The 72,089-nt window shown below is 43.7% G+C and overlaps 2 protein-coding genes across 10 annotated transcripts in view; one reads left to right on the top strand and one right to left on the bottom strand.

Moving 5' to 3' along the window:
- LOC147011896 (BTB/POZ domain-containing protein KCTD5-like) overlaps positions 1 to 22,619 on the bottom strand; it is a 24,943-nt gene extending 2,324 nt beyond the window's left edge. The window contains exons 1-6 of the mRNA XM_085857427.1: positions 22,283 to 22,619; positions 11,365 to 11,473; positions 11,033 to 11,124; positions 6,303 to 6,401; positions 2,656 to 2,766; positions 1 to 1,470 (exon numbers count right to left, since the gene is read on the bottom strand). The exon at positions 1 to 1,470 is cut by the window's left edge and continues 2,324 nt beyond it. Of these exons, the coding sequence (XP_085713553.1) occupies positions 1,417 to 1,470; positions 2,656 to 2,766; positions 6,303 to 6,401; positions 11,033 to 11,124; positions 11,365 to 11,473; positions 22,283 to 22,471 (654 nt within the window). The 5' untranslated portion in view covers positions 22,472 to 22,619 and the 3' untranslated portion in view covers positions 1 to 1,416. The remainder of the gene's footprint in view (positions 1,471 to 2,655; positions 2,767 to 6,302; positions 6,402 to 11,032; positions 11,125 to 11,364; positions 11,474 to 22,282) is intronic.
- A 19,138-nt stretch (positions 22,620 to 41,757) lies between these two features.
- ANKRD40 (ankyrin repeat domain 40) lies at positions 41,758 to 69,510 on the top strand. 9 transcript variants are annotated; one of them, XM_085857416.1, is made up of 7 exons: positions 41,758 to 41,931; positions 46,009 to 46,111; positions 46,426 to 46,574; positions 51,071 to 51,276; positions 59,512 to 59,662; positions 62,403 to 62,587; positions 64,155 to 69,510. In XM_085857416.1, exons 3-7 carry the CDS (start codon positions 46,532 to 46,534, stop codon positions 64,296 to 64,298), a joined length of 729 nt encoding a protein of 242 aa, XP_085713542.1. In that variant the 5' UTR covers positions 41,758 to 41,931; positions 46,009 to 46,111; positions 46,426 to 46,531; the 3' UTR covers positions 64,299 to 69,510. The 9 variants fall into 9 exon arrangements, with proteins under 9 accessions (XP_085713542.1, XP_085713541.1, XP_085713537.1 ...); XM_085857415.1 differs by having other exon boundaries at positions 46,009 to 46,146; positions 59,518 to 59,602; XM_085857411.1 differs by having other exon boundaries at positions 46,009 to 46,146; positions 59,518 to 59,662.
- Positions 69,511 to 72,089: the final 2,579 nt, after the last annotated feature.

The raw sequence follows: 72,089 nt of genomic DNA, 5'->3' as shown, positions 1-72,089 counted from the left end.
AAATGCCGCTCGTGAACCATCGTCGTCTTCACACTTGTCTTATTTACTTTCATGGGATGGAAATATCGGAGAGGATGTCTTGCTGGGAGGATGGAAGTGGCGGGGTACCTCAGGGATTAGTACTTGGAACGATTACTATTTATGATTTATTGGTCCGAAAGAGTAAGCTTTCCAAATTTGCAGATGGCACAAGCTTGGAGGTAAGGTGGATAGCAGAGGGAGTGGTGATCAGATTCAGAAGAGTATTGATGCTTGCATAGATTGGGCAAAAGATTGTCAGATGGAGTTTAACCTGAGCAAGTGTAAGGTGTTGGGGGATGGGAAAGAACAATGAAAATAGAGATTACAGGATGCAAGGGGTAATTTTGGAGCGTGTCACACAGGAGAAGGATCTGGGGGTGGTAATATACATGGGAGGTAAGCAGGAAGCACAGTGCCAAGCAGTGATCGGTAAAACAAATGGGGTTTTAGGTTGTATTCGGAGGGGGGGGTCATTTATAAATCTAATGAGGTGGTGTTAACATTGTACAGGAATTTAGTGAGGGCCACATCTCGAATGTTGTGTGCAGTTTTGGTCACGACAACTCAGGAAGGACATATATGCCATAGAGAGGGGTGCCTGAGCTACTCGATTGATTCCGGGCTTAGATCGACTCAGCTATGAGTAGTGGCTGAAGGAGACAGGGCTTTATTCACTAGAAAGGAGAGGGTTACGAGGTGATCTGATAGAGATGTTTAAGATAATGAAAGGTAGAGATAAAATAAGTGCAGATTGATTATTATTGAGCAAAGTAGACAGTGATGGGACCAGGGGCCGTAGCCTGAGAGTAAAGTAAAGCAAGAAGTGGAGAGGAAAGTTAAGACGGTAGTAAGGCAGGGGACTTTTACTCAGAGAGTAGTTAATGCATGGAATGGTCTCCCTGGAAAGGTAGCGGCAGCAGAAAAAGTAGATAAGTTTAAATTAGAATTAGATAGGTACCTGGAAGTTTTGGAGATGGAGGGGTATAGGGATGTTGATCGGACTTTTAGGTAGCTTGAGCAATGATGGGTGTTTGTGTGCATGTGCATGGAGTGCTGTTGGTGGGGGTCTTGTCAAGGGGTGTTGTGTGGGTGATGTGTGTTTTTTAACCAAGCCCATGCCCCCTCCCCTGGGGGGGGGGTTGGGAGCAAAAAATACAAAAATCTCCAAAAACTACAAAAAAAAACAACACAAAAAACACTTAATTAAAAAAAAACATTTTGCATTTTCATATTTTGATCTTGTGTTGATAAATTAGTGTGGTGTTGACATGCCGCAGGCATGATGGGCTGAATGGCCTCCACCTGTATCTGATTTCCTTATGTTTGCTTGTGTTTAGGGATGTTGAATGCAATGCACACAATATTCTGTTATACCGAAATAACTGAGAACCCTTTTTAGCCAGAAGAATCGGAATCATTCACGTCGTAATCTTTGTCTTCATCTTCATTCTACAAGGAAACAGGTTTCATGCATTTACGAGAAATGTTAATGCTGTATATATTAGAAAATGTCATAAACACCTACATACAAACATACATACATACATACATACATACATACATACATACATAAATAAATAAGCAAACAAACAAGAAAAAGATGTCATGCAGAGCATGAAACTTGCAAAATCCACCCCCCTCTCCAAAGGTTGCCATGGATACATCAAATTGTGCATTTCATTAACATTAAAATTGACAATCTTAATCAAAGCTCAGGTCAATCAGATGAAAATTGATTATTTTTCAGATTGAAATTGATGATTTTCGAAGTTTGACCTTGAGTTGACCTTTGACCTTTTGACCTCAAAATAATTGGTTTCAAAATTCAGTGATGCACTTTGCAATTGCTACTTAATTGTCAGGTTAATGTTAATTAGATGAAATTTGATGATTTTCGAAGTTTGACCTTGAGTTGACCGTTGAGGTATTTACATAAAAATAGTTGCTTTCCCAGTTCAGTGATGGACTATACAAATCATTTTCAATTGTCAAGTTAATAGGATGTAAATTGACAATTTTTCAGTTGAAATAAAAATTGATGATTTTGGAAGTTTGACCTTGAGTTGACCTTTGACCTTTTTACATAAAAAAAATAGTTGGTTTCCCAATTCAGTGATGGACCATACAAATCTTCTTCAAATTTCAAGTCAATCGGATGAAAAATAACGATTTTAGAAATTTGACCTCAAGATGACCTTTGACCTCAAAATCAATAGGCTTCTCAGTTGAGGCTACCTCTACAATTTGGTAAAGTTTCGTGAAGATCGGTTTAAAACTGTGACCTGTAGGCGATTGATCAACAGATTGACAGAATAACAAAATTAACTGACCAATATACTTGAAAAATCTTTGATTTTGGAAGTAACAAACAAACAAACATTGATTGGAATGCAGTAAAATTAAGGCTGAACAGAACATGCAATATATCTCTATCTCTATCTCTATCTCTATCTCTATCTCTATCTCTATCTCTATCTCTATCTCTATCTCTATCTCTATCTCTATCTCTATCTCTATCTCTATCTCTATCTCTCTCTCTCTCTCTCTCTCTCTCTCTCTCTCTCTCTCTCTCTCTCTCTCTCTCTCTCTCTCTCTCTCTCTTAAAAGCTTCGTATTCAATCTATCCTGCGTTACCTTTGCTCTGTTTGGCTCGCTCACTGAGCTTTGCCGTTCTTGAGAGACAACGCACAAGAATTCTGGCTGCTCGTCACCTCGGCTGCTCACATTTGTGCCCATGTTCAGGAGCTGGAGGAGGACAGGACATCACATCCATGGAGACGTTCACAAACTGGCTGACAATGCAGAATGAAGCTGTCATTCTGGTGAAATATCAACAGGAGGCACTGCATCAGAGGGTACATCGTCCTTTTGAGGGGAATTGGTTGTCTGAAATACATGGCTGGAAATTCTCGCTTGGTGTCTTTCAAGCAAGAGCCCGTGCGAGTGACCTGACAATAAACACTATGTCTATAGATGGCACGAGATATACATACTTTAGTTGGTGGATGACAAAAACCCCAGTGTCTTTTTATGAAGAGTATGCGACGTATGACCAGCACCTTTTGTCACATTCAAAATATGTACAGGGGATCAGCCACACAACCACCCCTTAGTGATGATGCTACCAACTGACCATTTCTCTCTCTCCCTTCTCTCTCTTTCTGATTGGATGATCTACTGATACAGTTGTGGATTCACTGTGTGGAGATGTTGATTAAAATATGCGAGCCACCAAGGGAAACAAGGAGAAGCTGATGTTTCAGAAGTTAACACTTGGACAGAGTAAAGTAGGTTTTAGGGTTTGCTCTTTTGCCATGAAGAAGGACCAACGCCCAAACATCAGCTTCTCTTTCCTTCCCACAGCAGATACTTCTTTGAACTTCCTGATGAGTTATCGATTATTTGTCTTGCTGACCTTGGGATCTCGAAAACAAACCCGGGATGACCATGGATAACTCGCTCAGATTCGTACCCTTCAGTAAATCATCTCCTGCATATCCATGCCCCCCCAACTCCTTCACAACCCCTCCTCCTTTGTCCCCCTCTGACCCCATTCACACATTATCCCAAATCTGTGAATATGAAACATAAGTAATTCATTCAATGAACTGTTACTTTTGAAACGCTGTATTTCCTGGAAGAATTGATCAAACTTTTAGGGTTCACCATCAATCACAGTCTCTAAAGGGCAAACCACTTATCGGAGAAGGTCTCCAAACTCATTCACTGACTGGGCATTCTCCATCGTGCCAATCTTTCTAAGTGGCAAATACAAGTTTCTAACAACCTAAGAATACAAACTTCTGTACTTGTAGAAGGCATCACTCCAATGAGCTGCAAAGGCTTTCATTTCCAGCTCATTGGAGTACTGCCTCCACTTTTGGGTTGGCGACCCTTCCTCACACCTTACACATTTGATGCCATGGAGTTCAAGGCTCTCAAAATCATTTAAAATCTCACACATCGCAGACAGGTTGGTGGTCACAGCAGACAGGACAGACAGGTGTTTGTCTTGCACCTTCTGCCCTTTCATGGCTGGTTTCCCCCAAGGTTTCTCCAGATTACATGCATTCTGTCAGAAACCCACTTCTGGGATGCTCTCAAAATCCATGCTCACTACTCACCTCCACCCATTTGGTCTTCTTTTCCCTCATCTGTGGAACCAGCTTCTTTAGACTTCAATCTCATTCTTCCCTCCAGGGCTTCAATATCGCGGTGCACCACCTCCATTCATACTCATGATCCCCATTGATTTCCAGGTCATTACGTTTTCTCCCCTCTCCCTCAATCCTTTGTTGTTGTTTTTTTTTTTGTTCCATTTGCGTCTTCATCCCTGGCTTTCCGTTCTTCTTCATTTGGTCCCCTTCAATTTCTGTGTATAAGCTTGTATCCTATTTCTTCACATGCTGTGTCTTTCCCCCCAGCCCCTTACCCTATCATTCCTCTTCCCATACATTCCTCCTCTCGTGACTGTCTGTTGTGTTGGTCCACCTCACTGATTTCTTTTTGTATACTTTACTAGGTGAAGGCTCGTGGAAGAGTGAGAACGCAGAACAGATCAAGATGGAACAGAACAAAAGGAACGGTAGAAAGGGGGAAACACCAACAGCAGTGTTAAAGGATAAAATAGAGGGAGACTTGGACAAATAAGGGAAGTGGGGTGGAAAGAGGGGTATGAGAGGTTGCATGGGGGTGGACAATGTGGTTACAGAAGAAGACTCTCAGGAAGGAAAACTAGAGATTTGGAAGGAGGTGAGTTTGGGAGAGGGATTGATGGGGATCAATCTGAGCAAGGTGCGAGGCAGGGGAGCCAGCCCAGAAGGGAGATCATTATTCCATGAAACTGCAGATGAAGGCCTTGTAGGTGGATAAGGGTTTGTACTTTGTATGCCGGAGGATGCCCGAGTCGGCAACTGGCTTTGGAGGCCAACTTTGAAATGTGGTTTGCCCAATAATGATCATGGCTGATAGTGATACCCAGGAGTTTGAATGACTGAACTTCCGCAAGTGGATTGTTAAGAAAATTGATAGGAAGGTTTACCATACAGCCCTTTTGGAGAGAGAGAGAGAGAGAGAGAGAGAGAGAGAGAGAGAGAGAGAGAGAGAGAGAGAGAGAGAGAGAGAGAGAGACAGAGAGAGAGAGAGGATGGAGAGAAAGAAAGATTTGTCACGACTAAAAGACATATTCCAAGTGTTTGACCAGCTGTTGGTGTGTTAAACTGCTTTTCACTGTGTTGCAGCTGTTTTGTTAAGTTATTTTCTGGGTTTGAGCTCTTCCATAAGCCTCCACTTTGTTTCGAAAAAAATAATTTAACACTACAGCAACGTGTTGTGGGGCCCCAAAACTGGAAACAGATTTTGTGGAATGACGAGTTATGGAACGTACATGGTTGAGGTTTGATGGCGGATTGTGTGAGATGTGTTGAAATCCCAACTATGGCCCAACAGCAATGACCACCAAATCTGAAAACAACTAGTGGATGCACCATGCAAAGAATGGCACGAATCCCAGTTCCAACCAATTAAAAAATGGTCATAAATGTCACAGTAAGGGTGGAGGTCAGTGAGCATGACATGAGGAGGCATAGAGTGAGCATGACAACACGGTACAATTGGTGAAATCAACAAAATGTTGACTGAGGTATGTTAACCGCCATGAGAAGCAAGGAGAACCTGAGGATTCAAGCTTTCTACCCGTCTGCTGATGCAGATTGACACTAGCCTTCACCAGCAAGATGAGTTATTCATCCTACAAAATGTTAAATATGGGTGACACCAAAGTAAGTCTGAGTCTGGTGTTGGCTCAGTGGTTAGGGTGGCTGACTTGGGATCTAAGGGTCCTGAGTTTGAGCCTCATTGCTGAGCCTGGTGTTGGCTCAGTGGTTAGGGTGGTTGGCTTGGGATCTAAGGGTCCTGAGTTTGAGCCTCATTGCTGAGCCTGGTGTTGGCTCAGTGGTTAGGGTGGCTGGCTTGGGATCTAAGGGTCCTGAGTTTGAGCCCCACTGGCTACTGAAATAACATCAGGTGGGGGTTGACTCAACCTGTCATCCTTCTGAGGTTGGTGAAATGAGTACCAGTGAGCTGGTATTGGGGCACAGCATTAGTGGCACAGTTGTGCCCCAACAAAATGATAGCTACCTGGCAGCCAAGCTGCCAAACTGCCATATGCAAGAAGAAGAAGACCAAAGCAAGTGATAAACACTAAACCAAGTGACCAAAGCAAATAAAATTGTACATCCCATGACGTTTTCTAAGAAAATGTAGAACTTTGTTGATATTACCTGCTCAAACCTCCAGCCATCAGACATGGTGCTGACCATCTGAGTAAGCTCATCCACATGACATTGGAGCACACGATAGATGTGTTTCACTGGCATTTCCTGCATTAATACACACAAGTGCCTTGAAACCTTATGGGACACACAGGAAATGACATTTTAGATAGTCATGCAGGCAACGACATGCACTGTGCAACCAATATTTTAATAGTTCCAATCTGCAGGGTTTTGCAATTAACACGATCCATTGTCTTCATCTAAATTTTCTATTTGCATCGATTGGCTTTTTGCACAAACTTCAGAAACCATTAACCAGTTTGGTTGTGTTGCTGATAAAACCCGAAGGCACAACCAACAGTTTTGTGCGTGACCATGTTGCTGGACATTTGATACATTCTCGCATCCTGCTATGCTTGCCAACCTCCATCTCTGCCTGTGGCTTTCTGACGACCTTTGTTCTTGGATTTCTGACTTCCTCCACTCTTGCAGTCAATGTGTTGCTATGAATAGAACCATCTCCTACCCTCTCCCAGTGGAGGCTGGAGTTCTCCAAAGCAGTGTTTTAGGCCTAGTCTTGTTCCTCTTTCTGATGATCTTAATGAACTCTCTGATGTTCTGGAAAACCCTCTCTTCTGTTTTGCAGATGACTCCACGTTGTGTTGTACTGTACCGCATCCAATAGCTAGGCAGGTTGTGGCTGCAACACTCTATGCTGGTCTGTAATTGATTAGATGCTGGTCTAATTAATGGAGCATGTCCTTCCATCCTTAAAAATGTGACTGTGTCACCCTGTCACTCCAAAAAGATCGTCAAACTAACCCCTGGTCAGCCACTGGAAGAGGTTCGGTCTCTTGAAATTTTAGGCCTCATCATCAGCCATGACCTCTCCTGTGCTAACCACATAGCAAAGCCATTCACCAACTGGGCATCCTCCTACGTGCAAAGTCCTTCCTTGGCACACCTGAACTTTTATCAACCAACAAGGCCTTCATCAGCAGCTTGATGGAGTACTGCTCTCCCTCCTGGGCTGGTACCCCTACATCACACCTTGCTTCCCTTGACGCTGTGGAAACCAAGGCCTTCAGGATCATTGGAATCTCACATGATGTAATTGTGTCTGTGGGCCTCTTGCATTCACGCCGCAGACAGGTTAGTAGTCTCTAACAGCTAGGGTTAGGGTTAGGGTTAGGGCCTCCGTTCTGGTCTTGTACCTTGTCCTCTTTCCATGCTCTGTCCACCCCCTCCCTCCCTAATTTTCGAATTAAAATGTAACCGCGCTCCACACGTTACTACAAAGTGCACACAGTCCACCATGAACCCGCTTCTGGTGAAACTACCATTATCCAGAATAACTGCTCACCTCCACTCATTCATTCCGCTTTTTTCCCAAATGGAGAACCAACATATACATTGTCTTCAACCTCATCATTTCGTCCAGGTTTTCATGACAGCTAGTTCACCTCCATCTCAGATCATCCCCCAACTAAAGCTATGATCTTTTTTACCCCCGTCAATCCCTCCCCCTCTCCCCCCAAGCCCACCTCTTCCCAAATCTCCAGTTTTTCCCTCCTGAGTTTACTTCTGTATCCATATTTTCCACCCTGTGCATCCTCTGCTACCCCTCATTCCTCATTTGTCCAAGTCTTCCTCTATTGTATCCTTCAATCCTGCTGTTGTTGCGATTTCCCCTTCCTTCTATTGTTCCTTTTGTTCTGTTGCATCCTGATCCATTCTATGATCTTGCTCTTCTATGAGACTTGACTTTGGATCGGAATATATACATGGGGGGCATCTTGCTTCAACTTTCTCCACCGAATGCCCTTGTCTAAACTTCCTGTTGGCATCTAAAGGCCCTGTCACACCTTGACGTTTTAGCCAGCGTATGCCGACATATGAAAAATTTGTCTAAAACGCTGGCGTACGTTATGGGTAAGTTTGGCATACGTTAAGAGCACGCTGAGGCACGCTGGCATACGTCATAGTACGCCGAGCTCGTCGACAAATTTTAAGCATGCTTAAAATTTTTCGACGTATGCCAGCATATGACTCACACGTTCCGCATACGCTGACCATAAGTTGTAGGCACGTTATGCGATAGTTGACACACGTCGAGACACGTTACTTGTAAGTTACTCATAAGTCGAAACACGTCGAGGTAATGTTTAGTGTACCTGAAACCTATTTCTAACCTATGAGTAACGTGCTTTGAACCTATGTGTAACGTATCTCCAACGCATATTGACGTATGTAGACGTATTTGATTGATGTCTTCCAGCCGACCACAGAACTTACTGAATGTGTTTCTAACTTACAGCTACCGTATAATGGTGTATTGGCAGCGTTTAGGGGAATTGGTATATACAAATGGGCTTCACAGGAGGAACCCGTCAGTGTTTCAGACTCCATGTTGAGTAGATGTCCGTGTCAGTAGTATCAGTAGTAGTAGTAGGTGAGCGTGTCAGCAGTAGTAGTAGTAGTAGTAGGTCCATGTCAGTAGTAGTAGGTGAGCATGATGGGGAGGGTGTGGGTGATGATGGATCCTCCTTGCGTCCGCGTCCACGGCCACGGCCAGGAGACTTCTTCGCAGCATTCTTCGAAGTTTTCTTCGAAGACCAATGCCAACCAATTTGATACTACTACTACTACTACTACTGACATGGACATCTATTCAACATGGGGTCTGAAACACTGTGAAGTTCCTCCTGTGAAGCCTATTTTTATATACCAATTCCCCTAAACGCTACCAATACGCCATTATACGGTAGCTGTAAGTTAGAAACACGTTCAGTAAGTTCTGTGGTCATCCGGAAGACGTCAATCAAATACATCTACATACGTCAATATGCGTTGGAGATACGTTACACATAGGTTCAAAGCACGTTACTCATAGGTTAGAAATAAGTTTTGGGTATGCTAAACATTACCTCAACGTGTTTCGACTGATGAGTAACTTACAAGTAACGTGTGTCGACGTGTGTCAACGATCGCATAACGTGCCTACAACCTATGGCCAGCGTATGCGGAACGTGTCATACCCTGGCATACATTGAAAATTTTTGAGCATGTTTAAAATTTGTTGACGAGCTCGGCGTTCTACAACATACGCCAGCGTGTTTCAGCATGCTTCAGCGTGCTCTTAACATATACAAAACTTACCCACAACATATTCGACGTGTGCCAGCATATTCGGCAAATTTTTCATACGTTGGCATACGCTGGCTAAAACATCAAGGTGTGACAGGAAATGACGGTGATGTTGACGCTTCGATGTCTAGTGCGGTTATGATTTGAATCGTCGAGCGGCAGCCTATTAATAGCCTACGCCACGTGATCGTCGGCGATACGCTGCCGCGCTACGCATACGTTAGACTATCGTTGGGCATAAGTTGTGAACGCTGACAACACGCTAAGCATTCGTTGGTATAAGTTATCGAAATGTTCTCTGTATGTTACTAATACGTTATGCATACGTCCAACTCGTTATGAATACGCCCAAAACTGAAAAAAACATCAGTAGTTCAGCGTACGCCAGCATTTTACATACATTTTGATACGTTGCCATACGCTAGCTAAAACGTCAAGGTGTGACAGGGCCCTCACCTAATGTCCTGAAATATTTTCAAAACGTTGCTATTTACCCTTGTAATAGAATAGGGGCTATTGTTTCTATCCTTCCTGTAATCTTCATCTAAACTCTTTTGTTAATATCTTACCTGTGTATTGTTACTTGGCAAAAATTTTTTTGCCAAGTATGTTGATCTGTAGCATTTGTCGGTCTGTTTGTGTTTGTCACAATATTTTTGGCCACAGTTTTCAAGCAATCGTTCTGAAATTTTGTGTATTTTTTGGTGACTGACCAAGGACAGGTTGGGAGTGCCACTAGGAACAATTGATACCATTTAATGAAGATCCCAATGCAGATCTGAATACGAGAATTATTATTTAATATTTCAACTGATTCTTCAACATTGAGAGATGGGGCTAAAAACGATATTGCATGATATCTCAAAACGTTGTGAATGATTCGGATCAAACTTGGTGGACATGTTGGGTGTGTGACGAGGACTAATCGATTCGATTTTTGTGACGATCCGAATCCGGATCCGGATCCGAGAATTTTTCAAGTGATTCTTCACCGCTGAGAGATGGGGCCAAAGCTATGTATCGCAGGAGATATCAAAAAGTTGTGGATGATTCGAATCAAACTTGGTGGACATGTTGGGAGTGTGACAAGGACTAATTGATTCGATTTTTGTGATGATCCGAGAACTTTTCAAGTGATTCTTCACCACTGAGAGATGGGGCCAAAGATATGTATCGCAGGAGATATCAAAAAGTTGTAGATGAGTTGTGACAAAACTAGGTGGATGAGTTGGTTAGGTGATAAGAACAAGCCTATTCGATTTTAGTTAAGGTCCGGATTCAGATCCGACCTATCAGTGGCGTACAAAATGTAAACTATTCAGCCTGGCGGAGGTATGCGCTCGACCGAGTGCCCTTCCATTTTGCCAAGTATTACTCTATGAGTGATTTCTCATTCATGTTACTTGTTCTTTTAATCTAAAGCTAATGTTACCATCAAACCTACTGGCCTCAAATTATTTCTCACATTGAAACCATTACTTGCTAGCATTTCATTACATTTCATTACATTTCACAATGGGAGCCCAATGTATATTGGGGTTCTCTCCCTCACAGCACGTATAAAATCACAACAAGAAATACAAACGAACCTGCCGAGCTTTGTAATCCCTCTCCCAGATCCGTTCCCGAATTAACGCAATGAGGGACGCTATGTTGTAGAACTCCGCTTCCTCCAATAGTCCTGTAACGTGGTAAACACATTTAATATTGGTCAACATTCTGCTTCATCACTAGATTCTTCAATGAAGAACTTGTGCAAAGAAAAGGTCATCATTATTTTCAATTATAGTTCAGCTCGATGCGAGATAAGTTCATTGGACGTAGATCCCTTTCATTTGAAGCGTTGCAGGTTCACATTTGTAGGCTATTTTTTAAAAACCATCGCTGCATGTAACACAGCATCGTTGCTTTATACACGTGCCTTCTTCAGGCAGTTCATTGTCGAGAACCAGCTTCCCATGCCGCAGGTAGTTGAGGATGGGACCAAAATATGTGGGGTCGCGGTCAATGAGAAAAGCTCCAGTTTCGTCCTGCGTGTGGTTAAAGGTAGTGACATGGCATAACTCAGAACAAAATGGAAGGATGACCAAAAACAAACAATGTGTGTTCCACTAAACTGCTTTGTTTATGATTTCTGTCAAACATGCAAATGAAACAACTTACCAGAAATGTAAATATGTCAGCATCATAAGACTATTTATCATATTGTTAAATTCTGTAGTGCATTTGGAAACATGAGAGTAATTGCATTATTCGATTCATAACTTCAACTGAACAAGTTAAGGATTCTGAAATGTATGCCACGGTATAAAATTCACAGCACCCCATTAATCAATTCATCGAACGACCTCGCAGATCTATAGACAAAATACTTTTGTAGGTTTCAAACGAAATGAAATAAACACATACTTAATGATACTTTCTATTCACAAACTTAAGGGAAGAAAATGTCTATGTTCCAAACTCCAAATAATAAAATCTAAATAATCCTTTTGAAGGAGTAATTTATAAGAGGAAAGGCACTCTTCGATGTCATGACATCACCAGATATGCCTCTACATGCATCATTAGATCATTATACAGACTTGTACCAAGTTTGATTTAAATCCCTGAACCCAGATTCAAAATATTTCATAATTCTGGCTGCCAGACTCTATGTGTCCAATGAGGTTGAAATTTAAAATGCATATCCCCCATCACTACTCCATCATAATTGTGACGTTTCACGTCGATTGATGAAGCGGTTCAAGATAAATAATTATTTATAAAGATTTTCATTCAGTCCAATATGGCTGCCAGACCAAGTGACCTATGACATCATAATTATAATTAAAACATTCTACATGAGTCGTCAAACCTATGTTGAAAATTTTATGTCAATTGGATAAACAGTTGCAGAGCAAACAGAGAAATTAGCATGGACGGATTACGTACCGACGTACGTAAGTACGGGCGGACAATCTGAAAACATAATGCTTTCGGCGACTTCATCAGTGGAGGCTCAAAAATCAATTACAATCATGTTAATATTGCTCAATGTTGACAAATTTGTTTGACCAAGCACCACCCACTCAAAGCAAAAATGGGGTTTAAATAATTTCCTGTATCACGGGTGCTGAAGGTTGTGGTTACGTTTCATTGAAATTGTGTGTGTAGTTTTGGAGAAGAAAGCAAATACATATTTTTGGGTGATGTGCATACAGAGTGATGAAAGTTGTGGTAGAAATCAGATGTGTAGTTTCAGAGAAGTTACAAGTATTTGTGGACTGATGGACAGATGGACTGACTGACGGACACACGATGCACCATTCCATACGCTCCCCAGAACTATGTTCCAGGTGAGCTCATGAACTTGTAGTTTAGCAGTACTTTGGCTCTGAATTTGTCCTGATCGCACATGCGCAGAGACGAGTGAGATAACTATTTTACTTGGCCTGATTGTCTGGCAGTCAAACAAAATTGAAAATCATTCCAAACAGGAAACTGTTTCTAAAGACGTCATAAAGGACACAAACAACAGGCATGAAGAACTAATGTAACGTGTTAAAATAAGGTGGTGTAAAAGACGATGCATCGACAGCGGTAAACTTCAAAAAAATTAAATAATTTCACCGACCTTTAAAATCTTTACTTTATTTCAATTGAAACATATACTTGAACACTGGAGAACACAAATCGCCTCATTGGCACTTTCGAAACTCGTCCGTTTAGCAATACTTGGACAAAATATTATGGCATTTTACGTCATCACGACCAATTAAATTTGCTGCTTGTCGACCCCGCCCGTGTCCTTGTTTCTCAAAACAGCGCGGAATAAGGTATTCTATGAACTTTATGGATATTATTTGTTAAATTTTGGGTCAGCAACAAACCTCAGCTCTTTTGATAGGTTGGGCACTAAACTTATAACCCCCACCTGCAAACTGCAAATCTGCCACCTTATTGATCTTAGCTCACCAAAACATATAAATGGCTGACATTCCTACCAACTGGACCTCCTGCTACTGTCACTGCTCATGCATTTGGCTTTCTACCATAAGCAGATTACTGGCTGAAGGATGAGGCCAAGCCAAAGCTGTTTTTTTTTTCCTGAGCTTGCGACCAAAATATGAAAAATTACACCACTGTCCAAACCATATGGATATAAAACCATGCGGTACGGCTCTGTTTCTGTTGTAATCAGTGGTTCGGCATCCTGGAAGCCGCCCTTCATTGGAAGCATCACAGGCCGAGTATGGTTTTCTGACATAGGGTCCAGTGATAATTCACAAAAGTGGGTAAGTAGAGAAAATATGACATAAATAAGGCAATGCCCTGTAATTTTTCGAATTAAAATGCAAATGCAAATGCGTTTTAATTGATCAATGCCCTTTGATGGTCCCAATTCATCTTATCTTCTTGCATGGTTGGATGAGGCGGAAGTTTGGCCCAAGTTTTTCATGAAGTGGCTGATGAAGCCTGATTGATGAGAACATATTTTGGCAGGAACTGGTCATTTGATCAGGGTGCTGGGACTGCAAGTCACTCATCTGCTCTTTGTGAAAGACACCATGGGATATTCATAACTCCCCCCCAGATATCACGAGCAGATGGGACACCCAGCTTATAACATCTATCCCAAAGATAGTGCACTTTGTGATGCAATTTCCTGCCTGCAAAACACCAAATTTGAGAGTTTATTGTCAGGTTAAGGAATCTAACAAACCCTGTCTAGATAGCTCAGAGGCAAGTGCACTACCTCTCAACCTTTCCTCCCCTACAGAGATATATAAATTCAGGATTTTAACGCACACACACACACACACACACACACACACACAATCATTAAATTTGGTTCAGCCGGTGAGGGACAGGTGGTTGGGTTAACATTGAGACACCACGGAATAAAATCCACCCAGTCACAAACCACTCAACTGAGCAAGCAGCAGGCCATCAGCTTTCCACATGATAAAAAGTACAAGATGATCAAAGTAAAAATTCCAAAGTGTCCAGTGATGCCATCCAGGCCATTAGGGTTTTCAGAAGTATACTCCCTGAAGCTGCAGAGTATATAAGAAAGCTATCTGTGCCATGAATCTACATATTGCTGAAAATGAATAGCAATCACATTTTCATTGTGCTGGTCTTCGTCTGAGTGATTGCTTAATTCAGTGGTAAAACAATAGCTTCTTTCTCCACTGGCTGATGTGGGTTCAATTCCAACGGTTCCCCACTCTTCCCAACCCACACATGACAAGCAAGGTGAGTATGCCAAAAATAAAATCTCTCGAGTTGAGGGAGACCTTTATTATACTGTGGACTGAAATAGGCTGCTTTGAGATTTGATTCATAGTCTAAAGGTTGTTGCTGTCTGTAGCCCTTATTAGTCAGACAAGTCCGTTTTCTGGAACCATTAAGACCAGTTACAGTAGACTTTGACCAGAGAATTAGAGGCAGGAATTTAGAATTGGGCAAACATACAAGTGAGTACAACATTTGATAAGCATTTGCAACACGGCCTGGCCCTGTGGCTTGGTGGGCTTTACCAAATCCCTCCCACCAAGGAAAGGTGGGACTGAGCTTCGGTCCATGTCCGGGCACCATGTCCCATGGGAGCACCATGTCCGGGCAAGTGGGAGTGTTCCCGGGTGGGATCGGACGTACTCGCAGAGGTCACACGGGAGGTCGTACGGATCGACTTCATCACCATTCTGGAGACGTAGGGGGAAACTGAGCACGGATGAGGAGACAGCTTGGTCCATCAGTCCTGGTTCCATGCTGGGGTGGAGATGGGTACCTCGAGACCAGGGAAGGTTCTGTTCGGTCTTGGAGCCCGCATGTGGAGATGACGACCAGTGGTGGTGCAGAGCGTGCACACGTGCACACACACAAACACACACACACACACACACACACACATCTTCATGATGTGGTCTGAATCTTCGTGAGGCGGACCAAACATTCAATTCGAAAAATGATTTCAAAATCATCCACCTTGAAAGAAATTAATATCGTGTGTTTTGCAGCAGCACGATTCATTCAAGAAAAAGTAACGGGCAAACAACCCCAGAAGAGAAAAAAAACCAGGCCCTACAAATAGAAGCCAAACCCCACCATGGAAACAGAGATGAGAGACACAAAGAGAGCAACTGATGGAGGAAGTAGGTCAGATACAACAGTTTAAGAAAGGAAACAGAAACCCAAAACTTAAATTTAAAAAAAAATGAATCCAAAAAATAAAGAACAAATACAAGAGTGCTCTCACTCTGTCCTTCCAGGCAAGGATTGGTTTTTGAATCCCCAGATCAACTTCTCTGGCTATCGCTTAAAAAGAGGTGCAGTCTTTTACATCCTCGGCCTCACTATCTGACACAAGCCATCTTGGGTGGACCACATCTCCACACTGGGCTCTCGGTGGCTGGCGCCTGGGTATTCTCCACAAAGCTAAATCGTTTTGAGCCACTCAAAGCTCATTAGAGCATATAAAGCCTTCATGCAAAGAACTGTGAAGTTTCTCCACTGGGAACAATTCTTGAGTCCAAGGCTCTCTGTATTATTGGTATATCGAGGCAGGAGGTTTCTCTCCCATCACAGACAGGTTGGTGGACATTGTTTCTATCACCTCACATCTGCCATTTTCCCTCTATTCTCCCCCAGCCTGCCCAGGTCACACACTTTCTTCCAGAAACCCAAACCTGTTACACCACCCAAATTATATGCTGAATATTCATCTCCTCTCATTTCTTCCTCTATTCTCTCATCTGTGGAATTGACTCTTTACATCTGTTGTCCTGTGCCCCTCCAGTATCTCAGGAGTGCTCAGCATCGCCGCCTCGTGCTTTCTCCCATACCTATCCCTTCTCTCTGCATTACCCTGACGAATCCCACTACTCTTTCGTTTCTGGCACTCATCACTCACATGTGACGTCTTTCTCTGCTTGTTCAGCATTGATCATCTGTCAAATTGTGAACCTGCTGTCTTCTGTCGTTTCGCTCCTCCATGAGGCGAGATTCCTGGATGTTAAAAAAATTGGTGATTTATGCAAGTACACAAATAATAAGCAATATTATGTACCAAGTACTATTAAAAAAAGGATATTTTCATAATTGTGATGAACGATGAGTTTATTATTTGAAAATCGAAAATAAATGAAACGTCACAAATAAATACTGTGCAACCTTTAACTACAGAGTTCATAGAACATGATACCCCGCGCGATGTTCAGGTATACTATATACAGGAGGTCCTTTCCATTCATGGGGTTGGGAGTGGTGGGAGTGTTGAAAACCCCTATGAACCGCAACTCCTCAAACTTGGGGAGGGGGGGGTAATGGGGGAAAATAAGGTTAGGGACTTCAAAAATTAAAATTTGTCCAAACCATACCCTTAATTAACATGTTTGTGCCTGGTTTCCGTGCTATTTATTTTCATGAATAAAAGAGTCATTAACAATATCAAATAAAGTAGAGGGTGTCCCTAAAAAAATGACATCATTTGAAACTTGAATATCTAAGTAACTACATGTCCCAGGCAAACGAAAGTAAATAGGCTTCATGTTGAACAATAAAATATTTATTTATCAAAATTCAAACAAGAGATTCAGAGGGATGTAGATGTTATAACCGTTTTCTCAAAAATTCGTAAATGTTCACTATGCGCACCGCCTGTGGCACGACACACGTCAAGTCGGTGGTCCAGCTCCTGCCAAACACGCCGTAGCATGTCTTACGTAACATTCTCCAGCACCTCAGTGATTCTCTGCTTAAGTTCCTCTGGGTTTGGACGAAGAGGGGCGATAAAGACCAGTCCTTTCACATAGCCCCATAGAAAAAAATCACAAGGTGTCAAGTCAGGTGAACGTGGTGGCCATTTAAACAGCACATTGTCATTATCACTGGCATGCCCAATCCATCTTCCTGGTAGATTCTTATTGAGATAAGAATTTAATATTCAACTTAGTTAGTTTTTACACATTTTGTTAAAATTTGAGATCATTTGAGCAAGAATTAGCTTTGTTATTAGACTACGAAATGATGTCATTTTTTTAGGGACACCCTGTATATATATGTATATATATATATATATATATATATATATATATATATATATATATATATATATATATATATATATATATATATATATATATATGATATCGTGAGATATCGTGCTGTATACAATATCGTTGTTGGCCCTATCTCTCAATGGTGAAGAATCACTTTTAAAAATTACAGTATCTGGATCCGGATCCGGATCTTCACCAAAATTGAATCAATTCATTGTTACACACCCAAAATGTCCACCAACTTTCATTTGAATCCATCCATTTGGAGATATCCTGCTCACAGACAGACAAACAGGGGTGAAGGCTTCAGTTCTTGTAAAGGCGCTGTCACACCTTGACGATTGAGCCAGCGTATGCCGACGTATGAAAAATTTGCTAAAACGCTGGTACACGTCGAATTCGTTAGGGGTCAGTTTTGTATATACGTCGTAGTCGTATATACGACGCTGGCATACGTCGTAGTGTGCCGAGATGTTAGACAAATTTTGCATGCTTGAAATTTTTTGACGTATGCCAGCGTATGACTCACACGTTCTGCATACGCTGGCCATAAGTTGTAGGCACGTTATGCGATCGTTGACACACATCGAACATCGACACACGTTATTGTAAGTTACTCATAAGTCGAAACACGTCGAAGTAATGTTTAGCATACCCGAAACTTATTTCTAACCAATGAGTAACGTGTTGTAGGCACATTACGCGATCGTTGACACACGTCGACACACGTTACTTGTTAGGTACTCATAAATCGAAAAACATCGAGGTTAGCGTCAGTGTTCCAGACTCTCTGGTTTTTTTTGTTTTTTTTGTTTGTTTGTTTTTTTCTTCGGTATGACGGTGATGTTGACACTTTGATTTATAGTGCGGTTATAATATAATATAATTAATAGGCTGCCGCTCAACGATTTAAATCATAACCGCACAAGAAATCGAAGTGTCAACATCACCGTCATGCCGAAGAAAAAAAAAAAAAAACAGGGCGTCTGGAACACTGACGCTAAACATTACCTCGACGTGTTTCGACTTATGAGTAACTTACACGTAACGTGTGTCGACGTGTGTCAACGATCGCATAACGTGCCTACAACTTATGGCCAGCGTATGCGGAACGTGTGTCATACCCTGGCATATGTCGAAAAATTTTCAACATGCTGAAAATTTGTTTACGTACTCGGCGTACTACGACGTATGCCAGCGTACTTTAGCGTGCTCTTAACGTATATAAAACTTACCCATAACGTATTCGACGTGTGCCAGCGTATTCGGCCAATTTTTCATACGTCGGCTTACGCTGGCTAAATCGTCAAGGTGTGACAGCGGCTTGACACTTCAATGTCTAGTGTGGTTGTGATTTCAATCGTCAAGCCGCAGCCTTTTAATAGGCTACACCACGTGATCGTCGGCGATACGCTGCCATGTGCTATGCATAAGTTAGACTATCATTGGGCATAGGTTGTGAACGCCGACAACAAGCTCAGCATTCGTTGATATAAGTTATCTATATGTTATCGAAACGTTCTGTGTACGTTACTAACACGTTATACATACGTCCAACTCGTTATGAATACGTCCAAAACTGGAAAAAAAAAACATCAATAGTTCAGCGTACGCCAGCGTTTTACATGCATTTTGATACCTTTCCATACGCTGGCTAAAATGTCAAGGTGTGACAGGGCCCTAAGTACTATGAATCTGATTGGTGTTCGACAGTCAATAATATATTATTCAATTCAGTATGAATCGAGAATTAAAGAGGTTTAAAGGCGTATAAATTAATAAATTTCGGGATTTACCACCATTTTCCCGAGCGGCTATTACACCACCCGATCTAACACGTTACATTAGTTTGTGCCTGTTGTTTGTGTCAATTATAACTTCCTTAAAAAACAGTAAGTTTCCTGTTTGGAATTATTTTAAATTTTGTTTGACTGCCAGGTAGGCATGCAAGCAGACAGAGTATCAATGTTATCTCACTCCTCTCTGCGCATGTGTGATCGAGACGAATTCAGAGCCAATATACATTAAAACAACAGACTCGTCTTTCTATTCAAGTTCTGATTCATGTTCAAAATATAACATTGGATTTAAATAGGTTGTTCCTCGATCATAAACTGAGAAGATGGACGGATGGACAGACAGACAGACATGAACCAATTGCTTAGCCCGCTTTTCGCTTCACGTGTGTGGGGTATCAAAAATGGCAGGTGGTAGAGTGAATACCTCTACCCGGCTGAACAGTTTACGTTTTGTATCCCAGTGATAGGCCGTATCTGCATCCAGACCTGAACAAAAATTGAATCGGCTTGTTCCTGTCACCTAACTAACTCATCCACCAAGTTATGTCATAATCCGTGTCCAACATTCTGAGATATCATGCTATATACGACATCGTTGTTGGCCCTATCTCTTAATGGTGAAGAATCACTTTAAAAAAAAAAATTACAATATCTGGATCTGGATTCGTATCTTCACCAAAATCGAATCAATTTGTTGTCACACATCCAACCTGTCAACCAAGTTTCGTTTGAATCCGTCCATTTGGAGATATCCTGCTCACAGACAGACAAACAGGGGTGAATACTTCAGTGGCAAAGGTCATAAAAGCTGTGGAAATATGAATCTCATTTAAACTGGAAGGGCACTCGGTAGCGCGCATACTTCTGCCACGCAACGCCTGATCCACGAGAATATATCGGGCTCAATACATTTTTCAAATATCATGCTATATATCGTATTTGGCCCTATCTCTCAATGGTGAATAATCGCTTTAGAAATTAAATAATTTTCATATCCAGATTCGGATTTTGATCTTCACCAAAATCGAATAATTTCTTCCTTGTAAGACACCCAACGTGTCCACCAAGTTTCATCTGAATCCGTCCACAACATTTTGAGATATGCTGCACACAAACAAACAGACAGACAAACAAGAAGACGTCATGCTGAGCACGATACCTGCAAAAGCCATAAAACAAATTTTACCTCAAAAACAATTGCTGGTTGAATCCAATGACCAAAAGTGCAACTCCTCTTCAAATTTCAAGTGAATCGGATGAAAATTGACAATTTTAGAAATTCGGCCCATGTTGACCTTTTGTGGACCATGTGGACCTCCAAAATAATTGGTGGTTGAATTCAGTGATATGAAATATATAATCCTCTTCAAATTTCAAGTCAATCGGATGAAAACTGAGGATTTTAGAAATACCACCTTAGTTGTTGACCTTAGGCCTATGTTGACCTTTTGACCTCAAAAACAAAAGGATTTTTCCTTATGACAAACGTTACCATGTGGTGACGTTTCATGAAGATCGGTTTAAAATTGTGACCTGTCGGTGACAAACAAACAAACAGACAGAATAACAACATCGATTAACCAATACACTTGAAAAAATCTTCCATTTTGCAATTAGTGGGGAAACTTAGCTAAATATAGCATAACAATTGTGCATTTTGTAAGGAAAGCACCAAATTTGGCACACTAGTCACCTATCATATTATGAACAGATTTGGATCTTGAGCCATCTCAAATTCAGCCGCTGATGGCTGTGGCAGCCATTCTCCACTGCCATCAAAAATTTTGAGATGGCCCAATATCCAAATCTGTTCATAATATGACAGGCTACTAGTGTGCCAAATTTGGTGCTTTCCTTACAAAATGCACAATTGTTATGCTAAGTTGCCCCACTAAATTAACAAACAGACAGAGAGGGTTGAAAACATCACCTCCTTCACCTTCGGTGGCGGAGGTAATCAAAAACATTGATCGTACACTTGCTTCAGACAAATCAAGTGTTGAAAATGTTGTGGCTTGGGTGCTATGAATAGAGATGAGTGAAAAACATGCTTCCTGAGGTTCACGTGGAGGTGTAAAATGTTAAATAACCTGACACTGTGCTGCATCTCAAGAACCACTGGTGACTATTTTAATCGTTTTTGTCGAATTGTGTGTACACTGAACACATTTGGAAACTCCTTGGCTCCGTACCTTTTTGTGCCGTTTCCACGACACCGTCCCGGCAGAGTTCACCAGACATTCCTGAGCTGAGAAATTTCCACCAGTCAGACTTGAGGATGGGAAGTTTGGAATGGATTTCCCGATTACTGATTTGGGAAAGATAGTCGGTCCAGCATTATAGTGGTAACGATGGCTAGCAGGATAGACTAGATGTATGCATACTGTCTAGTTTGGGTTTGATTCTCGACCAGATATAAACTGTCACTCGGGTGTTTCGCGTGCAGGGTGACACATCAGTGTGTGATGTTCAGGACGTTAAGCTGGAGGACCCGTGTGCCAGCACCGTTGCACGGTGTCCTTCACGAAGGGTAAGTGAGTTCTCACTGGAACCCTGAACAAATTACAAATTCCTGCCTGGAATGCAAGTCCAGCAAGTGTTCTGGTCTTCTCGGGGGCTCCGTGACACCAGGTTACACAGCATGCTATGTTTGAGTGTGGTTTCTGTCTGTGCAGTAGCTTAGCTCCGCTGTAAGCAAGTTGATGAGATAGTTCACAGGTTTCAAGTGAACAGCCTTCTTTTGGATACGCAGAGCAACCACCACCACCAATAGTAACGACCGTTTCAAATGCTGCAGCTTTTTATTTTTATATTTATTTCTACAAAATACAACACTTGTTTGCAAACACAGAAAACTTAGGTCCTCTTGCTTAACATCTGAATGTTTTTATTATTTATAACCTTAAATAAAAACGACATTAATTTGACCCTCCCGAACGAGACACCATGATCATACATCGTAACATAATTCTGCCCAAAAAGACTATTAATGTACCTTGTCAGAATCAAGTTCCGGGCCCTCCTGGCAGAGACGACACAGAAAGGATGTTGGCTCTCTCTCCAGGGTTTGACGCGTCGTCATGAAGCGTGTCCCGCCCACGTTCAGACGAACCCACTTTTCGCCGGTGCTTCTCATGGTGACGTCACAGTTGCTTCTCATGGTGACGTCACAGTTGCTTCTCATGGTGACGTCACAGTTGCTTCTCACGGCCACGTCACAGCTGCATCTGCTCTCGATGCTGTGTCGCGCCCAAGCGCTAAGCGACCCCCTCAGAGTGATCCCGCCTACCCCACTGCCCCGTTCAATGGGCAGCAGCTGTTTCTGGCGAGGCCTCGCCTCCTGTGAAACCATAATGTGGTCAGATCAACTCCAATCCCTCAAGCTCGGATTAAAAACCAATACATTGGTCTACTCAATGATGGGGGGACCGGTGGATGGGCCGCAGTGTCAACGTGATCTGACCTTTGCTGTGCCTGTCGACAATAAGATACTTTCCAGGGAAAGCTCAAAGTCTTTTCCATGTCCAATATCTTCGTTGTCGTTTTTCTGCTCGACAGCTGTGTCATTCATTTTTCTTCCAACGCACTATTCACATGAAACACAGGAACGTTTAGACCGGTTATAAACCAGGAAGGGTCCCAATATAAACTTGTGCTCAATTAATACAACTTAGGGTTGTGGAGTGTCTGGGAATCTGGAAAAGATGTACTTTTTAAAAGTTGTCATTGAATCTTAAGATCTACATGCCAGAAGAGACTGTGGGATTTATGGTCTCTCCAGATGAAGGAGTAGGCCTCCTCCATCTAGATCAGATGACAATCTGATTTGGTTATGCTACTGCAGCCAAACACGGCATTAGACAGTTTAGAGATGAAAACAGGCCGACAGTATTGTTGTTCAGTCAGACAACACAGTGGTTTGTCCTGTTTTCATCTCCAAACTGTCCAATGCCGTGTTTGGCCTCGGTGTCAATGCTCCAAGATCTAGTGTCAGGCAGTCACACCAGGCGGTAGCTTGTCAACACTAGGTAGGTGTTTCAACAGGGTCCAAGTGGATCTTGTTGGTTCCCAACCACCTTCAACCAGAAAGTGCAATTTACTGACTTGTGTTGATCGCTTCACCCGTTGGCCGGAGGCTACACCGACAGCCGACATCACCACATCTACCATCGCCAGGGCCTTTCTCCGCACCTGGATCGCACATTTTGGCGTTACACCAACCATCACTACGGATCATGGTAGCCAGTTTGAATCGGCTGTATTTCGTGAGCTGACTTGAGTCCTGGCTACTGACCATGTGCGAACCACTGCTGAACCATCCTGCAGTGAATGGTATGATGGAGCATTTCCACCGCCAACTGAAGTCTTCCCTGAAAGCGCATGACAACTCCACGCACTGGACGCACGTTGTACCGATGGTCTTGCTGGGTACGTGAGCTGCTCTAACAGACGACCTCGGATGCTTTACTGCAGAGCTAGTGTGCGGTGCATCGCTTCGACTCCCAGGAAAATTCTTCTCAGCACCACCAACTATTCCAAGCAACTTAGTACGGCCATTCAGGGCGACACCAACACGTACACCTTCGTCACGCCCAGTTTTTATTCTTCCCTAGGAAATTTCGACGTGCACCCACGACCCACGTATTCGTACGGTGTGACGCTGTCTGAAAACCCTTGCAGCAACCTCATGACGGACCTTTCAAAGTTCTACTTGACGACCTTCATACTCGATATTAACGACGGTCGTGAGACAGCCTCCATAGATCGCTTGAAGACAGTTTTTCTTGATGCAACACCAGAGCTGACCTTCCCACTGACCAACGGGTCAACACTGACTGCAACAACACCCGTACCTCCGCAGGCAGCTTGCTCTGAGCGTCACGTACACTTCCCAGCACGATACTTATGAGAGTAAATGTTGCTTGTTGACCATTTCTCTTTGCTGTGACTTTTATTTTTGGTTCACGAGCGCCAGCCAGAGTGACCACTATATTCGTAATGTCTGTTGGGTAGTCGATCCAGTCGAGAAAAAAAATTTCTTAAAAATTTTTTTTTTTTTTTAATTTCATCGACCTTTATTATCAGTATTTCCGTCGATATGTTGGGTTGTCGATCTAGTCGAAACAAATATGTTTTTTTCAAAAAAAATTTTTTAAGATTTGTTCTACCCTAATTATCAATATTTAAAATGGTGATTTCAGTTAATACAATGGCGATTTCGATGAAACTTGCTTGGTAGGTTCAGAGCATGACCGAGTTGTGTGCAAATGAGAACCGTCGCTATGGACACCACCGTTGCCAAGCAACGGGACTTTGAAATTTTTGAAAAATCATAAATTTATTTTTTCGAAAATCAAAAATCGGGCCACGAGCGACTGTGGGCAGTACATTTAGCCATATTGTCAAAAATTTTCCAGCCGGATCCTGTGAAAACTGTTGGAGAAGATAGACTTTGAATGAACCCTGGTCGAAAACAATAAAAAAAACGAAGTTCGTTATATCTCAGAGACTATGAGTCAGATATACATGAAACTGGTATGGTAGGTTCATGGTATGTCCTAGTTATGTGTGAGAAAGAACCGTTGCTATGGACCCCTCCGTTGCCAAGCAACGGCCGAAAAACCTCTAAATGTGGGGGTATTTTAATGAAAAAACAATCTGCAGCATTAACCCTTGAAGCTAGAATCATGAATTTTATTGTGCTTAATCCTCAGGTCATTCCCCATCAAACGGGCCCATCGCGTCAGGTTCTATTGGGTAGTCGACTACCCATGTCCGCCTACCGGCTTGTCTGTCTGTCTGTCTGTCTGTCTGTCCAGAGCATAACTCCGTGGACTTTGATCCGATCTTGATGAAACTTGGTTGTGTTCGATATCAATGTCTAGTTGTATTTTCCTGGATGAGAGCGTGGCTACGCCCATTGTGGGCGGAGCCACGCCCCAAAAATAACCATTTTTAGGGGGTAGTCGGATTAAAAATCTATTTTCTCCGAGGGAATTGACTGAATGGAATGGGTTCTTCGGTATTTGAATAACAAAATGAATTATCTAAAACTTGTTGTCCGATTTTTCATTTTCGTCCCAAGGTCAAGGTCACAAGGTCAAAAACTTAGAAAATTGCGAATTTTGACAAAAAAATCATACTAACCACCCAAACTTTGAGAGCTAGGATGACAATATTTTTTATGCATAATCTTGAGGTCATTCCCCATCTAAAGTCTTGAAACCATTTTGCTCGATCTCGAACACCTTGCCCGTGGCGCCCCCTTCAAGTTTGTTTTTACGCTGATTTCATCAAAGTATGGATAATCCGAGGAGTGCGAAATGCCATATAGCCTATATGACGTTATATTGTTCCTGGAATGTTCCAGAGGAAGTTTTGCACCAAAGGTCATAATCCTTAACCTTTGACCTTTAAAGGCCACAAAGGTCAAATTTTCAAAGTTGTGGGAATCGAACCGGATTTTCGACCTTCTTCGACGAACTAACTCCATTAAGCTATAGCACGTATCCTGTTTCCTTGTTTTAATGTCCACAACATTGTTTTGGGACCTTTAAAGGTTATGCAAAGTTCAAATTTTGAAAGTTGTTGAATGAAACCGGGTTTGCGACATTTTGCAGCTAATAACCTGTCACTCGTACCACATTATGTTGATCATTTTTATAACTTGGTCAAAAATTATCACATTGTCTCATCCTTGACTTCTGAAACAATCTACATCGTCAAATACTGCTCGTGAACCATCGTCGTCTTCAGACTTGTATTATTTATTTTTGCATGGACAGTCTACATCTCTTCTACACCATATTGTATTTCGGTTTGTATCTTCCATTCGATTAACACACTAGGAGGGGGAGTACTGTGGCGGTATCATTTTTCCTTTGGTTTCGTAATACATGCACTGTATGTGAATACGCTTGAACTTTGGTGTAACGGGGTTTCCTGGAAGGTGTTTTTGAGAGTTTTGACCGTTTCGGTTTAATAAAGAATTGACTGGGAATCCAAAAGTCTCGGACGACTTTTGTCCACACTAAATATACACCTGTTCGACCATAGGATTCAGACCCTGGTTCGATTCCTGCCACTGTATAAACAATATATGGGAATACACACACTATAATTGGCCCTCATGAATTTATTGGCCGACTGAATGATTTGCTGCACCTTCAGCTCAAGTGTGTCGATCCCTATTGGAAGGGTAGGTGGGGGGATGGCATGAAGCTCGTTGCACGAAGCCAATACGGCATGGGCTCCGGGGCTCTGAGATGGGCTGCTGAAAATTTAGGATTCTGAACACTTTATGGCCGCTTGTGCAAGATTTTCTGCGAGAATTATATTAGGTAAAATTTGGGGGGGGGGCGGGGGGGAGAGGGGTCAACTTTATTTTGTTTACCGTGCAGTCCAAAAAAAAATAAAGGAATAGCAACAAATGGACCCTAAAAGTTCACCTGGCAAGTTTGGTTGACATTGGATAACTATAATGACCAAATACATCACTAAAGACAGACACCAAATTTTGTGCATTTTAGGATGATGATGATGATGATGATGATGATGATGATGATGATGATGATGATGATAACGACGACGACGACGACGACGATGATGATGATGATGATGATGATGATGATGATGATGATGATGATGATACTGTGCAACCCTTCAAGTGTTGTCATCTCGCTCCTATTGCTCTCAAGTACCGGTCCACGCGTGCTATGGAGCGGTACGCCATGTGATGTGGGTTGCGGCCTCATATAATTAATAATTATGTTCGAGTTGTACAGGATTCAGGAAAACAATGTTCCAAAACAAAACAAAAATATATTAATATTCCACTCGCATAGTAATTAATCGCTCATTCAAACATTTTCTTGAATATAAATCCATTGCAAGGAAAACTGCTTTGTAATCTTTTGTGAGTTTACACCAAAAAAAATTTCGACCAAAAAAGTGTGGGGGTGGGGCAATCAATATGTTGTCTTCCTTCCTCCAAAAAGTTTGGGGGGTGGCAACATATCCCACCTCCCCTCCCCCCCCCCCACCTATCAAGGGCAAAGCAAATGGTGAAATCGAACATATCCAATTTTTTCACACAACCTATGGTCTGTGTCTCTATGAGATGTAGGATGGCCTCCACTGCTGATCTGTATCTCTAATGACGCAAATCATGTGAAAGTTGGACCGTGTTTGACCCTCTTTAAAGAGACCGGTGCATGGGCTTGTGTGATTCCCGCAAATTTCAGACAAACCCATTTTAGTTTCTCAATTGAATTGCAATGCAAGAACTAATGGAACAATACATATTTCTATCATTATTTTTTGGAAGCGATTGATTGCTGGGCCAGTAGTGTCAATCCATGAAGAATTGTCAAAGGTTTTCATTCATAACTTAATATTCATTGCAAAATAAGGTCCAACTGAAGCTCTCAGCTGAACTCAATGAAATAACAACTTCATTGTCCAAATATGTGTATGGCCCCTCTAAACTGGGATAATCGAGGAACATTCTCCAAAATTTCAAGACAAGGATCTAACCTGATGTACCATACATCTGATCTGAAGTCTGTTACAGAGCGTCAGTGCTGCTGAAGCAGCTTCTTTACAAAGGTTATACTGAGTGGTTTACCATTGCCTTCCCAGAAGGATAGAAAACCGCCCAAAAAAGTGAAAGTTAATTAGGATTGCAACTCATGTGAAGCTTTAACTGCAGTCAAGGCAACGCACACCAGGAAGTGGAGAAGCTGACCTGCATCATCTATACCATAATATGCTTTCATCAGGTTGAACAATGTTAAGCATAAGAGAGAAACAGGAAAATGTCGTTCACCTGTGACTACCACTTCAGGTGTCGGGGCTAAAGCACCGAATATCTCTCCCGATTCCACTAAGGTGTTGCTCCCCAGCACCTTCGACGTCAACTCAGATCAGCAGTCGCAGAGATTATGCAAGGTGGGGACGGTCCAACTCTCGCTGTGTCACAGCTCGTACTACCATGGTGATGCGTGACACTAGGGAGAGAAGGGGAGGGGATGAAATGCTATTCTTTCTGTCTTTGTCCCCCACCCTCCCTCTTCTCTGCACCAAAAACCCAAAACAAAAAGCTGGGCATGATGCGAGTCAGGTGGACTGGGTCAACAATATAAATTATCCACACGTTGGATTTTGTACTAATATACCTCCAACGAGCGTTTGTTTGAACGTAATAGGGATTTGTTTCAAAAGAGAACACAAATGGTAAACATTATTGCTTATTCATCATCTTTACTCATTCATCCTTGGTACAATTCATGTGATCAGAAATTTATTATACTTTCGATCACTTTTGCAAGTTAGAAGATAAAAGGGGGGGGGGGGGTAATGACTTATCCAAGACTATTGAAATGTTATATTAATAATAATAACAATAATAACAATAATCATAATATTATTAATATTATATATATATATATATATATATATATATATATATATATATATATATATATATATATATATATATATATATATTGTTGCGGATTCGCGCCCGCCGGCGTGCGAGCGGCCACGTAACTCGAATCGCGGCACGTCGCCCACCGGACGGACAATCCCGTCGTGACCCTCTCGGACTAACGCAGGGAACTAGTCACGGGTGGGCCTTTCGGCCTCACCACGATCGTGCCAATCGGCCCCCCGCATGGGATAGGGTTGTTCGCCAAATTCGACCTACCTAAGTACCCACACGGAGGGTAGACCGGGCGATCGCACCTCGCCGCAGGTCGACTTCGGACACGGGCCACTTTAAGCGACCCGTTCCGTACTATCGGGATAACCGAGCGGTGTTATCGTCAACCCCAACGGTTCCGATTAATTATCAGGCGTATTTAGCCCCTACCAACCCTTTACGTGAAGTAAGATGGAGATTCAATTAGAGAAAAGACGAAGCGAAACGGGAGAAACAGTTCAACATAAAGCACATTTATTCCGCGGAAAACGGAAAGCACACATATACAATTACCACAATTATGCACCAAAAGCAAATGTAAAAGTAACACGACAATTCTGCACCAAAAGCAATTGTAACAAAAGAAACACAATGCAGATCTACTACCGACTACGCGAGCACACGGCAACACTTATACAGTTTTACTTCACAGATGGCGCCGACAACACATATACTCCAAAGCAAAAGAAAAAGGAGCCACCCTCAACGATAAGGGGGCAGATGGGCCTGGGGCCGAGACCGCGTCGAGCCTACTCGTCTGGTGATAAGCCGCAAAATGGCGGCGGCGCTCCGACTTCGCGGGCCTCGCTGGCACTGCCTGGAATGGGGTGGGAACGGGGCCCCCTTCTCACACTATCTCAGCGCGGGGGGAAACAGGGGGGGTTGTTGATACTCGGGGGGGTGGAGGATATCTGGCTGGCTTGGGTCCCGCGACGAGCGACTCCACTGCGACCTCGACCGCGTTCCCGGCCTCCCCTCTCCGCAGCTCCCCGACTCTGACACGAGCGCAGACCTCCACAAAGCTTCTTGGCTTCTCCAGCCTCTCCGGACCCCGACAGACACTCTCTCGACTGATTTCGCCGCCGCCACAACTCTCCAACTCTTTTCTCTTCTCAACTCTTCAACTCTTCCCAACTGCCTCAATTCGCTCCGCGCTCGGTGCTTTATAGTCCGACAGGAGAAATCATATGCAGATTTTTGGATCAGGAACGGCTCGGGGGCGGAGCCACGCTCGCTCATTGGACAGAGGAAAAGTGGGCGTGAATGCTTTTTGATCCGCGAATCTGCATATAGCGATTATACTCCGACGCGCCTGGAGGCGGGGCCAAATCGCCCCACGCTCGCTGATAGGACGGAACAGAAGTGGGCGTGAATCATTCTTGATCCGATTTCTCGGAAAGGCTGGTGTTTTTGCACCCGCTGCTCGGTGCGCGCCCTGTACGAGTCCAGTATCGGTGCCCACAAGCGGCGCGGGAATGGCGGTGATGCGATGGTTGCGAGGGCGAGTTGTGACGGTATGGTCGTGGCTGTTGGCGTTGCTGTTGTTGTGAAGCGGCGTTGCGGGTGGTGGTTGGTGTGTGAAAGCGGTTGTGGAGAAGGTGGATGTTGTGAAGGCGGTTCTGGAGAAGGTGGCTGTGGTTGTCGAGATGCGGTTGGTGGTGGTTGTGGTGGTAGTAATGGCGGTTGGTCCAAAATAAAGATAGTAAAAGAAAAACGGCTATCTAAAAGGGTCGCAGCCCGAATGAATGACATTTATTCCCTCTAAACAACGGGTTTGGGCTAACGACACATATACTTACAGAGATATCTCACCTACGGGACCTGAATGGTGGTTTGCGAATTTCGTCAACCACAACAATATACTGTATTGCACACCATGATGTCTGTCTGTGCGTTTGTCCGTCTCCCATTTATGGCAGCCACTTCCTGCACTGTGTTGAAAAGGGTTATTTTGTATTTTCATTGTTTTGATACAATAGAGACGGTCACTTTATTGTCCCTTCCAGTAATCTTTAAAATCAACGTGAACATTTGGATTTAAGTCGATTTAATACAGATCTTCAACGAGTAACACACAATGTAAAATAGCTATATTCTTCACTCTTTTCAGACAAATCCAACCTCCGCCACCTGATGTTGGATCGCCATTTCGAAGTGGCCGGTACAGCTTTGGCTCTGACGGTAACCAATCGTTCAACGCAATTAACCTTTTCAACGTCCATGAAAAAATAATTTAAATTTATAGGTTAAATTAAACCTTTCCGGTCACCGGGGATGGATACGTTTGCTGGCGAATAATAATATGCTTGCTCATCCGTCCGTTCGTCCGTCCGTCTTTCCGTAACGCTCCATTTCCACCCATTAGCTGGATAGCTGGCCTGACTCCATCAACGATATTGTAACCTTAAAGCCTCCATGTTGGTGCTATGCGAAGCCAAAGACATCTTCGGAGCTGTCATATTCACAATCGCCATGCCATCCCTATAAGTTTAACGTTCAGAGTAAAACAACCAAATTGACAATTAAAAGGATCATGGAATATTGAAAGGTTGGAGCCAATAGGCATCACGGGCCTTGTCAAGGCCACAGCATGTATAGGCCTCAGCCTTCAGTCATTAGGCTTCAGGCTGCTGGTGTCAGCCTAAAGGACAGTGCAATAATTGGAATCGATCTACGCAATATAACCACGATGGATTAAATATGCACATCGGCAATAGGCATGTTTTTGCTTCAAACCCGGGGATTTTTAAAATATTTTTGGGAGCGATCGAGGTAGTGGTCTGTTGCCTATACACCGCCCAAACAAAGACCGTAATATTGTCGCGGCACTGGCAGCCCAGGTTAATCCTCCCAACCCAATTTGTGGTGACGGGCGGTTAACACCACCGGCCCGGACGGCTGAACTTCTCCCTTGGAGACCTACAGCCGAGACTCTCAGAGATTAATGCACGCGGGCAACAGCGAAGCACTGCACCAGGACAGCACAAGGGCAGGGCGCTATGACGGTGCAATGGGGGCACAGAAATGGATGCACAGCACAGGAGGGTTATAATCGAACCCCACGACAAATGCACTGGTACAGTTACTTAAATGAACGCATTTAATGAAAATAGACAAATATTTACAAAGGACAATAATCAGAATAAAATAATATGTGAGGTAAATTAATCCTCAAGTCTAAATCGAGGCACATCTACACACAGATTTAAATGGGAAACAAAGTAAAAGAAAACCCTTCCTTTATTCTGGTACTTAGCTTGGCCCAGAGATGGTCTTTGTAGAACTTGGAATCGAGGCGCTTCTATTTGAATGTGTCGACACACGCACAATGGCACAAAATCGCTCCCTTGCAGCGTGACAAACGTACGTCAGGCAATTTGTGAGTGGTATTCAACACCAAGGCTCAGAGACCCCGTGCAGCTGCTTCGTGCATCGATCATCCTCACCGACCCGCTATTTTACATACACAAGTCTCAGGGTCCGTTCTTCATGACCCAACCAAGAGCCAAAGACCAGCATCTTGCTTCAGCACAGGAGCCAAATCAACTCAACACGAATACGAGAATCATGCCGTCTTCTTTATGCATCAAAGGAAAGCCAGCTGTAAAGCTCTGTTCTTACAGGCCATCTCCAAGCTACGTTCTCTCTCAACCGTGTGTGCCTCTCACTCTGAACTCAACCGCTCTTCACACTGACCTTGTGCATGCGCTCTCCTGATCTCTCAACTCTCCTCGTGCGTGCGCTCTCCTGATCTCTCGCCTCTCCTCGTGCGTGCGCTCTCCTGATCTCTCGCCTCTGCCTCGTGCATGCGCTCTCCCGATCTCTCAACTCTGACTGACTGACGTTGCCGAACCACCGTTTTCTCCTCCGGGATGTGGCTTGCTTGCACGAAACCCGGGAAGGCCGGGCCTCGGCACGTTTGGCTAGTTTGGCCTATCAATCATCAGCCTCGGGGTGTGACCGCCTGCCGTCACCCTTGGAGGTGGGGCTTCTGCCTGCTCGGCATGTTTGGCTCGTTTGTAAATGCAAAAACGTAGGAATAGGTTACAGTGGGGCAATCACATACTGGGGGAACTTATTCTTACTCCCTATCTAATTAACACCACACCACCCCACGTGTGGTGACACGTAACACTTAAGCTCACAGTTTCCCAACTTAATTACATCGAGATATCTCCTACACGTCCACGGAGCAAACAACTCTATTCAATCATAACTTCCCCATTAAATTCCCCCATCTATCCCCACAACCGTAACAATATAATGTCACCACTTTAAATTACACTCAAGAGGGCTTCTGACTTTATGTACATTTGAAGACTGAATAATGCATTTTTCTGTCATGAAATAAAGATACGATTACAACACATGCAGAGTAAAGCAAATAGTCTTGGAAGTAATTCACGTTGATACTACAAAGTATAAAAAATATGTATTTGAAGTGTATAATCAAACAACTCGAACCCGTTATTTTGATGTGTGGGTCGCCTGTCATTCTGATGGGCTTTTCTGCTCAGCACACTCCCTTGGCGCACTCTCTCAGCGCACTGACTGACATGTATTCTGTGTAGTTGGTATTCCAGGTTTTCCAGACACCTGATTTCTGGCTAGATTCATCATCTGATTTCTGTTTCTAGCAGATTCTGATTTCTAGCATAATCTAATCAAATTTAATCAGTGTAATCTAATCGAATCAGTCTAAGATTCAGAATCTAATCTGTTGTCAAAATCTCCTGGAACTGGTGAAGGAGTGGTTTACAAAATAATCCAGGTTCCAATGCACGTTGAGTCCTCGATGACATTGAACAAGGATCAAGGCCAGAAATGGTACAAGGTTGGCATTTACTGACCTCAGCCTGTCTGTTTTCTCCCATGGCCAACTGTATGTGGCATTCTCTCGAGTAAGGGCTGGCATAGCAGAAGTTCCACGGATTCTACCAGTTATTATTATTATTTCATTGTACTTACTTCCATGGATATTTTTGCTTATGCCATCTCATAGTGACGGCAGCTAAGGTTAATTTGCATCTCTCCAGAGCCTCTTCTGTTTCCCACAGCTCCACCGCAAGCCTTGCACCTCGGAGAGCTTTCCTTTTTTTTGCAGATTGTGCTTGCACATGAATAGGCTTGTTCCCTATTATTGCCTCAATCCTAAAAGGCTGTCATTCCAAAAGTTGAAGCATGATCGCCAATGTCCACTGCTCACAGATTTCGATGTATTGGAAGGTTTTCTATACAAATGATCTAAAGGATATAAAACTGGAGCGGCTCTTGGAGATACATTATTCAAGATGGTAGTAGTTTCACAAAGTAATAATTGTCATCTGTTTTCTCAAGGACCTGAAATCATACATTTTCTGTAACTGCTAAATTAACCGATTTAAAAAAAAAAAAACACCATGATCTATCAAAGTAAGACAGATGGATAATCAGAAATGACAGCAGATCATGATGCTACCTGTACGTACCCTAGTGAGGTGTTCCTGAAGCAGTTGGGATGGAGCCATTTACAAACCAGTTATACTCTATATCCGTTTCAAGTTTTTTTCCCTCCCCCATATTCAGTGTTGCCGAATCATGTCTTCCAAACCATTCTGACTTTACTGTTGGTTTGGCTTTCGCGTAATCTTGAAGGCGGAGTGTTGCGTCCTGGGCAAGAGCCGCAATACATGGTGGTTGGAAACGGTACGTGTTCCACTTTGTGTGGCCAAGTACATACAAAATTAATGACACTCCACATGCAACAATAAAAACCTGGACAAGCTTAATAGGCAATTGCAAAGGTCACTGAACATGATCCCCATTGGAAAGAGTGAGTGCTCGGAGCACTTTGAAAATTTCCAAGGGTGCACGGGTCGGTTGGAGAAGAATCAATTCATTGTATTATGTTGGAAATATTTTATAAGTAAATATAATACAAGGACATTGAATATGGGAGTAGGCTGTTTGGCCTATCATGCCTGCACTCCATAAAAGTCACATTCAGCCAATCTATCAGTTTATCAACTCATTGGGGGAGGGGAACAGAACAGTGGGCCTATCTAGATCCACCTTTGGTTTTAATCTCTCCTCTTCTGTCTGCAAAATTTCTTGCTGCTTCTGACAGCCATTTGGCCTTCTACTTTCTTCTTGCTTTTGGGATGTTGTTTTTGGCCTCTTCTTTTACAATGTATTCAACCTCTTGCCACAATTTGTTTGACGTTCTGTCAACCAAGTTCTGCTCTGCAAAAGATTTTATGTTTTTTTAAAAAAATTTTTTTAACCTTTATTGAATATTGTTTAGATACGTCTGCAAGGTCATATATCTAGCAGTGTTTTTTTTTTTCTTCCACCTTTCTGAGTTTGCTTCATAGCTTTGCCACAGGGAGAACATGATCTGCACAACAGTCTGCTCCTATCAGAGAATTGGCAGAGTATTTCCAACAGCACAGGTCCATCTGTTGATTAGAATGTTGTCAATCTGATTTCGATGTTGCTCATCAGGTTTGGCATACTGTCAACGAGTGAAATCATGCATAAGACAAACCAGGAGGCCTTCAGCGACATACCTGGTGTGCAGGTCATCGCCGACGACATTGCCACTGATACCATGCAAGAAAATGACCAAATATTGCACAAGGTTGTGCAGAGGGCTCGCCAACAGGTGAAGTTCAACACGGCCAAGGCACAGTTCCGAGTGCCAAAAGTGCTGTGCATGAGCAACATCATCACTCCAGAGGGACTGACACCAGACAAGTCCAAGATCCGAGCAATTGCTGACATGTCTACACCTGAAGACAAGCCAGCACTTCAACGGTCATTGGGCATGGTCAAATACCGAAGGAGTCGGAGACCTTGGCACCGCTCCGTGCACTGCTCAAGAAAGACGGAGGCTGGAGCTGGGAAGCGGAACACACACAAAGTCTCAACAAGATCAAAGCAGCATTAGCAACAGAACCCGTTCTGAGATGCGATGACGTCTCCAAGCCGGTGACAGTCCAAGCAGATGGTAGCCAGAGTGGGTTTGGTTGTTGTCTGCTCCAGGAGGGACAGCCAGTTCACTACACATCAAGGTCCATATCAGACACTGAAAAGAACTATGTACAGATTGCAAAGGAACTGTTGGCAATCTGCTCCGCATGCCACAAATTCCACCAGTATGTCTATGGGAAGTCAGTGAATGTGCAGACGGATCACCGCCCTCTCGAGGCAATTTTCAAGAAACCCCTGGGCAACGCGACTCCGTGACTGCAGAGAATGCTTTTGAGATTACAGCGCTATGAATTAGATGTGAGGTATGTCCGTCCCGAGCAAGTACACGTATGTCGCTCACACGCTGAGTCGTGCATACTTACCTGGTGACCGATCAGACGACCAGATGGAGGATGACATAGACGTCATGGTTCACTGCCTGGTGCGTGACATGCCAGTGAGTGTCATGAAACAAGAGCAGATCTGAGCTGCAGCTGCTGAGGACCCTGACCTCCAGATAGTAAGGCAGGCAGCCATGATGAGATGGCCCAAAAAGAATCACAGTGCTCCAAGACTACTGGGCAGTCAAAGAGGAGGTACACATAGCTGATGGAGTGCTGTGTGTTGGTGACCGCATTGTGATCCCGAGCCCACTTAAGAGTGAGATGCTGGCTCTGCTACATATGAGTCACATGGGAGCTGAGAAAACGAGTCAGGGCCACTGGCGCTCTATTTTGGCCCAAGATGTCTGCAGACATTTAACATACAGTGGTCAACTGTGCAGTTCACCTCAGCCACAGGAATGCACAGGCCAAGGAGCCGTTGAGACCACACCCCATAACTGAGCTTGCATGGCAGAAGCTGGGAGCCGATGTCCTCACGTATCAAAGCAAAGACTATCTCCTGTTGGTTGATTACTATAGCAAGTACCCGGAGGTGATGGTGATCGAGGACAAGACTGCCACCATAATCGTCACAAAGATGAAGGAGGTTTCACACGTCATGGGAATCCAGAAGAGCTCATGAGTGACGATATACCGTTTGACAGCCAAGAGTTCAGCGGTTCACGCGAGCCTGGGTAATCAAACAGTCGACATCCAGAACTGGATTTTCCCTGTCCAATGGCCAAAGTGAACGCTTTAACCAAACCATCAAGAGGATGATGAGGAAAGCTGATGACAACATCAACCTGGCATTTCTGGAGTACCGAAACACCCCCGTCACAGGTACATCGTTCTCGCCAGCACAGATTTTAATGAGCAGGACTCTGAGATCCAAGATACCAGTCACCAGGCAGTTGCTCAAACCAGCAACAGTAGATCCCAGATCACAGTTGATGCAACAAACAGAGAGTCTATCATGACAGATCGGCAAGATCGCTGGCTAACCTCAAGCCGGGTGACAATGTTCGCATCAGGAGGAAGAACACCTGGCAGCCAGCCATCATTACCAAAGTGGATTCACACCCCAGATCATACTGGGTTGACAACGACATCTGGAGTGGTTTACGCAGGAACAGATGTCATCAGTTTAGAACTAATGAGCCAGCATCAGTTCTCATGACCCCTGAAGATGACGTCGTGACCCTTCGTCAGCAAGAAACTGCTGCGCCGAGCAATATGAGCAATACCACTCGCGCAGACATGAACAGTTGAGCAGGTATGCCACAACCAGCTACACCTCGGAGAGAGCATTACACACCCGTATCCATGCACGGTGCAACACACATGCATCCAACCGTGCAGTGTACGAGATGAGGAAGCAAGATTGTTAAGCCTCAGAAGTACAAAGATTTTGTTTGTTAAATCCATCAACTTCTTGTGAACTGGTACTGTCGGTATTCTCCATGAATACTCCGATGTGGAGGCTTGGGTGGATTTTGTCAAGAAGCTTGACCAGTATTTCGTGGCCAACAACATGGTGGCTGTTGGTGATGCCCTCCGTCATCGTGCTATGTTGTTGACTGTGTGCGGGCAGAAAGTGGACGGACTCATCGAAAATATGCTGTCACCACGGTGACCGACGGACAAGTGATATTAAGAACTCAGTGAGCTCGTACTCACCAGGAAAATCAGGCCATTTCCAGTTTTGTCGCTGATCTGTGCCGTTTAGCAGAACCGTGTGAGTTTGGTGATGTGCCTGATGAGATGCTGCGAGACTTTTTTGTTATTGGAGTAAATCATGATGTCATCTTACGAAAACTCCTTGCTCAAGAAGATGACCTTGACCTAAGAAAAGCAGTGAAGATTGCACAGGCGTGTATGACAACTGCTGAAAACCTGAAGGATATCTCGTCGAAGAGCCAGAACTCTTCAAGTGCAGATACTGTAAATATGATTGCTCAATCTTCATATAAGGCTACACCTCAGCCAGTTGTGTGTTTGAAACCTGCTTCATCAGTAGCAAGAGGCCCCAATAACTTGTGTTGGTGTTGTGGTGCAAATCATATGACTCACCAGTGCCGTTTGAAGTGGAACACATGTAATGGATGCGGCAAGATCAGGTCAGGTCAGGTATGGGAGCATGCGCCAGAGCAGCGCGTCAAGATCGGGCATTTTCAAAAGAGGTGTTCCCAATCCAGCAGTGGTTATAGAATTGGCACCACCCATCATGTGGATGATGGTGAGCATGTTGCTGGAGCTGATGAGTTGTCACTGCATGGTGAAGAGTATGAGACGTATCCAATCCATGGGAGCATCACACCGGTAACTGTTGGTCTTCAGCTGAATGGCAAACAGATGGCAATGGAAGTGGACACAGGGGCGAGTCAGTCAATTATGAGCCAGGAGACATTTGATGAACTGTGAGGCTGTGAAGCCCAAATTGAGTCCAGTGAAGGCCAAACTTCGTACCTACACCAAGGAAATTGTTCCAATGATTAGCAGCACAGATGTCAGTGTGTCTTATGATGGTGTGACTTATGAACTGCCTATGTGGGTTGCACTTGACAATGGCCCTACATTACTCTGTCAGAACTGGCTCGAGAGCACAAAGCTGAACTGGCATCAGACATCAAAAAGGTGTCTAAAGTGGAGGCTTCCAGTTGTGCTCAAGTGCTGAATAAGTTTCCATCTCTGTCTGAGCCAGAAATTAGTTCCTTCATGGGGAAGAAAAATAAGATTCATCTGGACTCGGAAGTAAAGCCCAAATACTGTAAAGCTAGGTCTGTTCCCTACTTGATGAGAGAAAAAGACCGAGTGTGAACTTGAGAGACTCCAGAATGAGGGGGTCATCTCTCCTGTTGAGTTCAATGAATGGGCGAGTCCAATTGTTCCGGTCCAGAAAGGTGATGGAGCAGTGAGGATCTGCGGGGACTACAAAGTGACCATAAATGGCTACTCCATGCAGGATCAGTATCCACTGCCCAAAGCGGATGACCTGTTTTCGGCATTAGCTGCAGGAAAGTCATTCACCAAGTTGGATCTGACGTCTGCCTGCATGACACAACAGCTGATTGAGGAGTCAAGGAAACTCACGCGCATCAACACTCACAAGGGGCTGTTCATCTACAATTGTCCTTTTGGAATACGTTCAGCAGCTACCATCTTTCAGAGAAACATGGAGAGTCTATTGAAATCTGTTCCAAAGACTGTCGTGTTCCAGGATGACATCCTGATTACAGGCTGCAACACCGCACAACACCAATGCGTCTCCGCCCAAAGTTTCTGTACCTGGACCCGCTGCCAGTCCGGTGCGTTTGTCCACATCTAAATCTGAGCCTGGAACAACTGCTTTGCGTCGGTCCTCCCGTGTATCGAAACATCCAGACGGGTTGGATTTGTCATTAAAAGGGGAGATTAGTGATGTATCGCCCTTCCTCGGGTTCGACGTGAGTGCTGTGTGAGCATGCGCAACACGTGGGACCACTTCTGGAGCTGACTGCTGTGAATAAAACCTTCGTGAAGTAGAGTGCATCGTGGTCGGTCTGATTGTATTTCACGACATCACAAATACTTTGAGAATTTATTATCTCACTCTTCACTCAGAAGGGAGGTGAAACAGAATATATCCCTGGATATGCTGCTTCTACCCTCCCAACAATGGATGGAGGTCCTCAATGCCAAACATGAAATCCGAGCCGTGTCCCTGGACATATCACGTGCTTTTGACACAGTCTGGCACCCTGCCCTGCTCACCAAACTCTCTTCCTATGGTATCCAAGGCCATCTCCACTCATGGCTCGCAGACTTCCTCTCCTGTCGCAGTCAACGTGTGGCCCTAAATGGAGTTCTTTCATCCCCTCTTCCTGTACAGGCTGGAGTTCCTCAAGGTAGCGTTCTGGGCCCTGTTTTTTTTCTGGTTTTCATCAATGATCTCTCTGACTCTCTGGAAAATCCTCTTTTTCTCTTTGCTGATGACTCCACCCTCTGCCGTACCATCTGTCATCCCTCAGACCGGCAAGCCACAGCTTCTTTGCTCACTGCAGATCTGGATAAATCACAAACTGGTCCAACACATGGAACATGTCTTTCAATCCAGACAAATCTCACACTCTCACTATGTCTCTCTGAAAGGACCGTTTAGAAAACCCCCCCATCCACTTTCTCAACAATCCTCTGGAAGAAGTCCTTTCTTTCAAGCTTCTGGGTCTCGCTATCTGCCATGACCTTTCCTGGGAAAGTCACATTTCAAACCTCGCCTCCAAAGCCAGTCGCCGACTGGGAATCCTCCATCGTGCAAAGTCCTTCCTCAGCCCTTCTGAGCTCCTGACCACTTACAAAGCTTTTGTCCGCAGCCTGATGGAGTACTGCTCTCCCCTCTGGGCTGGTGCTCCTGCCTCTCACCTTTCTCGGCTTCACGCCGTGGAAGCCAAGGCATTTCGGATCGTTGGCATCTCCCGCGATGAGGCTGCGTCTTTGGGCCTCTCACTCTCTCATCGCAGGCAGGTCGGCGGTCTTCCTGTCTTCTTCCGTCTCCTCTCCAGCCTCGCCCCCCACCCCCACCTGCTCTCTCTGCGATTTGTCCCCACCACATTTCCGCAGGGTGCTCAAGGTCCGCCAACAACCCCATTCTGGTAAAACTACCATAATCACGAATCACTGCTCACCTTCACTCTTTCATTCCTCTTTTTTCCCGCCTTTGGAATAAACTCCCTCACTCTATTCATTCCTATTCTTCCCTCCAGGCCTTCAAAACAGCTGTTCACCACCACCTCTTATCTTCCCCCATCCAAATCCTCGATCTTTTCTACCCCGTTAATCCACCCCAAACCCACCTCCTTCAAATTCCCTGCTTTCCTTCCTGAAAGTCCCTGTAATGTCCATCTTCTATTCCCCATGTTCCATCCCTCTCCCTTCGACAGATCTCCAAATGTCTCTGTTCCCCACCGTTTTGTCCTTCCCTCTCCCTCCCCTCCTGTCTCATGCCCCCCCTTGATGTGCGTTCTGTGTTAGCTCTCCACGAGCCTCGACAAGGTATATAAAGTAACACAGTGTATGTTGACCAGTAAATGAAGCGTCACTGCCGTTTGAGTGAGAGACGCGTGCGTGGTCGATGCTGTTTGAATAAGCACAGCCACAGGTGGAATGCACACCGAACCCTCAAATCGCCCTGTGGAGCGGACACTCTGATAATGCGTAATGCCGAACCAACAGGGAAAGGCCGACACGTGTCTGTGTGCGCAAAGCTCAACCTGTAACCGTGCAACACTGTGTAACACAGTCTAACACAATGTAACACAGTCTGCGTTGACGCTCCGATAACACGACGTCCCCATTGAACAACCACTCGGTGAACTCCAATCGGTGTTTGATACAAATTTTGTCAAAATTCCAAACTTATCAAAGACTATTTACATTAATCCCACTTTAGCTCCGTGTAATTGGCTTTTTTAAGTTTTCCTTTTAACTGTCGCACATCACTATCGCCATGGCGGTATAATGCGCGTGTGTGACGTGTGCTTTCTTATTTATAGCCTCTTAATCGCATGACCTCTTCTTGTTCTGCTCTTTACAGGAAACTTACACCGGTTATTTTAATCTGTATTAACTCAGATATAATTAAACGTTTACCGAGACCTAATTTCAACATTAAAACGTCACTTCCGCTGAAGGAAAACTCAATGAATTAATTAGTTTCGTGTCGGTGGTGTTGCTCGGTTTTTGCCGACCGGTCGGTGACGATCGTTATTGATACACACGGGGGCCTGCCGAATGGTGGTGCCGACGTGAGCAAGATCCGCGGATCCCGATTCTCCGTGAGAAGCCTGCGTGGTGAGTGAGGGTGAGAACAGCGAGCCGTGTTACATATTTACATCCTTGTCCGTGTCCGTGTCCATCTCTATCTCTTCATCTGATCTTCTGGCGGTCGCATTCCCCGCCGCGGTCACCGTTCCGGGTCCCGTCCAACATTTTGCCGTTATTCAGACCGCTGTTCGGACCTCCGTGGACCCGAGAGGCCGTTTTACTGGCCGCCAAAAGTCCAAGGAGTTCAGGGATCAAAATGTTCAGGATGTCACAAAGGACACAAACAACAGGAACGAATAGCTTGTGTCACGTGTTTGATAGGGTGGCGTAAAAGACGCTGTAGCAACGGTGGTAAACTTCATATTCGATGCTTTGTTAATTGCCGGAATCCTTCGGATTTCGGTAATTATGTTGGTCGGTTGTGTGTGTCTGTCTGTATGTTCGTGTGTTTGTTTACCCTGTAGCAGCCACACCGTTTCTGCGATCATGACCAAACTGGGTACAGACGTCGGCCATGGTCCAACTTAGACGCTTGTCGCTTTTGGTGAATCCAGGTCAAAGGTCAAGGTCAAGGTCACCGAAAACCAAAATTCTTATTTTCACAATAACTTCCGCTAAAATGGTCGTATCGACTTCAAACCAAATCCAAAATGTGCATCTTCCAATTCTGCATCCAACCATATGTCTCATTGTGGTGTCACACCAACACCCTTCTTAGCGGTTGGGGGTCGAATGTCAGGGGGGGGGGGTCAGGTCAAAACTTTCAAATTGGGATAAAACCGCCATTTCGAGTCCGTTTGACTTCCAAGTTATGATCATGACCAAACTAAGTGCTATAACTCATTAAACAGTTGCACGATCGACTTATAAGAACCAAATTGATTTCCAGGTTTTTGTTTTTTTCAGAGATCATGGAGATATGACAAAGTTATTCCGGCAATTCCTTGCTCAACGAGCAGTTTCATTTTTTTTCTTTTCTACACCATTTAAAATATTTATATTTTTTTATTTCAAATGAATTATATACTTGAACACTGGAGAACACAAATCGCCTTGTTTACACTTTCAAAAACCTTCAGCACAGCAGTGCTTGGGCAAAATTTTACGCCATCTTGACCAAATTTGCCACCTGCTCTGAGACTGAGTAACAGCGAGATTCAGATGAAAACGACGGTGCGTTGTGATGCAACGACGGAGCTAACTTCTTCCAAAAGATCTCTGTTTGGTGCATCTTTTTCTGAAAGATCATTCCAAAATCGTCAGTTTTTTTTTTTCCATGAAGAGTCGGCAGAAAGTTCAGCTCTGGATTGTTCCATTTGATCCATCTACTTTGCATGGTTGCCATCACACCTGTTATTCAAAGTTCACGGAAAAAGTTACTTCAGCCGAGCAAAGCGATGTTTAGACCATTTATTCCTGATACCTGAAACGCCTTTGTGTGTGTGTGTGTGTGTGTGTGTGTGTGTGTGTGTGTGTGTGTGTGTGTGTGTGTGTGTGTGTGTGTGTGCGTGCGTGTGTGCGTGCGTGCGTGCGTGCGTGCGTGCGTGCGTGCGTGCGTGCGTGCGTGCGTGCGTGCGTGCGTGCGTGCGTGCGCGGATCCACAGCACAAGCCAGCAAACCGATTTCTATGAAACTTGGCGAACAGGTACCATATGGGCTGGGAGTGTGCGCGTTTGAGTTTCGTTGCTCAGCAACCACCCGTTGCTATGCAGTGGCCGAAAAACCGCGTTTTAAGAACCCAAATGGTATTTTCAATACTTGTCCTACAGTTTTGAATGTGGAGAAACGAGACTTCAGAATTAAACGCTTCGAGATATTTCGAAAATTTTGCTTGAGCCGATTTTTTATTTAGGTTTTATTTTTCAAATGGTAGTCCTTCAAAAATAGTGTCTATTTACCGTCATTTTTTATTGTTTGTTTGTATGTAATAGACAGCTCTGGAGGCCAGAGGAGTCAACTGATTTTGATGAAACTTGACAGGTAGGTTCATACCAGGATCTAGTTCTATGCTTTTGAGCACCGTTGCTATGGACACCACCGTTGCCTAGCAACGGTACTTTGAAATTTTAGAAAAATCCTAAAAAAAATATTTTTATCGAAAATCAAAAATGGCCTTCCAGGCTTTTATGCGCACTATAATCAACCTCTTTGTCACAAATTTTCAGCCCAATCCGTCAAAAACTGGATGAGTAATATGCAATTATGTCGCGACCACCCATGTCGTTGAAACACACAGTTGAAACGGGGCAAAGCTCCAGGGATCTGTGGCATCCATGCCGAACTTCTCAAGGCTGGTGGAAATGCTGCACTCGTGTCGTTGTATGCAGTTTTGTGCTCTGCCTGGAACACAGGCATCATCCCAACTGACTGGAAGAGGGGCCTTGTTGTCCCTCTCTGGAAAGGGAAGGGTGATCGCCAAGACTGCAACAACTACCGAGGGGTGACGCTGCTCTCAGTGCCGGGCAAGGTCTTTGCTCGGATAATTCTCGATAGGGTTCGCCACCATCTGCTTGAGCACCAGCGTCCAGAGCAGTCAGGCTTTACACCAAAGAGGTCAACGATTGACCGTATCCTTGCTCTTCGTGTCCTCACCGAACGCAGACGAGAGTTTCGGCAGGGGCTGCTTGCAGCCTATGTTGATCTCTGTAAAGCGTTCGATTCAGTGAATCGGGATGTCCTCTGGAGGATTCTTGGTCTTCGTGGGGTGCCACCAAAACTGATCGATCTGATGTCTGAACTCTACTCTGGTACTAAGAGTGCTGTGAAGTGTGGTGGTACCATCTCTGACTTATTTCCAGTTGTTACTGGAGTTCGTCAGGGATGTGTACTTGCCCCCACACTTTTCAGTACTTGTATGGACTGGATTCTAGGGAGGATGTCTGAGAGATCAAGTTGCGGTGCGTCATTTGGGAATGTCAAGATCTCGGACCTTGACTTTGCAGATGATGCAGTCATCTTTGCGGAGACTTTAGACATCCTCTTGGGGGCCCTCGAGGTGCTGAATGAGGAGTCGGAGCCGTTGGGATTACGGGTTTCTTGGGTCAAAACTAAGATCCAGGCTTTCGGTGACATCTTGGATGCTGCTGTCCTGTCTGTGTCTGTTTGTGGTGAGGATGTTGAGGTCGTGGAGAGATTCACTTACCTTGGCAGTGATATTCATGTCTCTGCTGGCTGCGAGTCAGAGGTCAATAGACGTCTGGGTCGGGCCTGGGGAGTCATGGATTCACTGGATCATGGGGTGTGGCGCTGCCGGTACCTGTGCGGGAGGACGAAAGTCCGAGTCTTCAGGTCCTTGGTACTTCCAGTCTTGCTCTATGGGTGCGAGACTTGGACTTTGACCAAGGATCTGAGACGGAGACTTAATTCCTTTGGTACCAGGTCTCTTCGGAGAATCCTTGGCTATCGCTGGTCGGATTTTGTGTCCAACGAGCGGTTGCTGAGAGAGACTCGGATGAGATTTGTTACCTGCATAGTCCGTGAGCGTCAGTTGCGGCTGTATGGACATGTGGCTCGTTTTCCTGACTCTGATCCTGCTCACCAGATTCTCTCAGCGAGGGAGTCTCATGAGTGGAGGAGGCCAGTGGGTCGACCACGTGCCTCATGGTTGCAACAGGTTGACCATCATCTCAAGGAGATGGGGATGGGCCTGGCATCTGCCTGGGGGATGGCCAGACGGAGGCCCCTGGAGTACCGGTGGAAAGTGGACGCAGCGACGTGCTGTTCTGGCACATGCTCCCATACCTGACCTGACCTGACACCCATGTCGCCTACCGGCTTGTCATGTAACTTTGTTTAAAAAATAAAAAATGAAACCTCCATGGGGTGTTGCTTCTATGTTGAAAGCTTCCTGTCAATCACTCAAGCGGTTGCGGAGAAAAATTTTAAAGTGAGGGCCTCAGCCGACGTTCTACAACATGGTCAGGGATGTTTGTGGAAGCCTATTATTAGTATAGATCGTGCTCAGATATGCAGAGCAAGGGTTTTAATGACCCTTGTCATGTCCTTTTCTCAAAACTACTTGAGGTAAGGTGTTCTATCAACTCTCTTGTTGATTGAACCCCTCCCCTCTTTCCCTTACCACAAAGTGTGCCTGTTCATTCGCAGTGCCATGGAGTGTGAATGGAAGACCAAAGAGGAGGAGGAGAGGCTGCGTGAAGCCGCATGTATCGGTGATATGGACCTCGTGAGGAAGCTGGTGGACAGCGGGGTTAGTGTAAACTCGCAGAATGACATGAATGGCTGGTGAGTGCAGCCCTTTCTGTTTGAAGGATTTGAAGGTTGCATGATTGGGCTTGCAAGCTGAAGGCTTTTGTGAATAAATGTACAAGAACAATAATTACTTGGTGCAAACAAACAAGGTACCTTGCTTTGATTATTCCTCATCAAACTGGTTTAATACTCTCGATTTTTTTTTTTTAATGTTAATGCCATGTAATTCTGTTTATTTTTACACACACATTTTTCTGTGTAACACTGGAATTGTCATTATTTTTGCAATAATTGCATGTGCACCTTTTGCAGGTCGTGCTTGCATTGGGCCTGTAAAAGGAATCGCACACCCATCGTGGCTTATCTACTGGAGGCTGGAGCAGATGTAGAGGCTCTCACAGTAAAGGGGGAACGGGCGATGGATCTGACACACAACCTGAACATCCGAGCCATTCTTGGCTGTCAGTAAACTCCACCTATTTACCTGACCCACTATATCTAACTTACCAGTTTTCATTGTTTGCAATATGTGACAGCGAGGTGGCCAAAAAAGAAAGAGGTCTGTTTTTGGTTACCCCAGCGAATCCCGGTGTTTTGTTTTGGGTTTTTTGTTTTTTTGCCGGGGAACTGCTCTCTTCTTTAACAGAGTGATCTCTTCTTGGAGAAGGCATGCACAGAAGGGCACGGAAAAAATGGCAATGGTAACCATTTGTGACACTTGTACAAATCAAATGTGACTGTTATGGGTGGGGGGAGGGGGAAATAACAGCCTTTTTACAGCCATTTTTTCCCTGCTGAGCTTTTTTGTGGGCTCCATGCAACCATGGGTCCCTTCCTGAGGCAATATTTTTTATTTATGGCCGGATGCCCTTCTTGACGCCAACCCTGGTCGCCTCTTACGACACACAGGGATATGGTACACCTATTCTAACCGAGGCATACACTGGGACCAGGACACTGGTACTCATTTTGCCAACCTCAGAAGGATGACAGGCTGAGTCAACCCCCTGGTGTAAATTCAACAGTAACGGGATTCGAACTCAGGACCCAAGAATCCCAAGCCAGCCACCCTAACCACTAATCCAACACCAGGCTGTGACTGTTACGGGAAATAAGATTAATTTAAAAGCACAGGTAACAAATGTGTAACAATATACTTGAGCACCTGTCTGGCCAGACTGTAATGTAAATGGTGAAATGTACAGTATGTATTTCAATGGTAAATGATATTGCTTTGTAAATGGTATTTCACGGTCAGCTCAGTCAGGTTTCTCGACTGCCACTGGCAACGTAACCCAGTTCTACCTGCCGCGTGGTCGGGTAATCCGCGACTAAACTGACTACCCTCACTGACTTGCCAGTGGCGAGGGTGACTGTGACACCCTGCAGGGCTAAAAACAATACCTGCCAAAGGGTGGATGAGCTCCTTTAGGGAGCCAATGGCCATCCAGTAAGGAGATTGTGTCTCCGAACAAAAACGCCCATCCGGTTAGACCAGTTTTTAGATCCTCGTGGAGAATCTCGTCGGACTCACGTTGTTGTTCTTGTGGACTTTTTTTGTTTCACAGCCTACAGTTTTCATCGAAACTTCCCGAAACTTGGCATATATATATATATATATATATATATATATATATATATATATATATATATATATATATATATATATATATATATATATATGTAAAAATACGCTGCGCAGACAGTAACCATGTGCAATTTTGAAAATTCCTCCAAGAAAAAATAGTTATGACGTCAAAATATCTCCGCTATTGGAAATCGCCGAAAGAATGATCTCCAAAACCAGGCAAGCTTTTTGAATTCTGTTTGTGGGAATCGAACAGGGCATTCACAGAGATGAATTACCGCACATATGATGCATCACTATGACATCATATCAATTTTTATGACATCATTCCTATTTTTTGACATTTTTTTGTTTCACAACCCAGAGTTTTCATCAGATCTTCATGAAACTTGCCATGTACTGTATATGCAGAAAGCCCACGCGCAGGCAGCAACCATCTCCGATTTTGGAAATTCTTCCTATACACAGACTTGTGCTGGGTGGTAACATGCTCTCCTGCCACTGCCTTGCAATCCGTAATCCTGCACAACTGTTGCTTCCTTAAATCACCAAATCCAATTCTGTTCGATGTTATCCAATCCTCGAGGTAATCTACCGGAAGTGATTTTAAAACTTTTTCTGGAAGTAATTTTATTTTATTTTATTCATGACTGGAAGTGATAATTTATTTACTTATTTCCCAAAGTGATTTTTATATTTCCCAAAGTGATTGGTTCACTAGCACCAGCCAGAGTGACCACTATATTCGCTATGTTGGGTAGTCGATCTAGTCGAAAAAAAAAATTGAGATTTTATTTTTTCTACCCTTATTATCAGTATTTCCGTCGATATGTTTGTCTGTCTGTCTGTGCTTGTTGGCTGCTCTTAGAGCACCCTTATTCTGGACATTTCCATCTGTCTGTCTGTCTGCGAAACTTTGGTCAAGCCGAGAGGCTAAACCACTCAACCGATTCCAATGAAATTTGGTAGGTAGGACCAATATTTCTGGGAATCGTGTGCTTTCGAATATGGGACCCTGGGCCCTAGCAACGGCATAGCAACGGCCCTTTAAAGTGGTAAAAAAATCAAAAAAAAAATCGAAGCTTAGCGTTCTGTGCGCAATCTATCGAGCTCCCTTCCTGCCAATTTGCAGCCCTAACAAAAATATTTGTAGGAGATAGGTTTTGGGCGAGTACATGTCGAACATTTCAGAAACGGTTAATTGCGAATATCTCGAAGAGAAAGAGTCTGATTTTGATGAAACTTGGGTGAAATGTGTACAATGTGGCTAGCATGTACACAAAAATGAATGGTTGCTATGCACACCTCTGTTGCTTAGCAACAGCTAAAATACTTTATAGTACATCGTACACTTATTGTGGACTGTACAAAAAAATCAATACCTCTGAAACTGGACCTCCGAGGGATCTGTTTTTTTTGTGCCCAAGGAGAATGTCTTACAGCATCATATAAAAAAATAAAATCTTTAGCGAATAGATAAATGGAATTACCAGGGCTGCCATTTGTTAGTCTCTTTGGAAACATGCCTGAAATTTCACAAGGCGGGTTTCTGAGCGCAAGCTAAGAGGGCTGTGATAATCATATTTATTGTGCTAAATCGATTGATAGCATGTACATGAATATTGGCTAGTCGCGTCGGCCAGCTTTCCATCTAGAGCGAGCAGCCATGTCGCCTACCGGCTTGTCTGTATGTATGTCTGTTCGGTCCAATGCTCCGTTAATACAATGGCGATTTCGATGAAACTTGGTTGGTAGGTTCATACCATGACCAAGTTGTGTGCAAATGAGAACCGTTGCTATGGACACCACCGTTGCCGAGCAATGGGACCTTGACATTTTTAAAAAATCATAAAACATTAATTTTTTCAAAAATCGGGCCACGAGCGACTGTGGGCAGTATATTCAGCCATATTGTCAAAAATTTCCAGCCGGATCCTTTGAAAACTGTCGGAGATGATAGACTTTGAATGAACCCTGGTCGAAAACAATAAAAAAAACGAAGTTCGTTGTATCTCAGAGACTATGAGTCAGATATGCATGAAACTGGTATGGTAGGTTCATGGTATGTCCTCGTTATGTGTGAGAAAGAACCGTTGCTATGGACCCCTCCGTTGCCTAGCAACGGCTGAAAAATCTCTAAATGTGGGGGTATTTTAACGAAAAAACAATCTGCAGCATTAACCCTTGAAGCTAGAATCATGAATTTTCTTGTGCTTAATCCTCAGGTCATTCCCCATCGAACGGGCCCATCGCGTCAGGTTCTATTGGGTAGGCGACTACCCATGTCCGCCTACCGGCTTGTCTTTGTGTCTGTCTGTCTGTCCAGAGCATAACTCCGTGGACTTTGATCCGATCTTGATGAAACTTGGTTATGTGTTCGATATCAACGTCTAGTTGTGTTTTCCTGAATGAGGGCGTGGCTACTCCCATTGTGGGCGGAGCCACGCCCAAAAAATAGCCATTTTTAGGGGGTAGTCAGATTAAAAATCTATCTTCTCCTAGGGAATTGACTGAATGGAATGGTTTCTTCGGTATTTGAATAGCAAAATGAATTGTCTAAAACTTGTCGTTGTCCGATTTTTTTTTTTTTTCATTTTCGTCCCAAGGTCAAGGTCACAAGGTCAAAAACTTAGAAAATTGTGAATTTTGACAAAAATCATACCACCGCCCAAACTTTGAGAGCTGGGATGACTATTTTTATGCATAATCTTGAGGTCATTCCCCACCTAAAGTCTTGAAACCGTTTTGCTCTATCTCGAACACCTTGCCCGTGGCGACCCCTTCAAGTTTGTTTTTACGCTGATTTCATCAAAATATGGATAATCCGAGGAGTGCGAAATGCCATATAGCCTATATGACTTAATATTGTTCCTGGAATGTTCCAGAGGAAGTTTTGCACCAAAGGTCATAATCCTTGACCTTTGACCTTCGAAGGCCACAAAGGTCAAATTTTCAAAGTTGTGGGAATCGAACCGGGTTTTCGACCTTCTTCGACGAACTAACTTCAATAAGCGATAGCACGTATCCTGTTTCCTTATTTTAATGTCCACAACATTGTTTTGTGACCTTTGAAGGTTATGCAAAGGTCAAATTTTGAAAGTTGTTGAACGAAACCGGGTTTTCGACATTTTGCAGCTAATAACCCGTCACCCGTACCACATCATGTTGATCATTTTTATAACTTGGTCAAAAATTATCACATTGTCTCATCCTTGACTTCTGAAACAATCTAAATCATCAAATCCCGCTCGTGAACCATCGTCGTCTTCAGACTTGTTTCGTTTATTTTCCTGTGTTCTATGCAGAGCATTTTGTGGTGTCACTGTGGACTTTCCCACCTTAATTAGGATGCTTGTTTATTGTTTGCAGGTGAAGGTTCTGCCAATGATATAGTTGAGGACTCATCCCTCCCCATCACACCCAACTATATCGGCAATCCACCATTTTTCTACAGCGCACCGACTGAAAATGGCATGGCTGGGAATCTGGACCGGGAGCTCAAGTCCCCGCAGTATACGGTGAACAGGGAAAGTGACCACGATGTCAGCACCTCACCTCAGCTTGCAGGACTAAAGGTGAAATTTTAGAGCATTGTTATTCAAAAATAAGTTTGCATCCGCTGTTAAGTTATTTTAAATTATTATTTTATTTTAATTTTTAAAGTTTTTTTTTTATTATTATTATTATTTTTTTTTTTTAAGAAACATTGTAATTATATATATATATATATATATATATATATATATATATATATATATATATATATTCCTGCACTTATGTTTGTGATGTATTTTTTGCTGCCACCTGCTTTCGGCATCTTGTGCAGAGATTGAAGTTTAATGAAAATTAAATAGCTGTTTGTCAAATCGAATAAATCCCTCTTTTTAAAATTTTTACCTCTTCTTGCTTCATCTGAAATATACGTCAAAAATTCTGCTTCCTTCCCAAACACCTGTTTTTCTCACACTGTTATTTTTTTGGGGGCCTTTCTCCTCCCTTGATTGTTTGTTTATTTATTTATAATACATTCAGTGTCAAGGCTTGTGAAGAGCTAGAACGGATCAGGACAAAACAGAATAAAATTCGAAAGGCACTCCGTCGAGCTCATACCTCTGCCATGCTGAACAATTGATGTTTTGTATCCCACAGATCGGCCGAATATGCATCCAGACCTTCATCAAAGTCTAATCGACTTGTTATTGTCACCTAACCAACTCATCCACCAAATTTTGTCTTAACTTATCGGAAACTTTTTGAATTATTGTTTTTGGCTCTTTAGTGGGGCAACTTAGCATAACAATTGTGCATTTTGTGAAGAAAGCACCAAATTTGGCACACTAGTAGCCTAACATATTGTTACGGCTGTGGAAATTCGCAATACACCAGAAAGGTTCCTAAGATCAGTTATGACGCTAGGTTTATGTGCAGATAGTTCCCCACCGTTGTTTAAAGGGATTTCGTGTGATTCATCAGGCTGCGACGCTTTGAGATAGCCGTTTTTCTTTTTTATCGTTATTTTGAGCCACCATTGCAACAAACCTCCACACAAACAACCGCCACCACCAACTACGCCACAACGCCAACCACGCTCACACCACCTCCACAACCACCACCACCAACGTCGCTCTCAAGAACCGCTTCCAAATGACAGAACAAAAAGCACTCGTGAAGCCTGTGGGGTTTTTTCCCGCCTGTTCTTCCCCGCGCTTGGTGTGGGGGAGGTGCGATCCGAGCGGGGGTCAAAGGTCATGTGAAGGAGGGGTCTGATTTTTGGGGAATAATTCCCTGGCCCCGAGCCAAAACTGACTTTCCTCGTCCCCCGCACGGCATGGGGAGGGTGGAGCGAGAGGGCACGCCCCTTTTTGGCAAGGTTCCAGAAGGGAGGTGGAGCCAGAAACGGGGCGGGGCAAAGGGCAGAGCCCCGCTTTACAAAAGGCGAACAGACGCGAGGCTCTGGGTCTCTTCTCGGTTCATGCTGGCTCGTTCGTTCTTGGTCTCGTGGCGTTGGTCACCCCTTGGGCTTCTCTTCTCCCTCCTTTCGTTTGGACTCTTTGGGCTTCTCTCTCTCTCTCTGGTCCTGAAGCCCCTTCTGCCCTTCAGTCTTTGGCTTGTTTGGTCGTGGGTCATGGAAGCACCAGCAGCAGCGCCGGAGAGAGCTTGCTGACCACGCCAGGGATCCGAAGTCAGGCGCGGCTGCGCAAGGCCGTGGGGAGTCGACGTCACGACCTGCCCACCGTTGCGCCAAGAGGGCGCGGGTAAGACGCTTCGGTCTCACGGGACCCGTTCGGTCCTCCAGGTCCCGTGCCATAAAGGTTTACAAACCCCGTCTACCTCCCTGCCTATGGGAAGGGTTTTTCTTTGTTTTTGTATGCATGCTGTGGCGCTGTGTCCTGCCAAGTAGAAACTGTGTAAGTGACTGTGCATGTAAATTGATCCTTGCTTATAGTCGGTCGTATTGCTTTTGTTTTCTATTTCTTGCTTGTATATTGCATGACTGCCTTGCTTGTGTTGTGTGTGCAATATGTGCTTTAAATAAATGTCCTTGTGTGAAATGTATCCCGTTCGTCGTCTTTTTCCCTTTTGAGAGTGCCATCTTGAATCGCGGAATAAATTAGGAGAGGGTTTTGAACGCCCGGTAAACAGAATCACATCCGTCGAGGTCGGCGATAACACCGCTCGGTTATCACTGTAGCACTGAACGGACCGCTTAAGCGGTTCGTGTCCTCGGCCGACCTGCGGCGAGGTACGATCGCCCGGTCGACTACTCGCGCAGGTACTTCAGTAGGTCGAATTTGGCGAGCAACCCTATCCTGCACGGGTGGGCAATTGGCACTATCGTTAAACCCCCACCCGTGACTGGCTCCTGGCGGTAGCTCCAGGAGGGTCAGGACTGAATTGTCCGTCCGGTGGGCGACGCGGTTGCGATTGGAGTTACGCAATCGCTCGCACGCCAGGCGGGTCAGAATTCATAACAATATTATGAAGAGATTTGGATATTGGGCCATCTCAAATTCAGCCACTGATGGCTGTGGCAGCCATTTTCCACTGCCATCAAAAATTTGAGATGGCCCAATATCCAAATCTGTTCATAATATGATAGGCTACTTGTGTGCAAAATTTGGTGCTTTGCTCACAAAATGCACAATTGTTATGCTATATTTAGCTAAGTTGCCCCACTACTATCTCTTAATGGTGAAGAATCGCTTCAACAAATTTTAAAAAAACTCTTGTATTCGGATCTTCGCCAAAATCAAATCAATTTGTCTTTGTCACACACCCAAACTGTCAAAGTTTTTTGTCCAAATCCGTCCATAATATTGAGATTTCCTGCTCACAGACACAGACAGACAGACGCAGACAGGCAAAGAAAAACAAACACACGGGTAAAAACATAATCTACGTCTACCTTCGGTGACTGAGGTAAAGAATAGTAGAAAGAGAGTGAGGGGAGTGGTGGGGGACTCACTAACAGCAGGCTTATGGGACAAAATAGAGGGAGGTTTGGAGAAATGAGGGCTGTGGGGTGAACAAGATGGACACAGTCACAAAAACTGGAAATTCAGAAAGTGCGGTAAGTTAAGAGGGTATGAAAAGATCATAGTTGTGGATGGGCAATGACCTGATATGGTGTTGAACAGCTGTCTAAACCCCATGGAGAGAGGAATGAGATTGAAGAGACTGAGGAAATCGGTTCTGCAGGTGGGGAGGAAAAAAGGGAACAAATGTGTGGAGGTGAGCAGTGAGTTTGGATTTGGGGAGTTTCACCACAAGAGGGTTACTGGCAGACTGCATGCACCCTGTAGAAATTTGTGGTAGAAAGAGCAGAGGGTACAATACCAGAAAGGAGGTGATAGATAGAAACCACATCAACCTGTCTGCGATGTGAAAGTGAAAGGCCCAGACACTCGGCTTCAACGAAGGAGATTCCATTGATTTTTAAGTCCTTGGTTTCCACGGTGACAAGCTGAGCAAGGTTTGGGGCAGGGGTGCCAGTCCCAGAGGGGAGAGCAGTACTCCATGAAGCTGCAGATGAAGGCCTTGTAGGTAGATAAAATTTCAGGTGTGCCAAGGAAAGACCGCACAATGGAAGATGCTCAGTTGGCGACTGACTTTGGAGGCCAACTTAAATGATTTTTTTTTTCCCAAAAAAGATCATTGCTGATAATGAGGCTGCAAAGTTTGAGTGGCGGAACTATTTCAAGCTGATTGTTGAGGAAGTATATGTGTGCCTGACGATCTTTTCGGAGAGATAAAGTGAGATTGTGAGATTTGTCAAGATTGAAAGACGTATTCTAAGTTTCTGACCAGCTCCTGATTCTATTAAGGTTTGCAGAGAGGGAAGTGACTGTTGCCTGCCTCTCTGAAGGATGAGGGATGTTTTCGCAGAGGGTGAAGTCATCAGCAAGGAAATAGAGGATTTTCCAGACAGCCAAAGAGATCGTTGATTAAGATTAGGAAGAGGACTGGGCCCAGACACCGTGGGGAACTCCAGCTATGGCAGTTAGAGGGATGTTAGGATCCTGTTGAAATCTACATGTTGGCTTAGATAGTCGAGGAAGTCCAAATAAGTTATGTGGGGAGGTGGCCTCAGATGCCATCGGCAGAAAGTTTGGAGAGCAAAGCAGGGTGCCAGTCTATCTAATGCTCAAGATGTGTCTCACTATCTGCCATGACCTTTCCTGGGAAAAGCCACATTTCAAACCTCGCCTCCAAAGCCAGTCGCCGACTTGGAATCCTCCATCGTGCAAGGTCCTTCCTCGGCCCACCTGAGCTCCTGACCACTTACAAAGCTTTCGTCCGCAGCCTGATGGAGTACTGCTCTCCCCTCTGGGCTGGTGCTCCTGCCTCCCACCTTTCTCGGCTTCACGCTGTAGAAACCAAGGCATTTCGGATCATTGGCATCTCCTGCAATGAGGCTGAGTCTTTGGGCCTCTCACTAAATCAGCACAGGTTGGTCGGTGGTCTTTCTCTCTTCTACCGTCTCTTCTCCAGCCTCGCCCCCCCCCCCACTCTCTCTCTGCGATTTGTCTCCATCACATTTCCGCAGGGCACTCAAGGTTCGCCAACAACCCCCTTCTGGTAAAACTACCAAAATCACGAATCACTGCTCACCTTCACTCTTTCATTCCTCTTTTTTCCCGCCTTTGGAATAAACTCCCTCACTCAATTCATTCCCATTATTCCCTCCAGGCCTTCAAAACAGCTGTTCACCACCACCTCTTATCATCCCCCATCCAAATCCTCGATCTTTTCTACCCTCGATAATCCACCCAAGCCCACCTCCTTCAAATTCCCTGCTTTCCTTCCTGAAAGTCCCTGTAATGTCCATCTTCTATTCCCCATGTTCCATCCCTCTCCCTTCCACAGATCTCCAAATGTCTCTGTTCCCCACTATTTTGTCCTTCCCACTCCCTCCCCTCCTGTCTCATGCCCCCCTTGATGTGCGTTGTGTGTTAGCTCTCATACGAGCCTCGACAAGGTATACAAAAAAAAAGAGATGACCCTAATCTGTCTGATGTTGAAAGCCTCCATCCATTTTTAGGAGAGCAAAATATGTATGTCCAGGGTAGAGTGACTGCATGTGAATCAGAACTGATAGTCCGAGATTAAGCCATTGGAGAAAATGAAAGATATTATGTCGATTGCAATGATAGATTTGGATGTTTGAGGCCCACTCAATTTGGGGCAGGTAAGGAGAAACTGTTGGCTGGGTACATGAATGTGGATATGGGGGTGGGGGGATTTGGAGAGGGCTGGGGGAAGCTGAGAAATAGGGTAGCTTGGTGTGGTAGGGAGGTGACAGTATGCTGGGGGTGGGGGGCTGGGAGCGGACGGTGGGGCGAGACCTTGAGGAACATAGGGGCGGGAGGGAGCTGGGAAGGGGGTGTGGGGTGTGGGTGAACCTGGGGAGGGGTGCGGCGTGGGTGAACCTGGGGGAGGGGGTGCGGCGTGGGTGAACCTGGGGAGGGGGTGCGGCGTGGGTGAACCTGGGGAGGGGTGCGGCGTGGGTGAACCTGGGGAGTGGGCTTGGCGTGGGTGAACCTGGGGAGAGGGTCGCGGAATGGGTGAACCTAGGGAGGGGGCACGGCATGAGTGAACCTGGGTTGGGGGCATGGCGTGGGTGAACCTGGGGAGGAGGCACGGCGTGGGTGAACCTGGGGAGGGGGCGTGGCGTGGGTGAACCTGGGGAGGGGGCGTGGCGTGGGTGAACCTGGGGAGGGGGCGCGGCATGGTTGAACCTGGGGTGGGGGTGTGGAGTTGATGAACCTGGTGGGGGGGAGGGTGATGGGGAATGAGAAGTTGTGTGTTAGCTCTCATACGAGCCTCGACCAAGGTATACAAAAAAAAATAAAAAAAATAAAAAAAAAAAAAAAGGGGGGACACAGAGAAGGAATTGGGTTGAGAGGATGCATGTGTGCAGGGGATTAGGAAGGGGAGGGTACTGACATGGATGTGTTTGATACCGTTAATGGATGTGAAGAGGAGTTGATGGTCCTGTGCAGGAAACATCTTCAAACTGGACTTCTCATGTATTTACGGAGACTGATATCATGGGAGGGGTGAGATGAGGGGTTGTTGAAACCACGGAGTGAAGTCGTGCTGTTGGTACTGGGGGGAGGGGGGAGTTGGGAAGGCGGAGGACAATCCATGGACTGATCATCCAGTTAGACAAGTTTGGGCGGGAAACCTAATCAAAGACGAAGAAGCGGAATAGATCAATATGAAAAAGAATAATCTGGGGTGTTGCTGGCTTAGAAATACAACAAATGAAGCATTTTACAACATAAAGAAAGGTTGGGCTGGTTGTATGGCTTTGAGGTACGTACAATCGCCTTGAAGCTGTCTCGCCTGGATTTGAATCTCTGCCCAGCTATAAACTGTCGCCCTGGTGTTTCACTAGCAGAGTGATTCATCAATGTGTGTGTCGTCCCTCAGATGGATATTAAACTGGGCGTTCTGTCTGCCGGCATTAGTTGATGGATGTTGAAGGTCCCACGGTGTCCTTCGCGAAGAGTAGGTGAACTATAGCTGGGCACCATTCACAAATTCCTGAGTTGGAATGGCGACGTGACCAGGATTGGAGCCTCGTAACTGCTTCAGCAGCTCCAACGCTCTGCAGAAGGCATGATGATGATGATGATGATGAAGTAGGAAGCAAATTAATTCAATAGGAGGAATGTTAGTTTGTTTGAGAAAGGAAGAGATAATGAATGAAGGAAAAAAACAAGTAGAATGAGTTCATGATTTATTTTGATGCGAGGAAATAAGTTTACAGTTGAGCGTGAAAGGAGAACATTTCAGATAAAGAAAGCAGAAAAAGGCATGCAGCGTCAGAGCAGAGACTAATTTGATGTGCCCACTACCTGAGGCCTTGCAGAGGCCAAACACTGGGACACAAATTCCACAACAGGGTACCCTTAAGTACGGAAAATAGGATGAAAACTCAACCAACATAGGGATGAAACAATAATAGAAAGCCACAATGGATCTGGTCCGGAAAACTTTGCTTTAACTGTAAGGATGCACACATGACCCAACATGCAACGCACTTAAAGCTGGATGCAATCTGCCTTTCCTTGGGTTTTCTGTATTTTTTTTTCAAACCACCTCCCACCTTTTACCTATGTAATATATAGATGGGAAGAACTGCTTGGTTATTTTTTTTATTATTATTTTCTATATATTAATACTGAAGGACCAATTTTGTCCTCGTCATAGCGGTCGCGTCACGTTTTTCTCGGTACTGTGACCTGGACTGAAAGAAACTTCGTACCTGTAAGAGTGCATCGCACATAGTGGCAAAAGTCAAACTTCAACTCTGAAGCAGAATAAACACTTTTCGGTTTGCATTCGTTTACATGGCGACGTGTGACGTCTCCGCTGAGAGGCGTAAGGACGTCACGACATCATCGGTCATTCGCTGACGTCATTACGTCTGTCGTCGACACATTAACAAGGCGCAAGGACAAACATTTCCTAGAGTGGGAATATACTTCCCATCTCCAGTTTTTTTTCGCACGGACAACTGTACATCACGTTCTCGAGAGGCAGAAGTTTTAACACGGTGTTTGTACGTCAAAGTAGACACGTGCACAAATCAGGGGACTTCTTCACAAGGAGTAGTGTACACCAAAAATGTCGTGTACAAGGACGTTTTGTAGACCTCATTAGGTAAGGCCATGGAGTACATCGACTGGGATCCAGGTCTTACAAGAGCCGCCACAGGTTGTCATATTGGGCTCATGGAAAGGAATCCGTCTGTGACGGGGTTTCGGCTAGTTATTATTTCTAAAAAAAAAAATTCTCCTATCCTTGATTCCTCAAACTTTTATTTGACTGCTGTGCTTGTTATTTTTATTTTTTATCACATTCATCATCAGGATGAAATACCGAATTCCACTCAACATTGCCAAACGTTTTTCTGGTGATTAGCGGTCTTTTCATGCCCACCTTTTGAGCACTCACCAGACTGTGTTCTGTAACATTTACCTTTTCCCAAAATGGAAAAGCGACAATGCGTTTTGGTGTCGATTTGATAATCTTTCGAGACATTATTGTAATCAGCCATGGCATGTAGAAATAGGACTTCCAAGGATGCCTCAAGCTGTGGAAACACTGCAATTAGTGCATTTATTTGGGTTGAAAGGACTTTTAGAATGGCTGTCTCTTAATGGTTGCACACTATGACGGTTGGTTGTGTTGCATACCAAACAGAAAGTGCAGCGTAAGAATTCATATGGAGGAAATCTTGATGATGATCATGCTGATAAATTTTTCTCTAATGCTGGAAAAATATTTGTGTGTGGGAGCAGCAGCAGCAGCAGCAGCAGCAGCACCACCAAGGATTGTCGAGCAGAGCACAACAGTATCATGTATTGCAACAACCAGGAATCGTAGGAGGTATGCCATCGCCATACCAGCCCATCTTCCTTCACACCGCCTTTCCTTTCCAAGCACAAGGTCAGAACTGGTGCCTGCTTGCTGCAATCGATTCTTAAGACCAAATGGTCTTTGAGACCATTTAAAAAAAATATAACAATAGCAAAACAATAAAATAAATACTATTGGAATTGTTTTATATTAATGATTCTCAGACTTCATTTTAACAAGTGTACAGTATTTGTTCTCCAACAACTTCAGGTCCCTGCTCTGATCCACCAGTGTTCTCCTGTGTGTGTTTCCATCTCTGTTATCCGCTGGTCCACCAATATGAGAGGTCTGTGAAAGGACTAAATTGCTCGCTGGTTTTCTTTTTTGTTTTTTGTTTTCAACACTTGTCTCCCCAAATAGCAAGCATTAGTTCCTGGAATGTGTTGTGACAAATTTTCCTCAAACTTGTGCTGCTCCACATCAGTTCTAGGTTCTTCTGACCATTTGATGGCAAAATTATCTCCCTCTTTGACAGCCCACCCATTCTCCCATTACAGCATGTGAACTTCACCTCCGCAATTGTGAACAAGTTTCTTATCCAGCTCGATAACTCTTCCACAACTGGTCTGGTTGGCATAACTGCTAGAATCCTTGGGAACCATGGTTCACTCGTATACCCTTTGTCCTCACTGTTTCACATGTCCTTGATGGATGGGCAATGTTCCTCCATTTTGAAAAGTTTCAAATATCACTCCTATCCATATGAAAGGTTACAAAACTGATCCTCTCATAGACCTGTCTGCCTTCTCATCATGATCAAAGTTATGAAGTCCATCATTATGGCTGATTTCAGACACCATTTCTTTCACTTGCTAATCTCTGAATAACCAGTTTGGTGTCTGACATGGCTATTCCACCTTGTTGTATGTTCATCCTGCTGACACAGCAGTTGGTGGATTCCCTAAACCACAAGCAAGAAGTTCAGGCCATATTTCTAGATATCTGTTGAACCTTTGACATTGTCTGGCATCCAGCCTTTATTTCTATGTCTATTTGGTATTTGGCCTCCATGCTCAAGTGGTTGGCTGATTTCCTCTATGAGCAGAACGATAGATAGCCCATGATTGTGTGCTTTCCCTTCATGCTGGGGTTCCACAAGGCAGTGTCTTTGGACCTACATTGTTCTTGATCGATATGAATGATTATGTGATCTTCCTGAAGAATAACTAAAAAATAATTTTACTGATCACTCCTCCCTGTTTAGAATGATGCATTGCATGTGTGAAAGGCCAACCACTGCTGAATCCTTTTCATTAGACCTGGACAAGAGCAGCCGTTGGTCAGCTACCTGGAACATGTCATGCAATGCCAGCAAGTTGCATGCATTTACAATGTCTCTCCACAAGGATCATCAATCGAACTATTCAATCCACTTCTCTGGCTAGCTGTTGGAAGGGGGTATAGCCCCTGGAAGTTGTTGGCCTCACTTTCTGCCATTACCTTTTGTGGGAAGATCATGATCTCCAAATTGGCATCAAAGGTTGGGTGACTTTTGGGTGTTTACTACCATAGAGACCATCGAGCATTCCTGAGCTGCATCAAGCTTATAATGGTGTATAAGCCTTTCATATGGAACTCCATGGATTTTTGCTTCCTGCTCTGGGCTAGTGCTCCTACTTCCCACCTTGCTCCTCTTCAGACAGTCAAAAACAAGGCCTTCTGCACAAATTGGAATCTCAAGTGAAGAGGTGGAAATACCTGGATTGACTCTCATTGACAGCAACTTGGTAGGCTATTTAATATGAGCTTACATTTGGCCTCATTTCTCCTGCCTTCCCATAACAACCCAAGATCATACGATATTCAGCGGAGAAAATTGAAACTTTACCACATTTTATATGACCATGAGATATCGGGATCACTCTTTTGAGGTCAACATAGGCCAAATTTCTAAAATCCTCAATTTTCATCTGATTGACTTGAAATTTGAAGAGCATTTGCATATTCGGTCACTGAAGTCAATCATCAACTATTCTTGCGGTCCACTTGGGCCAAAAGGTCAACATGGGCCTGATTTATAAAATTGTCAATTTTCATCCGATTGACTTGAAATTTGAACAGGATTTTCATAAAAATGACCATCATGTTTCACGTAATCTGGCAGCCATATTGGATGTAAAGGAAAAAATATTTGAAAATCGTCGTAGGAGAATCCGCTTCACCGATCAATGCAAAATTTAACTAATTGATCAACTACCCATGGGAAATATGGTTTGATAAAGATGATGTCATGATCGAGCAGCCATATTGGATCAAAGAAGAAAAACAACCTTAAAAAAACAAGAGTTAGCTCGAACCAAGTCCTTCTCAAGACTGTGCGGGGTATGTATTCTATGAATACTATCTAGTTACCTCATATGCTCACTCACCCATGTACATCCACAATCTCTTCTACACACATTGATTCCTTCTCGTTCTTTCCCATCCTCTTCAGGGAATTGTTACTCGTTTTGTGTTCGTCTTGGTTTCCTCCTTGCTAATGTCCATTCCATTTCACTCCTTCCCTCCACTCGAAATACCCTTTGATGGTCTGTAAATGTACTGCCCTTTCTTGTTTCACATGAGCTTAATGTGTTTTTATTGCATTATAAACAGGTTAAAATGGGGGCAAGCCAGCATTGCAGATATCGTATCAATGTTGCCACTCACCATCATTCCAAAATCCATGGTTGCAATTGGTCATGACCCTTGACAGAAACCGTTGAGTGTTTATTCACTAGATGTATGCAATTTGCTTAACTGGCCATTTCCTTCTATATTTGCATTTCAGGAGAGCTGATCTTGAAAGTACGCATCCAGGACAGCAGCCAATATGACAATGATTTTATCGAGATGGAGCTAGACCGCCAAGACCTCACATACAGTGCTTTGCTTCATGCTTGCTGTGTAGAATTGCATCTCGAGCCCGCTGGAGTGGAAAAAATCCGCAAGCTTCCCAACACACTTTTACGCAGAGTGTGTGCTTATTTTCTTTTCTTTGTGTATGGTGCATGCACAGTAAATGTAACTCGGAGTCATTGGGATGCTTGAAATTCTTCTCGGAGCACATAGCTCATGATGCTGCGATCCCAGGTTCAAATGCCATGTAAAGTGTTGATTTGTTTACCCATGTCATTGTAATTAATATAATAATAATAGGATTGGCCCTGGCCGAATGCAACTCAAATTTGGTAGAATTCTGACTGGTGGGTCTGGTGAGAAATATTTTTGAAGGAATTTACGTGATTTTCCAAAATATTTTACGGTCTGCCATTTTGACACACTTCCAGTCACATGATCCGCATGACTTCCACAGTATGATTAACATCCCTGCCCTAGTCTAATGTTGCAACCCAAATTTGGTAGTACTCTGACTGGTGGGGTTGGAGAAGGTGATTTTGGAAGGAATTTGCATGACCGCCATTTTGACACACTTCCGGTCAAGTGATAAGCATAGCCTCCGGAATTTAACATCAGGACCCTGTCCTAATTTTGTAACCCAAATTTGGTAGCATTCTGTCTGGTGGGTCTGGAGAAGAAGATTTTTGAATGAATTTACGCGATTTTTTCCCAAAAGTTGACTACGTTGGCCATATTTACACACTTCCGGTCACGTGATCTGCATGACCTCCGCAATTTAACATCCCTATCCTGCCTTAATGTTGTAACCCAAATTTCATTGCATTCTGTCTGGTGGGTCTGGAGAAGAAGATTTTTGAAGGAATTTAAGCGATTTTTAATTTTTTTTATTTTCACAAAACTGACTCAGCCATTTTGACACACTTCCAGTCATGTGATCAGCATGGCCTCTGCAATTTTATATCAGGACTCTATCTTAATGTTATAACTTCAATTTGGTAGTATTCTGACAGGTGGACCAGGAGAAAAAGATTTTGGAAGTAATTTTGGAACCGCCATTTTGACACACTTATTGGCATGACCTCCACAATTTAACATCAGAACCCTGTCCTGATGTTGTAACCCCAATTTGGTAACATTCTGACTGGTGGGTCTGGAGAAGAAGATTTTTGAAGGAATTTACCAAGCCATGTGACTTACTATTTTGACCTACTTAAAGTCATGTGACCGGAATGAGCTTTGCAATTCCTGTTCCCAGTCAGGAGAGGAATTGTGCTGCAAATTTTCAGCCGGATCAGCTCGGCAGTTTGGCCAGAGAAGTCGAAAAAGGGGACGGATGGACTACGTGTGATGACAATACGTTTTCTGGAATGTAACTTCCAGATAAGCTAATAATATACGAGAGTGTGTTGAAAAGTATTGCTTCTTATTATTTCTCCAAAACAGGTAAAGATATTTGAATGACACAAAGCATCTTTGGTATAACTCGGCATGGATTCGAACCAGCAACCTCCCAGACTCAGAGCAGACACTCTAACCATTGTACCACCGAGTCGTGTAAAGCCACCTCCCCGAACCTTAGATCACAATTTGAAAACAAAAGAGAGTAAACCTGACAACACCTAGGATCTTTCCTTGAGTTTTCATCTTTGTTCACCCTTTTCCTGTTTCCTTGCATCATTAGGACAAAGAAGTGGCGCGTCTGACCGATTACCAAGAATTGGAGCTGGTGGTGGGCAAACACGGCTCACTGTTTTCCCAAGGCAGGCACCACCGGGATACTGACGTGCCTTGTTATAACAAAAAGGCTTTAGAATTAACATACTGAGCAAACCCAATACCTCAAACGTCTGCTATCATGAACTTGTTTTATAAAATCTCTCTCTTCTCTCCTCTCCTCTCTGTTTGCAAGGATGGGGAAAAAAATATGAGGACATTAATATATTAGGGCTTTGTAAATTTGATTTAAACTCGAATGAAGGACTGACGCTCAAAACATCAACTTCACCTTGCCTTCCCGTGGTGGTTAGCACACCTTTGTCAACCTTTAGTTGATAAAGCTGTCATTTGAATTGTTCACTGATGTAAATGGACACAAGATCCATAATTTTATTTGGAATACCCCTGCCAAATTAGTCTACCATATCGGTGTGGTGGATGTAGCTGATTATCTGATGTAAAAAAATGATGTATTTTTGGATTGGGAACAGATGGGAAGTCTTATGGACATAATTTGGTTGGAGTAAGTTGGACAAAACTTTCCATTCCTGAGACGTCAGCAGATCACGAACGTTTTGCCTGAAAGTCCAAGCTGTTAAGGAGGATGGGATCGTTTTGAAGAGTTGGCTGCACACGAGATTGCAGGTGATTCCACAATACCTTGCAGTAGTTATCTATTCACTATTTCCTGTTTAATTGCTTGGTTGTTGAGAAGAGAAAAATAACCAAAAAGGTTGATGAGATTAACCCTTGCTGGGTTTTGGCCTTTATTTATTTATTTATTTTTGTTAATCTTGGGAAAGTCAGCACTGCAGATATGACATCAATTTTGCCACTTGTTTTCTTTCCCAAATCTTTGGTTGTAACTTCTTTGTATCTTTTTTTTTGATGGCCTGCCTGAAACACGTGGAGCTTTTGTGGACAGTTGAGGGTCGTGGATATATAGTTCATTGGCATTCTGCGAAAACCATGATTTTTATGCCGATTCAGATGTTCTCTTTACCGAAAGTTACTGTGTGGACACATCACAGCTGTTTGAGCAACGATGGTAAATATTTTGGCTATTTAAATGTGTGCTGCCCACGTGCATGGACATCTTTCTGATTTGTTATACAAGGGTGGCTTAATGTTAAGCTGCACTTATTCTTTACAGTTTGATAGGAAAGTGGAGTTTTTTTGAAACCCGCCGTATTCATTTCTCTCGGCTACGCAGAGGAGGTTTTTTACTTACGAAATCTAAAGATTTCGTAAGTATATTGATGACCTCCGTCCTCTGTTTGTGTGTTTGTGTGTGTGTTTGTATGTTTGTTTGTAGGCACGATAACTCGAGAACAGAAGAAGCTCCCAATGTCAAATTACACCACGTGATTCAGGAGGGTGATGGCTAGCGCTGATTAAATTTTGGTCAAAATCGGTCAAAGGTCAAGGTCACAGTGAGGTCAAACATCCAAAAAAAAGTTATAACTCGAGAACGGAAGAAGCTACCAATGTCAAATTATACCACGTGATTCAGAAGGGTGATGGCTAGTGCTGATTAGATTTTGGTCAAAATCGGTCAAAGGTCAAGGTCACGGTGAGGTCAAACATTCGATTTTTGATGGTTTGGTACAGAATCATCATTGAAACTTCCGGTTTGCGTCGCTCCCTTCTCTCGAGACAGCTTTTATTAGACAAGGTCAGAAGTCAAGTTGACGATTTCATAAGTACCAGTCTATGACTGCTTGTTTTTTTGTCGGTGTGGTAATGCATTCATGCTTGAAACATAATTATGGGACAGGTGTGCAGTATATTAGGACATCCACCTTCAGACCCTCAAAACTTTGCTGCATGTATGTTCCTCGAGTCCAAAGAAACCCACAAACAATCCAATTTTGGAAACAACCCCACAACTATCTCTTGCCCCCTTTCCCAATCCTCACACACACACACCAGATATTCCTTTGATTGAATTCCAGACGCAAATGAATGATGAATTCAACAGTTCCAATACTGGTACATAGTTCTACTGCAGTATCAGACTCTATCTACAGCCTGGTGTTGGCTCATTGGTTAGGGTGGCGGCTTCGGATCCTCGGGTCCTGAGTTCAAGCCCCGTCGGCCGCTGAATTAATACACCAGGGGGTTGACTCAGCCTGTCATCCTTCCGAGGTCGGCGAAATGAGTACCAGTTTCAGTGTGTGTACTGGTAGAGGGGCACTGCATCAGCGATACAGTTGCGCTTCAAGAAATGATAGCAACCCCAGCAGCTAAGCTGCCATACGACCACCAGACTCAATCTTGTGACAGTGGATTAAATTAACAGGAAGCTGATTGATGTACGTTAACTGCAGTGAGAAGCAAGGTGAGGTTTACATTTCAGACGTTAAGCTTTCATCAGAGCAAAAGAGCGATGAAGGGTTAATAATGTTCCATGAATGCTCTTTTGCTCTAAAGAAGGGTTAACGCCCAAAATGTCAGCTCCTCCTTACTTCCCATGGCGCGGTTATCATCACTCAATCGACGTTCTGTTAATTTCACCCATTATTCTACCTGTCTGCAGACACAGATTGACATGAGGCTTCACCTGCAAGACAAGTTCTTAACTTTTCATTCCCATGACAATTGCTTCAAATCAACTGTTCGTGGTTATTGTTGAGCATGTCCATCACACTGATCACATCACTGAGCATGTTCATCATCATTTAATGATTATCTCCATTTTTAAACCTTATGAATTCTCATTGTCATCCCCAAACGTACTTCTTGTGCGAGAGGTGTACATCGGTAAACTGAACAGATAAATCTGTCAATTTCACCTTGTTTGTCACTTTCGTTCACCAGAAACTTCATTGGCTAACGGTTTTGAACTACCCAGAATGCTTTGTGCAGTTGTGACGCCATGTCAAATTGATGCAGCTGCTACCACGCCACATGCTTTCAATTATGTCATTCTTTTCCAAGGATTCAGAACCCAATTGCAGGTTTTCTTTGAGCCTTCCTTGTATTACAAAGGTGGTGGAACGATGTGTTTTGGGGATGAATCTGATAATTCCAGGATTTGCAGGAACTTTTTCCACATTTTATGTTTATTGCACGAAATAGTTGTCTGAGGTATTGATGATTTGATGCCATTGTTCATGCTTCCCATGCCTGTCCGTTTAAGGTTTGGGCCTGTGATTCTCTCATGAACACTGGGTGTGTAAAAAGTGGAAATCTTTAATCAACTTGCTGAGTGCTGGTGGAGTTCTATTTTTTTTTGGGGGGGGGGGGTGATCAGCTATTGGCACAATCAGGAAATATGCATGGTTATAAGTTCGAAATAGTTTGTTCTAATTCCAATGTGGTGTCACCGTTACTCTTTGTTTCAAATGTTTGTAGAAACGGTGGATTGTGCCGTAGCTCCTTTTTATAGCAAGTACACATTCAGCGTTGCATTGTGCTTACTCGTGCAGTATTCCAAGACGTCCCAGAGTGGAAGCAAATCGGACCTCCGGGTCCGATCGCTGCAGATATTCATTCCCTGGTCCTTAAACCAATTCCTTATAGACACAGAAAAATGCCAAAGTGTATGTTGTGCTGGTGTAGATATAAGGACCCTCACCATAGTGATGCATTAAAGCCGGTAGTGCAGCAGTCCAAAAACAAAAAACTCACAAAATGACACCTTTCTAAAATAATTCCTGCTTTGCTTTGTGGAGAAAATGCACATAGATTTTGGAAAGGTGAGTGCAGGTGTGTTGTCCCAATTATTTTGGTAATACCGTATTTTGTGGATAAACAACCAGCAAAGAGGACTCTCGATTGATAACAGGATTGAGTGTCGGTGTTTCTTGAATGGGAGTAATCGAAAGACATTCTGCAGCAACCACCCTGTTATCTTGTCCTTTTGTAAGTAACCTGTACATTATGAGTAAATGGTCATTTTCAATTTTGTGTGTTCTATGGTAAAACCAGCAAAATATTCTGTTTGTATCAGCTTTTAATTTTACAGCAAAACGGTGACTTTGTTCTTTGCTTTCCCACTGACCGATGTGTACTAGTATATAAGACTATAACTGCATAACTTCGTAGCACCCTTGAACCAGAGTGCAGATACCTGCGATGTCCTGGTACTCGCGGCATCACCTGACCACCATGTGGACCCAGTCCGAGAGCAGTTGGGGATTTACCATCGAGTTGGACTCTGTGATTTGTTTTTTTTATCGGGAGTAGTGTGCCCTGCCTTATCCAACTTGCAACCGAAGAGCCCATCAGGCCCATCACCTCGAGCACTTTCCTCGAAGTTCACTTTTCACCACAATTTTCTTCGGCTTTTGATTTTTCGATCGCTGATCAAATCGAACTCTGATTTCATTGTCTCATTTTGTTCAATTTGGTGACTGGTTGTCTTTTTTTTAAATTTGAACAAGTCTGTTTGAAATTGGTACCTTTTTATACAACCCTGAAATTGTGCTTCGCTTGATGTCGTTTCGCTAACTGTTTGCACCGCCATCTCATGGATGGTGAATAATTTTACTCTCTGATGATGTGCCAGTGCAAACGTCCAAAAATCTTCTCGCAAAACCGTGAAAATGGAATCGAACAAATACCCTCGTTCCTCGGTGATCCGCTGAATCGAGGCTGATGAAGTCTGTCATGCGTGTTCATGAGATGTTAACAGGTTACTGATAATGGATATGAGAACATGCACCAATTAAGAGATCAGCCTAATTAATTTGGACTTGGGGAAATTCGTTTTTCATGATTGTTTATATCGAGGGGATTTCTCCACCAGATGCTTGCCAATTTTATTTTATTTTTCTGTGCCAGATGGATTTTGATTCTGTATCTTGAGTGCCAGCAGAACCACGAGTCACTCCTGCTTCTGTTAAAGTAATTGCAAGTAGTTTTTATCCCCCGCCGCATGGCGGAAGGGGGATATTGCTTATTTTTGTGGTTATCCAAGCAAGTTACAATTGAATTTGAGATTTTGAATTTTGCAAAAGCTTTCACCACTTTCGTGGAATATGTCCTTTGGGAATTGGGAGTGTGGAAGGAAGTTACAAAGTACAAAAATAATAGTTGTACTGAGAGCCTTAAAACAAATTTACAAACAGGCATGTATACCGTAACCGTTTCATTGGACACCATTATGGTTTTCCTTTGTGATTCTATGTCATTACCTTAATTGCACACATATGACATAGTTTTAACACGTTTTACAAAGTAGAGGTAAAAACGGTTTTGTTTGGTGGAAAGGTATATTGTTTTATATTTGTACAGTACTGAGAATGAATAATAGGAATTTTTTTTAATTTTTTTTTCAGGCTGTAATAAAGACATGAAGTGAAGGAGAATTTGAATATCCTGTATTTGAGAATTTACTTTTAAATGCAGCTTTGTGTGGATAGCATGCATTTCTGATGACAACCACACAGGATGAAGTAATATAGAGATCAAGGTATTAAATGTATTACTTGAAAGACTTTTTAATTTTTTTTAAAAGTCGTGTGGACAGAATCATCCACAGGAGATGATGGTGAGTGCCTGATTACTGTTAAAAGATCTTGTGATATGTTGTTTGCCCTTGGTGTCTGAAGAAGGCTGTTCACATTAAACATGCAAACCACCTGATCAAACTAATTATAGTGCAGAAACTGCTGCTTAACAGCAACCACACTTTGTATCACCTGGCATTAAGGAATGTCCAAGGAGACGAGACAACTTGCTATAGACAGTCATGGCTGGAATTTGGCCAGGATGTTGGCAATAACTCGCTGACTCTTTGTGAAGGACACTGGGATCTTTAAAGTCCACCAACTAATGCTGGCAGATGAGATGCTGACCTTAGCGTCCGTCCAAGGGATGGCACACATTGATGCTTCACCCTGCCTGGGAAACACCAGAATTACAGTTTATAGCTGGACTGGGATTCAAACCCAGGAGACAGCACAGTGGCAAGTGTGCATACCTCCAGGCTCTCCAGGCAGTCCAGATGTTGGTGAAAGGAGAATCTTTAAAAAAAAAAAATTTTTTTTGGTATACATGAACGAGGCATGCAGAGGAGAGCTAGAGTAGAATGGAAGTGAAGAAAATGAAAAGTGGGAGACACCAACAGCAGAGTAGAAACAAGGAAAAAACAGATATAAAATGTCATAGCTCCCATTGGTTTAGTAATTTTGCTGTACGGTGTTAAAGGGCTAGCCCATATTTATTTACAACTAAAATGGCCACCAATCTACCAGTCAGACATCTTTGATCAGATTGCAAAAAAAGTTAGGTGCAAGTGTATGCCATTCTGTACTGTGCTTGTGCCACATTTGAAGAAAATTGTACCATGCATGTCCAAGAAATGTTTGGGAACACATTTAAGTAACAAAATGGCCACCAGACGGCCATCTTGGATCTGATCTTGGGGGGGATGGGGGGGGGAATGTCCAAATGTAAGCCATCATTTATTGTGTGTGTTTGAACAACATCAGTAAATGCATGTCTGAGAAATGGTTCTGGATACATTTAAGTAACAAAATGGTTGCTCGTCGGCCATCTTGGTTCTGATCTTGAAAAACACGTCCATATGTAAGCTATCATTCATTATCTGCGTGCCAAGTTTGATCAACATCAGTAAATGCATTCCGCGAAATGGTTGAGGACGTGTTCAACAATGGGGTTTAAAAAAAAAATTGCTACCAGTCGGTCATCTTGGATATGATCATGAAAAAAATTGATGTGCTTATGTAAGCCATCGCTCGTTATCTGTGTGCCAAGTTTGAACAACATCGGTAAATGCTTGAGGACGTGGACGTGTTTGATACCAGCGGTTTTTTTTTCCAACTAAAATGGCCGCCAGTCGGCCATTTTTGATCACGTCACAAAACAAAATGTGCATATGTATCCCGTCGTGTTATCTTTGTGCAAAGTACTAATAAAAATTGGTCCATACATGTCCGAGATATGGTTGCGGACACACGCATGGACATGAAAATCTAGACCAAATCCATAAGCCCCCGTTCCGGACCAAGTCCAACGAGGACTAATGAGAGAGAGAGAGAAATCAAGGGGGAAAGGAGTGCACATGGGGGTGAAGAAGCTGCAAAAAAGCCAAATGAGGTACTACAAGAAGACAAAGGGGAAGGCAGGGATGAAACAGAAAAGGAACAAACTTGGGAATGCCGTTTTGGGTTGAAGAGATCATGAGTATGGAAGGAGGATGACATGAGGTAGTGGTGAACAGCTGTCTTGTGAAATGCTGGAGTGAAGAATGATACTGAACAGACTGGGGAAGTTGGTTCCACAGGTGAGATGAAAGAGGAAAAAATATGAGTGAAGGTGGGCAGTGAACCTGGATTTTGGGTGTTTAGCAAGATGAGAGTGACTGGCAGGTCATGTGCACTGGGGAAGAAAAATAATTATATTTGTGTATTCTCAGTTATATTCACTTGTTGTTTGTTATTGAACAATGCAAATAGAATTGTATCTTACTAAATCTTTTGTGCTTTTATCTCACTGGAATACATATAACCAAGACTGGTATCTCCAATGTTTAAATGAAATTGCCCAGCTGCTGAAGGGAAGAACGCCTTGCTGACGCCTCATTGTCTGGCAGAAAAGAATCCACCTGGTCTCTGTGTTTTGTCCGAACCCTGTTATCACCCTCTCCTCAAGGCTGAACTGTGGTGTTCGCATTACTTCATGCTTGTCAGCCCTCCTCTCTATTTATCCTTACCAAGATGTCGAGCCCTCCCCTGTCTTTTTCTGTCCAAAATAGTATAAAGAGGATTGCCATGTGCATTTTGAGCAGAAAGAGGATCATGTTTGATATCGCTTGTCCTGTATTTACTTCTTTCCCATGTGTGTTTGTTGTTGTTTGCTGTTACTATATGGCCTCAGACTCCGACAGAGAAGAACTGAATTTCTTCCACAATTTGGTGACCGTGACAGG

This window comes from Eptatretus burgeri, chromosome 15 (genome assembly GCF_056783735.1).
Source record: "Eptatretus burgeri isolate ZD-2024b chromosome 15, Ebu_testis_v1, whole genome shotgun sequence".
Taxonomy (NCBI): Eukaryota; Metazoa; Chordata; class Myxini; order Myxiniformes; family Myxinidae; genus Eptatretus; species Eptatretus burgeri.
This window is presented reverse-complemented; position numbering and strand designations above follow the sequence as displayed.

Excerpts from the sequence above, each read along its gene's own strand:
- ANKRD40 (XM_085857408.1), top strand. The coding sequence starts at position 46,013 with ATGGAGTGTGAATGGAAGACCAAAGAGGAGGAGGAGAGGCTGCGTGAA. Across the intron at positions 46,147-46,425 it reads CAGAATGACATGAATGGCTG|GTCGTGCTTGCATTGGGCCT; the intron begins GTGAGTGCAGCC and ends CACCTTTTGCAG. Across the intron at positions 62,588-64,154 it reads CCAACACACTTTTACGCAGA|GACAAAGAAGTGGCGCGTCT; the intron begins GTGTGTGCTTAT and ends TTGCATCATTAG.